We start from the raw sequence: 72,089 nt of genomic DNA on the forward strand, positions 1-72,089 counted from the left end.
CAGAGCACTAGCCATGAGCAAAAATGTTCAGGAACAGTTCCCAGATCCTGAGGTCAAGCCTCAAATTTGACACACACACACACACACTCACACACACACACACACACACACGTAAAAAAATGGGATTGTCTCTCTTCCACTTCATTCATTCCATCAGTTGCTTCTCCTTTGAGAAGCCACCTTTAATAATAAGACACTCATATTAAGAACCAAGTGAGATAAAGCACGTTTATCTAATTGTAGCTACATGGGATGTGTAGATCAGAACAATAAAGGTTCAAAATCAGCCTGGGCAGAAAAGCCTTGGAGACGCCTACATCCAAGCAACAACAACAACAAGCAGGACTGGGGCTGTGGCCCATCTGCTTGATCACTAGGTGAACAAGCAAGCCCAACAAGTGACACAGCAAATTCAAACCCTACTACCAGAATACAAGAAAATGTAACATATATATATATATATATATGTAATACATATATTACATTATATATGTGTGTATGTATTCTTAATTCATTTAAAGTGTAGAAGCTTGTTAAATTATAATATACCATATGTAATATAGATATCAACTATAAGAGTGGATGGAGAATGGCATACTGGATCTGTATAACTATAGGTTTTTTGTGAAGTGGTACCATATGCATTGCAAAGAGGCTTTCCTAAGTTGTATATCTTGATAAAACATGAGTGTGGTTTGTGTAAGTACAGTGTATGCATTTATGAAAGCTCATTTATAACACATAACATCTTTGTGTTTCTTTGAATTTATACTTTGCCACCAAAAATGACATGTATTGACTTTGAAATTTACTTTGGGGGAATGGATAAAATGAACATAGCAAATTTTTAATTATAGAATCTAGCTGGTATGTCTATGGGCATTCAGTGTAAAATATTGCACTGTAAAAAAGGATAGTACAATCCACTTTTATGAGGTCAGAGCGTAAAAATAAAGTGCAAGTAAGGTAAAGAAATTAGGAAATAAGGCTAAATCAAAGATAGTCAAATGTGTGTGTATATGTGTGTGTGAGAGAGAGAAAGAGAGAGAGAGAGAGTGTCATCCATCCAGATGGTAAAAGAAAAAAATATAAAGAAATAGAAAATATAAAAATATAATAGAAAAAATATAAAGCAAAAAATGAAGATGAAAAGGAAGCTAGAGAGGGAGAGGCAATGTAATACTAGAAAACAGGAATAATAAAAAAATGTACTATCATTATTCTTTGTCTTTAAAACTTAATAATTTAGAAGTCTGAAAATAAGGAAAATTGCTCGGGGTTTGATTGAAGGAGCAAAGCACCTTCCTAGAAAGTGTGAAGCCAGAATTTTAACCCATGTTCACCCAACAACAACAACAAAATAAAGAATTATTTTGTCATGTAGTTAAAAAATAGGTTCCTCTGCTATTACGATTTATTTATTTATTTATCTTTAAAAAATATGTTGTATGCCACGAATGTCATAATATTTGTAACTTCTATTGACTTAAAGCCAGGACAGCAAACATTTTCTCTTTTCTTGCTGGGGCTTGAATTCAGGGTCGGAGTACCCTTGAGCTTCTTTTGTTCTAGGCTAGCACTCTACCTTTGAGCCACAGTGCCACTTCCAGCCTTTTCTGAGAAGTTTATTAGAGATAAGAGTTTGATGGACTTTCCTGCCTGGGTTGGGTTCGAACAGCACTCCTCAGTCTCCTGAGTAGCTAAGATTACAGGTGTGAACCACCATGGCTAGGACTTCAAACTTTTAAGGACTTTCTGTTCCAACTCCCTTCCCCTAAGGGAGAAGTAGCCATCACATACTGTATCAGTCCAGAGCTTTTTACTTTTTTACTCAGAGGGAATTTTGACATTTTCTCTATCAATCCATTGCTATGTAGTTGAGTTCTTTTGATTGTTTATGAAAACATAGTGAATACATTAGCTCTTTATTAAGTGGTAATTTCTCTTATATTACTCAATTATCTAATGCCTGTGAAGGCAGAAATCATGTCTAAGTATCACTAGTACCCAGTACAGAGCTTAGCACACGGGCAACTTTCGATAAATATGAATGAATAATGAGTGCTTACCATCATTCACAACAGCCCTTTCTTTATGGATTCTGAACAGAGATAATCAAGATTAGGAAAATAGTTTGACTAAGTCAAACATAAACAAGCAAAAATGATGAGACTTCTATAACTTCTAAATTCTGCTTAAAGGACTTATTACAGTTTGAAAAGAATCAAATGATAAGTTTATATTATACAAGAAGGTATCAGTTTGCATAGTAATATAATAACAAAGAAACACACTGTTCAAAGTCCAAAGAAAGAAAGAACTACTATTGATTTTTGAATGAAATCAGACCCAACATTTACAAAGCCAACAATAGCCTTAAATCAGAATAAAAAAAAATCAGAACTCAGTTTGAGAGAAAAGGAAAACTTTTAGTTAAAATCTTTACAATAAAATAATTATGATTATAAATCTCTTTAGTTAAATATGTATACATTACATGGTATTTAAAAAAGAATGAAAATGAATAAAGTTTTTCAGGCAAATCTAATGCACAAATATACCATCTCATGTAGTATAATGTCAGTTTAACATTCTTTAACAGCTGTATCCAATAATGGCTCTACTTTGTGCAAAACGTGATAAGCAAAATTAAGAGAAATTCTGCAAAATTATTTAGTTCCCCCAAGGAAAATCATTAGAAAAGGAAACAGTGAAACAAGAAGAGGCTATACACTCTAGCTTGATTGTATACAGAGGCTAGAATGACCAGCACTGATGTAATCACCATATTTGCTAACTAAGTCCTTGGGTAGCTTTAGTCTGAAGTAAAAACTTGAAGTCCTAGCAATTGTGCTTTTATGCAGCCACATGGCCAATAAGGTAGATGTTGTCATAAAGATGCCCTACAAAATCTTCACTAATGTTTTGAGCAGCACGACGAGTATTTCGAATAAATTCTCTTTTTGACATTTTATTCTTCACATGAGGGCTAGTGAGGTCAATGGAAAGTAGAATCAAAGAGTAGCACAGTACATAGACAGCATCTAGAAGGAAAAGAAACATTTCAAATTATTAGCTTGAAACAGTCAAAGGTATTATACTAGGCAAAAAATGTGCATGATTTAAAGAGGTCTAGATTAACTCATAAGTAAACATAGGGAGATCAGCCCATCCTAGATTGCCTAGAAACTTCCCAGTGTAGCAATGAAAATTCTGTATCCTGGGAAACTTCTCAGCACTGGGCAAAATGGGGCGGTCACCATCCAGTCTACATGCCAGGTCAGCGAGCATTTGCTTGATGCCTAATGTGACAACAGTAACAAACGTCATGACACTTGCTATCACCATCATATTTATATTTCAGAATCTTGCAGACGTAAGAAAGCTGAGCAAAATATTACGTCATGTGAAAATTTTTAATGGGTAATGTTTTCTCATCTCTAATAAATAAGGCCAGGATACATGAAGAGATTATTGAAAAGAAATTTTAGTGGAAAGTGTTCCTTAAGTGTGGACTGTTAAAAAGCTTTAAAAATCCTCAAACTTTTAATTAACTAGTAAAAGTACATAATACTGAAACAATTTTAAAGAACTTAAGAAGCTGAGTTAACTTTGTTTTCCATATTAAGTAGTATATTTGTATGTTATAAACAATAGCTATGACTAAAGATCCCTTTAAGTTCACATAAATGATATTTTCCACTGATGTGATTGCTGTTACAAGCAAATATTTTGCAATTTCATGTCTCATATAAGACTGTGTTTTACCTAGATGTCATAGGAGAGGGGCAGGAAATAATATAAGAAATATACATATACAGGCATATTCTTACCAGGACTAAGGCCAAGTTCTCGCATTAAATCAGGATTACAAGCGCAGAACCTGTGTGAGAACTTCGTTATAAGAGTTTCAAGATACTCCCCACGCTCTTCAGGAGCATGGATATGACGAAAAAATTCTCTCAGTGCATTTGGCAAGAACTGATTTCTAAAATTATGCAATGTGACAAGGTCATCCAAGACATCTCTCCTATAGAAAAAAAGACGGTGCAGCTTTAGTTGACTTTTCCCCATTAAAACATTTCTCAGTGTCTGTCACTCACATTTGCAATCCTAGCTACTTAGGAACTTGAGACTCAAAAGATCAGTTTGATGCCAGCCTAGGAAGAAAAGTTCATGAAACCCCCTTCTCTAGAAATTGCTGTGCCTTTATTTTAGCTACAGGGAAAACTGAACATAGAGCCTAAGTCTTTGTCAGAGCAGGAAGTGAGACTCTATCTCAAAAATAACCACCATAAATTAGGTCCGTAGGCACAGCTCAGTGATAAGAGCATTTGAGTAAGAAGTGTAGGGACATGAATTCAAACATCAATTTTAGAATAAAAATACACAATTATTGATGACCAGATCAGCTAATTCCATTTAAGTATTTCTTATTTATAAAATTTAAGAAGTTAAATAGGATTATTTATGCTGTTCAACTATTTTGAATGATTCTATAAATAGTTTACAACAACAAAAAAGTACAGTGAGGAGCTCTACCCATGTTTATTTGTGGGGGGGTTGTACTGGGGTTAGAATTTAGTGCCTCATGGTGGCTAGGCAGGTGCTTTGTTGCTAATCCATGCCCCTAGCTGGACTTCATTTATTTTATTTTTTATTTTTTGTTGGTCATGGGGCTTGAACTTGGGGCCTGGGTGCTGTCCCTGAGCAATGTGGTGTTTTTCTTTTGGGGCGGGGGTGCAAGGCTAGTGCTCTACCACTTTGAGCTACAGCATTGTCTGTTGGTTAATGGGAGATAAGGGTATCACAGACTTTCCTGCCTGGGCTGGCTTTGAACTGACATTCTCAGATGTCAGCCTTCTGAGTAGCTAAGATTACAGATGTGAGCCACTGGCACCCAGCTGACTTCACTGTTTTAATGTCTTTACAGTACTCTATCTTATAGATGTAATCACCTAGGTGGTATATTTTTAGGTTACTTGCAAGTATGCAAGTATTTGCATGTGTGTGTAGGTTACACATATTTAATCAATAACTTTCTAATATATAGATATATTTCATAATATCCTTCAATTCTTACTGAACTCACACATAAATGTATGATCATGATCTTCATTGCTTATGGCAGTGAGCCAAACTACAGTTACTAGGCAAAATTTTCTCACTGTATTTATAAATAGCTTTCTTAGAATCCAGCTACATTCATCTATGTATACACTTTTTCTGCTTTCAAGCATAATGCAGAGTTATAAACAGTGGTAACAGATCAGAAGGTCAGTAATGCCTAAATATATTTACAGAAAGTTGTACTTCTTTACAGAAAATATTCCAATTCCCCACTACCTAACGTTTAAAGACTAAAAGAGTTAAGGACAACACCTTTACAAATGAGATTTCTCAAGGACTAGAATACTGGAATATAATGTCATTGACAAAAAGACCATATGTCATCTGTACTCATATATTTTTATTATTTTAAAATTTTTATTGCTTACAGTTACATAACTCAGGTAATGAGTACATTTCTTTTTGAACAGTGTCACCTCCTGTCTCATTTTCTCCAAGTTTCCCACCCCCCAGTTGTAAAGTTCATTTCCAACAGTGTCTAGTATCACTGCTGAATTTGTTCACCATTTTTCCCACCATTTCTGTGCCTAACCTTCCCCTCTCCAAATCAGAAAAATTTATGCACAAGACAAAGGGTGTAAAAAAAAATCAAAAACAGTGACAAAAGGGAATACGCCAAAGAAAAAAGAAAACCACTAAAGCAGGGATAATAAATGAATGTATGTAGATGGGTGTTGAAAAATACAGTGAAATAAAGGTTGAGATTATAATGAAAGATAACCACATTTTCAACCATAATTTAGCAAAGTGTTAGATCAATTGGTTTAAAAATGGTTGCTTATTTGTGCCACTTCAAAATGTTGTGCCAGTAAATTAATATGTCTGTTAATAACCAAAATAAAAGAGTACAAGTGAATGACTATCAAACCACAACTGCATACTAGCTCTATCTCTGGGTAAAGCACATTACTAAATATCACATTTTCAAACATGTCATGAAACTTCACTAAGCTATTAGATACATATCCTTACACCCTTACAATGGATTTTATATGGACAATTTCAGAATTTAGAACTATCACCTATCAATACTTTGACTATGACCAATTATTTTTTTTTAAGTCAGGGTTATAATTTTCACAAAAATATTTGATCTGGGGTACTATTGCAAAGATATTGGACTATTATGTTTTGTGAGCACACAGGCATTTTTCGGGAGACAGTGTCTCCTGATTTACCTGGTTGACTTCTACTGGACTCCTGCTGCCTTCAGCCTCTTCAGTCCTGGGATTATAGGTACATCCTAATACACTTTGGGCTTTCGTTTTATGTTTGTTTATTGCCGGTCCTGAGACTTGAACTCAGGGCTTGAGCACTGTCCCTGAACCTCTTTATCCTCAAGGCTAGAAGTCTACCAATTGAGCCACAGCACCACTTCTTGCCTTTTCCAAGTAGTTTATTGGAGATAAGAGTCTCACAGACTTTTCTGCCCACTTTTCTGCTTAAGCTGGCTCCAAATGTTGACCCTCGGCTTTCAGCCTCCTAAGAAGCTAGGATTACAGATGTGAGCCATGGATGCCTGTCTATTTCTATGTTTATAAGGGCAACTTCTTGATCAGTAATATAAAGATCACACAACAAATTATAAGATAAGGCAACATTTTTTCTGTCTTCCCTTCCTTTTTCCAACTAGAAGCCTTATAGGTACTATAGGTTTTGAAGTAAAATTTAACCAATCAAAGGCATTAGGTAACACATTTCTGATGAAAACTTTAAAACTACTTTTACCTTTCATCAAGATAGATTCTCAATTTTTTCCAATTTAGTGTTCTTGTACAAAAGATAAACTTCGCTATTTCCTTTGGTGAATCATCAAGGATACCCTTGGACATAAAGTAGTTCACTCCCTAAGGCAAAAAGACAAGTAACATACAGAAAGTCAGCCTTTATTTATAAATGTTAACAAATAGGCAACATCTAAACCATAGCTATAAATTCTTCCCAGCATCACTAGACTATAGCTTTATCATGCAAAGTAGAAGCTAGAACCTGAATTGAAACTACCATTTGTGGTTGAATTTACATGCAATGAAAAGTAGGAAATTCAAAGCTAATATTTCTAAAGAAATCTTAGTTTTCTGGATAAATAGTCAGGTAAAAACTGACTACACAGAAATATGGCTTAAGTTTGGAGAGAATGTGAAAGAAAACACAATATGTACTATAAAATAAGCTTGTAACACTCCAAAATACTCATCCCGCCCCATAGAAAACATGATTTCTTTAAGTTCATGTACAAATTGTTATATGCTTTTCAAGGAAATAAATTCTCGAGAAAACAAATTCTCCAAATGAAAAACAAACAACTTTACCCAGGAAATAAAAAATTAAAAATTGTAATTTAAAGTAAACTAGGCCAAACTCCAGGATGGTTCATATGTTTTACTACTTTGTCTTTAAGCAACACTACATTTTGCAAGAATCCAGCTAAAGTTCACAATGAGGCAAAGCATAGCAAGGCACAATGTTTCAATGCTTTTCATATGTTTTATCTTTGAATTTCCTTTTCTCTGCATGCAAAGTTTTCTGTAGAAGCATTACCGATAAGTTTGCATCTAATTTAGATGTAAATCAGTAATCACAAAACAATAATAAATAAAATGCTGAAGCCAGTAATTTCTCACATATATGGAGGTCACATTCAAATAAATGTCTTAGATGGATAGAATGTGTAGATTTTAATTGAAATAAAAGGCAGGTGTGTTTATTTCAACTTGGAACTACCCAGATACATGCATTTTTACAAATGCTTATTTCTGGATACTAGCACAATGTGTGCAGTTAATTGGTAGAGAAAATAACGTCTTAAATACATGCAACATACTGCTTTCACACATAACTTCCTTCAGCATTTCTTTACAAACACACAGTACCCAGAAATACTGCACACATTAGAATTGAAAGTTGGAAGAATTTGTATGAGTCTTAAATGAAATCATTCTTATAAAAATTTTATATTAAAAAGTTTAAAAAACAATTTGGTTCTATGAAGTAATGGTTTTAAAAGGCTATAGTTATCTGTATTTGTAATTCAAAGATAGGACATTTTATATAAAACTAATTTTATCAATAATAAGGATAATATCTTAGTAGCAATGTTAATTTTTTCATGTGAATTTTAATAGTGATAAGTCACAGACTTTAAGAATGTACATAAAAATACAAGGTGATAATGTAAAAATTTCCTATGAATTCAGTCATAAGCTTTACTTCATGGAATCCTGGAGAAACGGATGTAATGTGATCAAGATAGAAGACCAAAAAATTGTTTGGCTTTCACCAGTTATAGGGACTATATTTTTTAAATTGCTTTCAGCAGTTGTAGGGACTAAATATTATTTAATTCACATATATTAGCTATACAAGGAGAGTTTTGTTGTGATACTTCCACACAAGTATACAATGTATTCTCATCAATGGCCCTCCACAGCACGCTTGCTTGTTCTCCTCCCACTTTCTAATACAATTTCAACAGGCTTCATTATTCTAGTCATACATGCTGACAAGCTATTTCCATCATATTCATTCTCATTCTCCTTCCTTAACTCAACCCTCTCTAGCTAGTATTTACCCCACAAAAAGAGCCTCAGAGCCTGTTTTCCCCCTCTCCCTCCTAATGTCCTTTGACCTTCCTTCCTTCCTTCCTTCCTTCCTTCCTTCCTTCCTTCCTTCCTTCCTTCCTTCCTTCCTTCCTTCCTTCCTTCCTTCCTTCGTCCCTGCCTCCCTCCCTCCTCTCTCCCTTCCTTCCTGCCTCTGAGGTTCTTCATGTTGTTTTCATATATAGTTCTACTACATCTCAGAATTATTTATCTTCTATCTTTTCTTTGGGGGAAACAGAATTTATAACACTTGTTCCATCCTTTCCACCATTACTTTGAATAATTGGGAGTTGACTGTATGTTTAGAGGATCGCTTAGTAAAAGTTGTATCAGGCTTGTTTCCAAAATTTCTCAGTGTAAAAGTGTAACAATATTTTAGAATTATTTTCAGTGTTTAGTTTTGATTGAAGTTATTTAACGACAAATCAGTATCAATTATTACTAAATAATTTATTCACACTCACATCATAATTTAAGAGTTGTAAAATTAATTCTAACCTAATTTAAAAAGATACAAAATTAGCCCAATAATATAGTACAATAAGTGAGATATAATTCTCTACCTACATGCCACATGTCATTTTAAATTGCTGTTGCAACTTAGAAAGTAACTTTGTTATTTGCCTCATTAAGCATCATAAAATATGAAACATTAAATATACTATTGGCTTTTTCCTTTTATCATGAACTCTACATTTTGAGAATTTAATGCTAATCTAAAGTGACTTCTTCAAAGTCAATCAAATACACAGAAATAAGCACATGAGTTTTAAACTCAGTCCTCAAAATGGAGCAAGTAGCCTGAAACAAGCCAATTTTGTTGTTTTTGTGAGAAAAGGAGCATTGATTTCAAGTTTGAAATTTCTCTGGAAAAGAAAATTACTTTAGAAGGACAATTGAAACTGAAAAAGGAATAGGACTAGATTGTAATTGTTTCTAATAAGCAAGTTGACAATCATCTGAAGGCCTGAAGTTTCAGGTAACAATGAAATACAAAAGCATACAAAATCATATCTGGTGAGAGGCAATACTTTTTGTTAATAATTGGTTATGTATATCTAGTTTTTGGTAAAGTTTTAGAAAAAAATAGTAGTGAGATCTCCAGACCTCACCACATTAGTGATTAGTCAGGATTAGAACTCTCAGTAGTATGTGTGTGTGCATGCACAAATCTATGTGGTCTCTTACAAGCAAAGGACACAGTGAGCATTAACACTAGTCTCTCTATCAATATGTAATTTCCAATACAAGGCTAAAGCTTAGTATAACATGCATGATTTCACTGTTTCCTATAAAAGCATACTCTTGAAATAAACATTTTATAAAGTATGTTGATAAATAAGCATTTATCTGGATACAGGACATTAAGACCTAGAGTTCGAAAGATATAAAACTCATGTTATATAAGGAAGACTTGAAGATGTTGAAATAATAAACCAAAGAAGAAAATATTTAGAGAAGAAAAGAATAAGACTTTAAGACATCTGAAAGCCTGTGGAGAAGGAAAAAAAGGAGTTGACATTGTGATGATTTAGTGAAGATTTTATGTTCTTTTTTGAGTCATGGGCTATGAAAACATTGTGGAACTTCTTTCCAGAAAACTGTAGCATCATGTAAAAGATTTTTATTTTAGATTTTGTATGGATTTAGAAAATATAATTAAATGCATGAAATCTCCCTAAAGACTGCAGGTTAGAAGTGATCTGAGCATAAGCAATTTTACTCAACCTTTCTGAGCCATAGTATTCTGATCAGTGAGAGAACATTATCCTTCACAGACATATTAAAGCATTTATCAAAATAAATACGGTGCTTTCCTTTTTCTTTTAGATAGCTCAAAGAGACAAAAATAAAAAAAGAAGGGCACTTGCTTTGGTGAGTGATAAAAAAAGAAATGATTTTCAGGAAGTTCCCCAAAGAGAGGAGGCTCCAGTCTAAGTAGAAAGCTAAGGAATGAGTGTAAAGTCAAAAACTAAATTGTAGGTTATTCACTTGGAAAATTTATTAGTACCAAGAAAAAAGATTGGTAGCAAAATTAAATTTTCTTCTTAGCAAGGTCATCTAGGGAGAACTGAAAAAGAGAGGGATGATTTAATTTTTTACACAAAGTTACTAAGATTTCTGTTAGTAACAGAAATGTCTGTTCAGGACATACTGGAATACACTAGGAATAAACTAAGGTAAATCAGGCAGCAATAAGAATCCAGGGAAGGTGAAGTTAATGTGAGTCCCATCTCATGTCAAGATTCAGCCAAACCTTATATGCATATGTGTACGTGTGTGTGCATATGTGTATGTGCATGTGTGTATTCATAGTCCATATATATATATTAAGGATTAGGTATGCAAAGCCAAGTGCCTTTTCTACTGGTAATGAGCATATCAGCTGTTGAGCACTTGGTACAAACATTGTGGAAGAATTGAAATCAATAAAAGAAATAAAAAAACTCACATACCAGGGAATTATTTTCCTACAGAACACCTTAGTAAAGAAATTAGGAAGCAAATTGATTTAGCTACTTTTGTTTAATGCGACTGTCCTTTTAAAGTCCAGTACATACCATATAAAGAAAAATATTCTGAAAGCATTACAAAGTAAAAAACAAACTGGACTTTCAAGCTTTAAGAAAATTGGACTTATTTTTTAAAAGTCACTGGAAACACTTTAGTAAATAATCATTAAATTTTTTAAACACATGTCTGAAAACAAAATAATTCCATCGTTCAATATGAGAACTGTTATTATATTGCTCATATATACATATTACCACAATAAAACAAATGACAATTTAATCAAAATGGTAACAATTTTCACTGTAAAAGTAAGACATAATGAAGGGGTACAATATATTAAACAAATTTTACTTTCTGGCTACTAACAATGGACAAGTGCATCAGAGGAGAGACCTCTGCAGGTCAAGTGGGAGAATTCCCACTGTCCTGGTTGACAGTAAGTGGCAATGATTAAGATGACTATTTTGACATGGTTTCTTCTTTTCTACAGCAATAGAGAATGGCTGAGGTAAATGTAAATCAGTTAAGCACTGTTGAGTCCAGTAGTTTTCAATCATTTAGTCAGAGAACATGTGTTCTAGAGTTTAAGTACAAATATCATCACCTTGTTTTACCTGCAGTGTAAGAAATGCAAAAGACTTACTATTCAGAAAATGTAAGACTAGATAACTGCAATTTTGTTTTTCATTTCATGGTCTTATGCACAACTAAGTTTTGCAATGTTTTCTTCTTCCTACTGTAAGTGTGTTAACTTTTAGCAAGTCAGAAATTGTTCTTGAGGATAATAAAAACTGGCCACTAAACTTACGGATACTTCTTTAGCACAGATGGCTCTTCGGGGTGGGGGGGGGCACACAACTACGAATGGCTCTGAGAAGCAATCCTTTTTGTAAAAGCAGACTCACACTTGTCAGTATATTAGTAGAGAGTGGATGCAGGACTAGGCTTTTCTACAGCATGTCTTCATCTTGCCGAGGAAAAATCTTCCCCTGGGAAGAGGACATCTGAGAGTCTGAAGCCTGTCCCAGACAGATATGACTATAGGTGGTGCTGAGAACTACTACCTGGGAGACTTCACCCTACAACCAGACAACCTCGTTGAGGGTACTTTTTTCTCTCCATACCCTCCTATACCAAGTGTCACCACCTCAGTCTTGAATCTCTTTTTGTACCTTAAAGTGACATTTCAGGTGGCCACTGGTGGCTCACCCTTGGGAGTCTCAGATATTCAGGAAGCTGAGATTAAAGGATCACGATTGGAGGCTAATGTGAGCAGAAACATCTAAGAGACACCATTTCCAAAATAACCAAGAAGAAGCCAGGCTGCAAGTGTGGCTCAAGGAGCAGATAATCAGATGAGAAAGTTGAGCAAGAACAGGGTCCCGAGTTCAAAACCCAGTACTAGCAAAAACAAAAATCCAGGAAAACCCCAATAAATTCTAGAGACAATGAAGGGGAGGCATAGGATTTTTTGTGCTTGTTCTTTTGTTTTATTTTTGAGAGACAGCAATGTCAAACAAATATGAACCCTGTTATCTATAATTTCAGGTGAATAATAGAAGTCGCTATTATAGTTCTAATAGCCTCAAAGAGAAAATAAACCACATCTTTAGGTACTAATATCCTCTAAAAAGAGCCATACCTGTGACTAGAATATATCAAATTATAATGACCACAAATTATGACTGACAAATATAACTACCACATGGCTCTGAGTTGAAGCAAGATTCTTAGAAAAAAAAAATCCTTCTATCTGTAATTTGTCTCTATCAAGGAAAAAAAGCATCTTAAGTCAAACTATGGGCATAGGATTCCCTATTAGGATAAGACTCTATTATTTGTTATTAATAATAACTTAAGATGCTGTCACCCGTGGCTTATGTCTCTAATCCTAGCTACTCAAGAGGCTGAGATCTGAGGATCCTGGTTCAAAGCCAGCCAGGGCAGGAAAGTCTGTGAGAGACTTTTATCTGCAATAAATTACTCAGAAAAAGCAAGAAGTAGCACTGTTGCTTATTGTAGAGCATTAGCATTGAGCACAGAGAGACTTGTGGATAGCACCCAGGACCAGAGTTGAAGACCCAGGACTGGCAAAAAAAATAATAATTTAAGCTAATGAAGAAAGAAGAACTTAATGGTAGCGAAGTTAGAATTCTTACTTAATAGAAGTCACATACGAATATTACACATAATATACACACAATGTGCACATATACAACTAATTGATTAGTTTTGAATTACCTAGAACTTAGTATTTACACTTCTAAGTACATCTTAACAGCTCAAATCTATTTTAAAATAAAAACTTTTTATGAACTGGAATAGTGGCTCAAATCTGCAATTCCAAACTAGAGAGGTGAAGATCAGGGAACAGAGGTTTAAGGCCAGCTTGGGTATTAAGAGGAAAGTTCATGAAACTCTATCTCAACCAATGATAGTGGAAAAATAGTGTTCCCCACTTATGCTAGTTGCCAGCAAAGCAAAATGGATGGGTGCAGGGGCCATCCACAGAACACAGGGAGGTAGAAGTAGGAGGATTACAGTCCAGCATTAAAAAAATAATCAAGATAAAAAATGTTGGTACAGTGCCTATCTTATAGGCACAAGGCCCTGGGTTCATTTCCCAATACTGGTAAAAACAGAAACAACAACAAAACCTGCCTTAATAGTAGGCAAGTAAATTAGAAATATAGTTTGGATTTCAATGGAGAAAATATTTGTTCATGTAATCACCAGTTGAGCCAAAATATACTTTCATTTTCATAACATTGGACTCAATTATAAATGACTTCTGAAAAGATAAATGAGGCATAATCATGAAAATAAATTGTTATATTTGCAACAGATATTTCATTATATTTCAGGAAATACAATTAAAAGCAAGGGATGTTACCACAGCTTGGACATGTTGAAGTTGCCAATACATACTTACTAAAAGATCTTTACACAGGTTGCAACTAGTTATCTGCCAGAATCTAAAAGTTCCAAAGCCAGAGCAGCACCTGTTCTCAAAGCTAGTACATCCAGTATAAATATCTAGAATCATGTATATGAGCAGTTAAAAACACTAGTCAACACAAGATGACATTATAGACAACAGGACTGCCTCTACTTCACAGAACAGCAAATTTGAACCCTACAGTGATGCAATAACTTGTCCCAAAGTAAAGCTGCATAACAAGTATAAAGCACAGATACTTAGTAAATATTTGTTGAATGAATATTCAAATCTATGTGTATAAATCTTCAGCTGACTTTTAGGAAAAATCATAAACTTAAGGATTTCCTATCCAACTAGGATAAAATAATAATAAAGTAATACCAGAAAAAAAAAACACCCCCACACAAACAGAACCAAATATGAAGAGCAGAGAAAACTGTAGTATACCTTGAAATGCCTCAAATTATACTTTTAAGCTTGAGCGCCAGTCCAAGTAATCAAAGGTCAAAATCCCTGTCTAAATAATTAAACATCAATTTGAAGACGCATTTTAACTGAGTAGCCAAAAGTGATTCAGAATCTTAAGACTGATTATGAGAATAAGTTTCCAAAAATTTTATGATATGAAAGAAAATTAATTAGTTAAAATATACTTGCTTTAGAGCATGGGTAGGCCAAGGGATTAAATAAAGTTTACTTAATAAAAGCATAAGATTGGCCTCTTAATCACAAAATCAACTAATGAATCAGATTTTCAAGAGACAGATGATACGTAGGATATACATATACCACATTACCCTCAACACAGCACAAATGGCCTCCAGATTAGCACACTTGACTAGTTAGTTGTAAGTAGCTAATAGATTAACTTGTCTAGATAGAAGATAGCATTTTACAAATCCAAAGGGCATATTTTTGTACGTTAACTGATATTTTTGAAAGATGAAGGGGCTTTGTGGACTGTTAGATAAGAGGAGAAACTATGTAAGCTTTTATTTGGTGAGGGACCCTTTCCATTTCTCTGACTATATTCTTGTCAGCTTTGGAAACAAATTCATTTGCTAATTAGCAATGTTTAGAATATACATTCAGGATTACATATCAAACTCCTATTACTTTGGGTAATAATGGCATAATAATTACATGAGGATGGTTTAGGCTGCCCATATAGGAAGCCCCTAATTAAAAAATCAAGTAAAGGGATAAATTTACTTTAAAAGAAAAATATCTTATATAACAAGCAATTCCAAATGATTCTGGGTCCAGGGCTAATGAGCTCATGGAAGGCACTTTCCAGTCTGATGTTTTCTAACCTGTCACGGTTGCATGTAGATAGTCATTGTAGGTAGTTCTCTCAGTGCATGTTCGTCAATGCACCAAAGGCTAGGGTTATTCAAGACACATGTGCATGTGCTGGAGTCAGAACTTTACTACACAGATGCCACAGAAGGCAAGGGGAACAGACCCAACACGTTTATCTTGGAATGACCTAAACTGAACTCTTATAGACAGCCACTCAGCTGGGTCTAGGTGCTTCCCTCAGTGAAGACTCAATTGATGGATGATATAGGCCTACTGCAAAGTTCTTAAATTACTTCTACCACAGAATATAGTTCTATGAGAAAGAATACTTAAGATATCTGACTTCTACTCTGGTCATTTTTTTCCTCACTTTGCAGTAGTATCTATATCCTGTAGTGATGAGTTTAACCACACCATAGTATAACCACCTCTTTTCTTTCCTCTTTTTCCTTCTGTCTGTATACTCAGTGGTAAGAGGATCTGAAATGTCAAGAAGATGGTGTTAGCTATCAAATCAGATTGTATGCAGCTGCTATTAATAGTGTTCATCTGGGCATTAAAATCTCAGACCCTAAAGAGACCAGAAGTAAAAAAGAATTATAAACTTTATAATTATAAACTTTGGTTAAAAGACATTACAGATGCTTGGCCAAGACATGTCTCTCTTTTCACTATTTCTAGCATCTTAGAACCAATCATGCCAATCATGCAATATATTCTAGTCTTTACCCTAATAGTCCAGGAGTTCATGTGACTCAGATCTGTTCACTAGAAAAGGAGAAGCCAGGTGCTGGTGTCTCACATTAATAATCCTACTCAGGAGGCTAAGATTTGAGAACTGAGGTTTAGAGTTACGTAGACAACAAACTGAGGGGTAAGGTCCTGAGTTCAAATTCCAGTATCAGAACAAAACAAAACAAAATGAAAAGAAGGCTTCTGAAAAAGCTGTTTTCCCCCCTCACCTAAAAAGTCTAAGGACTATAAAGAAGAACCTTCTTTCTGCCCTCTTTTTATTTGGGAACATAGTCACTTAAGCATGTGACAATATGAGATGTAGTGACCATCTTGCTATTAAGAGCGGGCTCTAGTGAACAGAGGAAGGATAAATGACATTATCACTGTATCACTGTGAGACATCCTTCTGGTGACTTTTATGAAGTAAAAAAAAATTTATATAATTCAATTCACTATTAGCTGAAGTTCTCTTTTCTGTAAAGTTGTTATACAGGCAAAGTAATTAACAAATGAACAACAAGCACAATTCAGAACATGAAAAAGTACCTCAGTCAAGACTCAAATTTAACTTTCAGGTTTTTCCTTTTCTCTTTCTTAAACTAAATACTATCAGATTATGGAGAAGATTACAAGTCAGTAGGTCCATACACATTAACAATCGAGAAGATTATAGGAAAACAAAGCAATTATAGATCATCATACTCATTAGAGAGATCATATTACATAGCTATAAACAGCCTATTTAGCTATTTTAATATATTTATTTACACAACATAAGATTAAAGATAATCTATGCTACTCAAAAGTGTATTCCCTGGAATGTTCCTTTACCAATAACAACAAGTGAAACTATTAAAGCAAACACCCTAGGAACACACTACTTATTCACATGTGTATCAATGTATTAGAAATAAATGTTTTAAAAAGAAATGCTGTGAACAGCCAACAAATAAACCTATTTTGTTCAAATTTATTAGACTTGAGAAATTGTTTCTCACTATGTATTCCCAAAGAATACATTTGAAAAAGTTTATCCATATGTTTTGATAAGTCAGTACTTTACTGAGTTATGAAGTAATAGGAAGGAACACTTTGTTGCTGTATAGGAGAGCGAAAAGTCAGTAAAATTCAGTATCAGTAAAACTTGTATACAAACTCCTGAGATCTTTTCCATAATAAAGAATTCTTATAAATTTCCTGTTTGTACTTTAGCTGGTCCAACTACAAAAATAATATGCATGTTGTCTTTAAGATAAATTACATATTCATTTCCATTGACAACTTATAGATAGGTTAGAATTAGAATATTTTTCATAATAAGTTCTATCTATGGTCAGTCCACATGTAATTGTATACATGTCAGTCTTTGTGTATGAATATAGGAAAAATGTGCTTGCATCAAAAAATTTAAAAACCTTTTTTAATGACCTCAGTGAGGATATTTTCAAAAGCTGCTTATAATGCACAAATGAAGAAGAGCCTAACATGTATTAAGGTTAAACCATGTTTACCTCAAGTTTTTAGATGCTACCAAAAAATGTTCCAGAAAATGGAGCAAAAGTAACATAGTTCACTGGTTGCAAGTACAATTAACGTTTGTTATAATGCTGCCAGGGGAGTCAACTTGATACACACGACTGATACATGCAGGGGAAATACAACTTCATGTAAACAGACAGGTCTCAGCACATTCCTTTGCTAGAATGTGGCCATCTGCCACAGAGTACACAAGCTCATGCACAAGGTCAAGACGTTACAAACAGCGGAGATCACAACGTCATGCAGATAACAACAGCGTGCTAGAGAATCCTACCACAGATTGTGCAGATGCTCTCCCCCACCCCATGAGCCACTGCCAGCAGTTGCTGTGGAGTTTGGTTACCCATATCGGTGACACGAACGGTGTCCTTTGCAGAATCTTGTTCCCTGTGGCTGTAAGTATTCTTATTTTTATAATATTCTAATGATGCTTGCTATGAGATTGTTATGTATAAACTAGCAATTACAGAAAAGTAGACTTTATATATTACTGAACAATTACACACATCTTATCTCAGGCACCTCTAGTAAATAAATAGCACTTGCATTTGAACATAATATCTGTTTACTTAAATGAATTGTCAGATGACAATGCTCCGGTGAGTGGGCAATAAGTAAATAAATAAATAATCAAACTTCAAATAGTATGTGATTTCTAGCATTCAGAACGGTGACAAATCATTCTAAGGACCTGGCTAACATTCAGCTCACAAGTTCCACTTAAGAAAATATTTTTGGATAATTCATGGATATGATTTCAGTTTTGAAGACCTGATTGGTAAACAATCAACCAAGTTGATATTATTTGTCTTAGCAGTGAAAGTACAAAATATAGTCATTAAAATACCCTCCTCTCACTTTCTGAAGATATTAAATGTATTTCAATGTCCTTTTTGCCTATTTATATCCTAAATGTTTTCTGGCAAAGATAGAATTCTTCTTTCTTAGCCAATACCTGCTAAATTGCTGGTAGAATAATAGAATTAGAATTCTGGAACCACAAACACTTTGAGTGATTTGGTTTTGTGGTTCCTGGCAGAACTATTTGGCCCTATCAGAAAGGTAAATTCAGTATCTTGGGAATGCTCCAGTATATTTATGTTCAAGCCAGGCAGGGAAGAAAAAGAAACTACAGTCAACTCTCAATAACAATGGAAGATAGGATGGAGAATTAAGATCTGATGATCATAAAAGTGATATAACAATCTTATTTTAAATTATATTCATAATAATTTCAATTCCCTCTCTTATCAAATGTTTGAATTAAATTTAAAAAAATTCTTGACAGATTAATAAACGAACTAGAATTATAGCTCTTTTTCCTGCCTCCCCTTAAAAGTTCTAGAGAAGATGCTAACAAGAATTTTATAATTTGATATATGTACCTGTAAAGACAGAAATATATTTTTGCATCTAGTTTTTCTAATTTAGATTTTAAAACTATCCATATTCTACTAGTTTAAGCCTACTTTTAATCTTTGCACAAAAGGATGGCTTTATATGCTTTAAAATTGCAACTTTTATCAAGAAATAATTACTTATAATCCATATCTGCAATTATATTCACTTTCTCTGACTTTGCAATACAGCCTACAGCTTGGTATTTATCAAGTTACATTTTCTTAACAATGTAACATTTGCAAGTGATGCAAATTAAAGATATTAGTATTATCCAATAGCAACAAAATTTATGATAGAAGTGAGTTTCGGACTTTGGATAGCGGCCTCTCCTGATTCTTATCTATTGTAGAGTAAAACATTACACTATTCTTAGATTTTCTCCATTAGCCATTGTTCAACTCTTAGAACAGTTGGAAGTAAAATGTTTATCTTATTATAAAGTTTACCATAGGAACAAGGAATGTCTAATTCTAATAAAGAAATAAAAACTATGCTATTCTCTAAATATTTAATTATAGCAGAATCTCAGGAGGTAACTATAGCAGGAATACCACAGCACAAGATCATAAAGGTGATGTGCTTATACTGTATATGTTTACAAGGAAGATAACAAATATTATATATATATATATATATGTGTGCATGTTATATCTAATTTTCTGTATCTATCTTTCTTTACCTTTGTAAAGGTAAGAGTCAAATGATAAGATGTGTGTATAGCAGTAAAACTTTGCAATGGTATTTTATTTGGTTTTTACATGTGCTCAAGGAAAAATACATGTACTTAATGAATATCAATTTATTTAAAAGTTAACATCATTGCTGGTATTCAGTACATTTATAAAATCAGTATTTCCATTTAAGATTGTAATAGTTTACATTGGAGAAATATTTGCCTAGTTATAAAAAAGTTAAGGTAAGTTTAGGAAAATCTGGTGTTTGATTTAATTAAATAGTCCTAATACTTTCACAACAAGTGACAAAGTTGGTTTTTGAAAATTAAGTAAACTAATTCTTTCAGTTAAGTTCTTTCAGAAATAATGTACCCAGAAGTAATAGCCCTGAGTGCTATATAACTTCCACTTTGGTTTCAAGGATTAAGTGTAGAAGATACTTAAACATTTAAAGCATAACCTTTTCAAAAATAATTTAAAATAATAAGACCAAGGAAAATTTTCTTTACATTTGATCATTTCTCTATGTTAAGAATTAAATAGTTAACACAAAATTAGTTAATTTTATGGAAGTAGTTTCTGTCTATATGGAAATTTATAAAACTATTTTAAAGGGGGGACTGGGAATATGGCCTAGTGGCAAGAGTGCTTGCCTCCTACACATGAAGCTCTGGGTTCGATTTCCCAGCACCACATATATGGAAAACGGCCAGAAGGGGCGCTGTGGCTCAGGTGGCAGAGTGCTAGCCTTGAGCAGGAAGAAGACAGGGACGGTGATCAGGCCCTGAGTCCAAGGCCCAGGACTGGCCAAAAAAAACCCCAAAAAACAAAAAACTATTTTAAAGGTATCATTTAACAATTAAAATTCAGATGTTAGACGTTAGAATGGTGTTCTGTATGTTTACCTGATAAAACTAGTAAATGGAAAAAATAAACAGGAAAAACATGCTGTAGATAATGTTCTATAGGAGTATCAAAATTTTATGCTAACTGCTAATTTGTATTTCAGTAAGACCAGTATAAGACAGTCATATGTAAGTGAGCAGGTAGAAGGATAAGCAAGTAACATGGAAATGCAAAAAAAAAAAAAAAAAAAAAGACTATATTCTAGCACAACCACACGATACTGACTGGGATTCTCAGTGACTTAAAAGGTATGCTCAATGACTTGGTATTTTACCTGCCAGTTTATTGTGTTACAAAGTTGCAGCAAGCTTATAATAAAGTTCATTTGATACAAATGATATAAATCCTTCACTTACTTCATCTGGGTTGGCATTAAAGGTAAGGCTGCCTTCATCCAGCTGCATATACAGTTTTCTAAAAGAAAATCCTAAAGGTGGGTTCTTATTGTATATGGAACAGTGACCCCACGTGGACTTGCACAATCTGTACAAATTAAGAAAAAATGAGACAAAAAGTTATTGTATTTAATTTTCAAAGAGATTACTAGATGTCAGGTACTAGTTTAAATATTTTAATTGTATTAATCTGCTCAATTCTGTCAACAGTTCTTTAATGCAGACATCACATATAAGAAGCAGAGACAAAAAAGTTGTTCAAAGTTACACAGCTTCATATGAGCATCATGATTTGAATCCAATACGTCTTAAATCTATCTAGAGCATCAAAAGCTGTGATGTTAAGCATGTTTAGATACTGCTTTAAAAACACTGGTTCCTAGGCTGGAGATGTAGCTCAGAGACAGAGTGCTTGTTTAGCATGTCCAAAGTGCTGGGTTCCATTTCCAGAACAACAAAAACAAAACAAAACAAAAAACATTTGTTCTTTACTATCACAATGATTCATGACTGTATAACAATTCTGTAAAACCTGCAAATTACTAACTATTCTTATGTGAAAATATACTATTTCCTTCAGTTTAGGATAGTGATTTCTAACTCAGTTTATAGGGAAGGGCCACTAGTTATTACTTGAAGGTAAAGTTTTATTTGATAATTTCTAGAAATTTTGGATATGCACCATATAAAGTCTTAAATATAAGTTCATTAGAGACCAGACTAAAACTATATTTTAATATGCTTTTGGTTCTTTGCTCCAAGATTATGTAAAGTGTTGTGTGTATGTTTAAAATACCTGCTTCTGGCTGAGAAAACTATAGTTTCATCTCTAATAATCATTATTGATTTTTGTTTTAAACATCCTCACATATACATATACTCATACATACCCAAATATGAACAATTTATTGCTTAGGTCTGTAGTATCAAAAGTTGTGAGGATAAATGGATATCAGAGTTGACTTAAAAACTTGCATTGTTTTTTTTTTAACCAACAGAATGAAATTATTGAGTTTGAAACTATAAATATAATAACTAGTCTTTATCAACATAGCTTGTAAGTTTTATTATTAAACTATGTATAAGCAACAGAATTGCCTAACATTTTCCACTGTTCAACACAGTTGAAGTTAATATAAAAACTCAGCCAGCCTTTACTTACAAACAGAAACAACTTATCACAAAGTAAAAGAAAACCCAGCCCAGGTATGGTACTACACACTTATAAAGCCTAGCATTTGGAAGGCAGGAGGATTGAGAGTTTGTGCAAGCCTGGAAAAAGAATAAAAAGAAGACCCACAGTTATAGGCATACTTGTATGGCAAACAATAAAGGAAACATTTCTTAGATATCACAGAAGTTACCAAAATGGGTTCACTATGGAGTCCAGGCTGGTTTGGAACTCACGTTTCTTCTCCAGAGGTTTTCCCTGGGTTTACAAGTATGGGTTGCCATGCTCAGAAATGTTCTGAAAACATTTCTTTCAGAGATGAACAATGTTGATTTAAACCCCAAATGAAAAATTCATTCTGACTGAGCACATAAGCTTAAAAATAAACGTTTTAAACTTCAAACATAGGAATATAAGTGAAGTTTTAGAGGTATAAAATGTAGAAAAGAAAATCAAGAATTGGTCACTTTTGGGCTGGGAATATGGCCTAGTGGCAAGAGTGTTTGCCTCGTATACATGAAGCCCTGGGTTCGATTCTCCATCACCATATATATAGAAAATGGCCAGAAGTGGCACTGTGGCTCAAGTGGCAGAGTGCTAGCTAGCCTTGAGCAAAAAGAATCCAGGGACAGTGCTCAGGCCCTGAGTCCAAGGCACAGGACTGGCAAAAAAAAAAAAAAATTGGTCACTTTTAAACTACTTAATTTCCTCTTATGTTCATATAACGCATTAATAACATTAATTTGAAACATGACTAATAGACTTTTCTCTTACACAGTGCCTTTACCAGGTCAAAGCAGTGAGAAAGTTACAAGATGAAACTAGTGGCTTTTGAAGATTTATTGGCTGAGAACTATATAATTTTTATACTATATTGCTGTGATACCAGAAAGCCTAAGTTAGAAATGTCAATACTAACAAATATACTTTCATTACAGTTTGGCAATTTAGGTTAACTTCTTAATTCTCTCAATTAGATTTATAGTTAGAAATGAATTAAAGTCTGAGGGTTTGAATTATGGTTTAGCAATAACGAGCCTGCCTAGCAAACACTCTAAGTTTTATACCCAAGTTCTGCTAAAAAAACCCTCCAACCTTAAAAAAGACTTGTTGCTATGCTATTTATCATTATGAAATTCAATTTTAAAATAAATGAAATATTTAAACAAACTTCAATAAAGAATGCCAGAAAATCTGAGATTCAAATTCTTCTATGTTTGGTGATGATCTTAAGACTTAAAAGAAAAAATGTACATATAATATTTTTGTGTGATGCTATTTCAGGAGTATCTAAGATTAAGGAAGTAGATTATATGATACCAGCACTCTTAGATAGCCACTGCTAAAATTTCTGTAATCTGTTTTAAGTTCAGCTAGTGATTTGATCCATCTACTTACTAATATTTGCTTACTTCACAAAATAGTGTTTAGAAAAACACATAAGTGAAGGTTTTACCAGTTAAAATTTATGCCAACAAGCAATTTTGTCCAAAAAATATGTAGGTAAACATACATATACTCCTGTTTGAAAACAATAAAAGCAATAGCATTTGAGAGTTAGTTATTGATTACTTTGACAGAACTCTATGAAAAGCACAATCTACTACAGAGATGTGAGACTCCTCATTTCTAACTATACATTTTAACTTTAGAATCTTGTACAGTTTTGGAATGTACTGGCAATTTCTTAGAATAACTGACACAAGTACATTACTACACAGTGATCCTCCTCTTCTTACCATAAAGCCATTATTGTCTTCCTCTTCCTAATATCAAAACTGGCTGTGATGACAAAAATGTTTTTATTTTCCCAGGATTTAATAGCACAAAGTCCAAGTCTAAGTTAAAAGAAGTTATCTCATAATATATGCAGGAGGTTCTGAAAAAGCATTAAGCATGACTGTGTTCAGAGCTCTGCATCAAATATTGGTGGGTTTAACTTACCCTTGCCAGAGAAGTTCATCATTAGCAAGGTCCTGCCAAACACAGGATGCCAAGCAAAGGTCAGTTGCATTCAGGTAGGACAGGATGGTGAAGCTTAGCTCTGGAGGCAGCATTTCCAAATTAATGAATCCTTCCTGTTCTTTAGATTTCCTTGCTTTCAAAAGATGATATATATCAATGCCTCCTTGGACTTGTTTCCGGTGATTGGTACCAGCGATGCTGCTTGCCGCCATTCTCCGGCTCTGCTCTCTGGTGAGGTAGCCTTGCTCACTATAGCCTTCCTGCTGGAGCTGCTGGTTTCTGGCCACTCTCCACAGCCCTTGACCCATCTGCAAGCCTGCCAGAGTGTAATAAGGGTGACGTTAAAAAAGTAATCCATTCTTCCCAATGGTATAACAAACCTGACATGAAGCATTCATTTATCAGTATTAAAATTCCTAATTAAAGCCTAAGAAAAGCAGTGGTATATTATGAAGAATAGGTGGAACATTTTAAGTGACAAGTTTGGATAGAGAAAGTTTCAGGAATGTTTGGTCTGATCATCACCTTCATTCTAGCTTGCTAACTACTTTTAAAGTCCACAGGTGACAAAATCATTTTTCATGTGGTAAGGTTTAGAAGTTACTGATGTCCTAAAGACTCTTACAAACTCTAATTATGTGGACGTATGGGCCAGTATTAAATAAAGCTCTGATCACAGCATAGGACTTTAGTTAAAAGTCCTCCAGACACTGCTTTTTATCACAATTCAGGCTAAGCTAAGCTGGCCCCTTTTAACCAAACTCCCAGATGCATAACAGCTGTGAAACAGACTTGTAGTTTATGCTTGCCAGTCTACACTTACGTTGTAGACTGTAATAAAATGTAACATAGGCCCTGAAGTCTAATTCTAAAACCTTATAAATTAGACACCTAGAACACCAGGATAAATAGCTCAGCAATAACTAACAACTTATTTGGTTCTGTGGTTGCTTTAAATGAAGAATCATAATAATTTAGACTAATTTTCTTGTTCTTCTCTTTATAGCCCAGTGGATTCCTGAAGTACCTGGAAGGCACAAGGTATGCTTCTCCATCTGTCTGAAATCAGAGCAGTACTGGTTCTGTTACATGTATTACATGTACATACAGATATTTACATACATACCGATATTTAGAAAACATCTAGCTTGGACTTCAAAACAAGAAAGAAAAGAAAAAAAAATTAAAAGCACCCACAAAGACAAAACAGAAATACAAAACAAAAATCAAAATGCAAGAGATCAGAGACTGTATATTCCTAGGAATAATTTAGAAATTGAGTAGAAGTTCAGAGAATTTCAAAGATATTTTCAGTACTTAAAAAGAAGTAGCCCGGGGCTGGGGATATAGCCTAGTGGCAAGAGTGCTTGCCTCGTATACATGAGGCCCTGGGTTCAATTCCCCAGCACCACATATACAGAAAATGGCCAGAAGTGGCGCTGTGGCTCAAGTGGCAGAGTGCTAGCCTTGAGCAAAAAGAAGCCAGGGACAGTGCTCAGGCCCTGAGTCCAAGCCCCAGGACTGGCCAAAAAAAACAAAAGAAGTAGCCCACATGATGCAAACAAGGTAAGTATTTGCCTGCTGTCTGGACAATGTCTAGCCTATTCGATTCCTTATTGATGAAAGCAGAAAAAAATAATGCAGGATAATTTTTAACTTCAGCTCCTCACACTAAACTGTTTGGCATTCCACCAGCTTAAACTATTAAGTAAGGTTATATGTATATGTGTTAGGGGTAGAGTTTATATATGACATGGTTTTTAAAGTGTGGTAAAATTTGTTTTTGCACACACACACAAAACCCCTTTCTTCTCTAGCATAATGCAACAAAAATAGTATCAGTTCTTAAATTAATAGTTGAGCTTAAAATTTTTATTTTAAAAGGGTAAGCAAATGAAGCAGTGGTAACTCACTGGATTCTATGTTGAAAATGAACCATACAACTTGTGGGTGGAGATGGTAGGGAAAAACTGGGAGTTAGGGGAGGGTTGACATTGTCCAAAATGAAATGTACTCTTTACTTTGTGTAAAGGTAACACCTCTGTACATTACTTTTATAATAACAATTAAAAAACCTTCAACCCCCCCCCCCCAAAGAAAACTAGAAATTTAGAAATAAAAAGACAAACTGAAAACTGGGAGGAAAAAAAACAAAAACGTATATAAAAGTACTAGTATACAAAGTATACAAAGAAGTCTTAAAACCCAACAAGAAGAAAATGAACAACCCACTTAAAAGTGTATAAAAAAAAGCTCAGTGGATAATCTAATATTCTTATACTTTAAGCATTTAGTAAATTTTCTGTGTTCCTTTTCCTGTTAGAAAAAAAATCTCAATAAATAATCTTACTGAAGAAGATTTATAAATAGCAAAGAAGCACCCAAAAAGATGCTCAACCTCATATTTTAAGGAATTGAAAATTGAAACAGCGAGATACAACAGAAACAGCCAGATTCATCAAGGACAAAAATCTTATTCCTGGGAGTCATTAAGCCTCCATGAGGCTCTCAATATAGCATAGCTGTTAATGACCACTGCCATCTAAAACAGACATCAGTTGTTATCATCACAGTAACTATGAATCGAATACACTGTGAGTGGGAGGTATATTCTCTATGCTAAATCTATAGATTTTCCATTTCTCTATGACTCCTTTAAAAATACTATTAATTATTCATACAGCAAACAGTGTGTGTGTGTGTGTGTGTGTGTGTGTGTGTGTGTGTGTGTGTGTGTGTGTGTACTGCTCCTGGGGCTTGAACTCAGGGCCTGGGAGCTGTTCCTGAGCTTTTTTGCTCAAGGCTAGCTATCACTTGAGCCACAATTGTACTTCTGACTTTTTGGTGGTTAATTGTAGATAAAAGTCTCATGCTGCCCAGGCTGGCTTTTAATCATGATCCTCAGACCTTAGCCTCCAGAGTAGTTAGAATTATACCTGTGAGCTATGGGTGCCTGGCAAATACTTCACCTTTAAAAGATGGATTTTCGTTAATGTCTTTTTTATTTCTCTTTCACTTAAAAGAATAACCTTAAATGACTTTCATCAGTATATTCTGATCCTTGTCATCTTCTGTTCCTGATAATGGAAGCCTGTCAACTGAATTTCCTGTCAAATTAATTTCCCAAGTTATCATTTAAATGAGATAGAATGACTTTTTGGTTTTCTTTTTCCAGTCTGGTCTAACAGTCCACTTTCAACACAAGCAGCTATGCAACATGGACCATCACCCCTCTGTACACCTTTAAAGGTTAAAAGGGACCAAACTTGTGTAAAGGGTAAACAAGACCGGATTGAGAAATAGGTAAGGAGACAGGGAAATATTATTTTTTAAATAACTATACAAAGGGACAGACTTAAAAGTTAAAACCAGGAAATAAATTAAAAAAGCAGATCGGCGCTCCTCCTACTGTATCTCCTTTTGAATGTCAGGTTACACGATTAGGAGAAACAGTGGGAACTTTCTCAATTTTCTGTCATTGAAAATATTATAAAATTCTGGAAACTTCCTGAACCCTTCCAAGATAGAAAGAGGGAAAGGGCGTATGTAGCAAAAGGAAGTCCTAAAAGTCATTTGGGTTTGGGTGGCCTCACTCACCTGTCTAAGGGTTAGGAGTTGTTAGACTGATATGACCACCTGTATTTGTCTAGCTCAAGAAGTACAAAAGTTACAAAGAGGAGCCATTTTGAGTCTTTAATTCCCATTTCAGCCATGGAGAGCAGGGAATGTTTCTGTTTTTCTATTTTTCCTCAGTTTTTAACCATGTAAATCCTTGCTAAAACTAAACAAATCAATTAGATACAACTGCCTACCTATTATATATTAAAAACTGTAACTGAACCAAATCATTGCAAAGACAGAGGAATATAAAATGATATAGCCACTTAAGAAGAACTATTGAGCAGCTTCATACAAAATTAATTATATTTTTACCATATTATAAAGCATTCTCAATTCTTGGGGGGTGTGTGTGTGTGTGTGTGTGTGTGTGTGTGTGTGTGTGTGTGTGTAACTTGTATATACACAGAAGCTCATATATGAAACCTTATAGCAGTTTTATTAGTAATTGCCACAGCTTAAAAGCAAGTAAGATATACTTAGTAGGTGAATGTTTAGACCACATGACATCTATGCAATGGAATAATATTTAGCACTAAAAAATGAGCTAACAAATTACAAAATATCATGAAAGAAACTTACATGCATAATACTAAGTGAAAGAAGTCAATCTGAAAATATGATTCCAATTATGACATTCTGGAAAAGGCAATATGATAGAGATAGTAAAAAATTATTAACAGAAAAAATTATATCATGGTTTTCCTCATTTGTAATAACTAGAATATGTCTAGGATATTTTTAGGTGAGGACCACAACAGCTACATGCATATGACCATATAAAATGATTCTTTTTGAAATGAAGTCCAAGAAATGGAAGCAAGAAATGATTATTATTGTACTGTTTTCAGTTATTTCTACTTTCTTTTTTTCCTTGGGTTTATTCCCTGATGTCATTATTTATTTCTATACCCTTTGTCTTGTATATAAGTTTATCTGATTTGGGGAAGGGAAGGGAAATCGTAGAAGAAGTGGGACAAATGATGAACCAATTCAAAAGTGATTCTCAGTAGACACTATGTTGAAAATGAATATTACAACTTGGGAGGGGGGTCTAGAGGGGAAAAACTGGGAGAACATGAGGGAGGGGGTGAAATTGTTCATAAAGACATGCACTCATTATGTACCTTTCTGTACGTCACCTTTACAATAAAATTTAAATTAAATATATAGTATCAGAGTTCTACATTTGGTTAATGTTTAAATATTCCATATTACTTTATAAAATAAGTACCTAGTTTTGACAGAAATGCCACATTTCATGAGATTCTAAATCACATGGAAATGCATATTTATTTTAATCAAGATATTTCTTTAACTTCACAAGAAAATATATAAATCACATTATTTGCTAATCTTATCTAGCATGCTTTTTAAAAAATAATGAAATTTTATTGTTTTATTCATACTTATTATTTTATACTACTACTGAAGGTAAGCAACCAAATATGGTCACCGTGGTGTCAGACACGCCAAGATGTAAGGCATTTAAGAACAATTTTTGTGCATTTCCTCTACAACATCTTCTAGGGGCATATGGCTAAGCAGCTGTTGTTACACTTAGATCTGTTGCTAGGGAACAAAAAAAAATCAGGGTTATTTCCCTAGGCTCTGGACTTTAATGAGCATCATTTAAATTGAGTACTGGATAACATGATTCAGAAAGTATTCAGAAGGTAGAAAGAAGCAAAGCTAGCAGCTGGCTCTTAAAAAAAACAACAAAACACCACAGAGTGATGTGGATAGGGAAGGAATGGAGCTCGTGTAGACATAGTTAGGACAAAGAAAATGTTCATTTTTCGTTTTTAAATGTCACACAGTCCTTCAAATCCTTTAGCACTATTTTTTTCTTTTAAGTAATTCTTGATATTAAGTAGGAATACAGTATAATAAACCAATCTGAATAAATACGTTTATCCTCTATAGAAAGTAAAAAATACAGTGCTCCATCCCTTCCCCCATTCTGCTTAGGGTAAGAAGGACATGGAATACAGTTAGTCAGAAAATTGATAAAAATTTCAAAAGGATATGAAAATCATTCTGTAATGTATTAAGTAAATCATACAGGAAGCATGGTTTGTGGAGCTGTGAAATCAGATTGATTTTAGTTTGAATATTGATTACTTTCAGATCTTGGGGAAATTTTAACTACTTACTCTAAACATCAGCTTTATTTGTTCATATGAAATGTGAAAAAATAATGATCATAACAATATCTTAACAGTGCAAAAGGCTGCTGTATTAAACAATAATATGCATAAAGTTCACTATAGGACTAATAATCGATTCATGTTAGATATTACTTTTATTTTGGAAAAATCATTTTCATCAAGTAAAAATGATGAACACTCTATTTCCATGAGATATGCTTCAATTCTTTGATGTCCTATTGTTCATGCTGATACAAGTATAGCTCCACCAATAACAGCGCTGTAAAACAGATCCTGGATGTAAAAGAGATGTGACACATGATACAGTTGCTTGCTGGCATTCTGTATTTTTGTAATATGCAGTATTTTTTAGATTTGTATTAAAGTAGTACCTAGAAATACAATGTTAGTATTTAGTTAATATTGTTATTTCCTTGACTTTTCAGTGACCACAGTAAAAATTATTCATATTAGCATACTATTACAAACTCTTATACCCCTACATATTACATATTTTGGGGGTGTTGTCAACAGTAGGTGCCCAAAGAAACTCTTTTGACAGGAATATGGGGAAAAAGTGCATCTTTTCCCCAAATTCCTCCTTTCCAGTCAACGTGGATTAACTTAATGGGGCTAGCAAAAGGCACTGCTTCTAACATGTGAGCTATGAATAGCCAGTGAGATAAAGACAAAACAAAAGCAATGAGATAATATCAACAGAGAAATTTGTAGTGAATTTGATGAAGATCCTATTGGCCAAATCTAGGGTAATTTGGTAATCAAAATAAAACTGAGTTATAATCTATTTCATGACAAACAATCCTTAGGTCTCCATAAAATCTCAATAAATATGTAAAGAAGCAGGCAAAGTTCTTTCTTAACAAGACAATACCAACTAATAATAACAGAATAATGAAGTTATAAAAATCCCTGCTTGGGGCTGGGGATATGGCATAGTGGCAAGAACGCTTGCCTCGTATACTTGAAGCCCTGGGTTCGATTCCCCAGCACCACATATACAGAAAATGGCCGGAAGTGGTGCTGTGGCTCAAGTGGCAGAGTGATAGCCTTGAGCAAAAAGAAGCCAGGGACAGTGCTCAGGCCCTGAGTCCAAGCCCAGGACTGGCAAAAAAAAAAAAAAAAAAAAAAAATCCCTGCTTTATAACCTCCAAAAGGAAACAAAACAAGCAAAAATTATCAATAGATGCTGAATGGAGTTTGATAAAGAATGGAATGTTTATAGACTCTCAAAATATATCCTCACATATTACTCACATACGTGTGTGTGTGTGAGAGAGATTCATACCTCCAGTTTTTCAAATACTAATTTTATTAATTGCAAAATATGAAATACTATAACTTAAAGGGGGTATTTTTTTCAATAAAGGGCAAAAAGAATTCATGTGTCTTTGGATGTATTACAGACAAAGTCTGTAATGTGAATCTAATCATGATGAATTTCAAAAAATGTTAAATGAAATTTTATTTATTTTTTTTTTGAAAATCAACAAACCAGAGTTTAATTTGCATCCTAGAATAAACGGATCATCTCAATCCATCCAACAAATGCTGAAAACATATTTTTACCACAAGTACACGGAATATTCATCAGGATCGATCATATGAGATGCTACAAAAGAAATTCTAACCATTTTTAAACAGTAGTGGGGTTTGAACAAAGGGCCTTGAGTTTCCTAGGTTAAGAGACTATTACTCTAGCCATGTTGTTAGCCATTTTTTCTTTTCTTCAAATTTTTATTATCAAACTGATGTACAGAGAGGTTACAGTTTCATACGTTAGGCATTGGATACATTTCTTGTACTCTTTGTTACCTCGTCCCTCATGCCCCCTCCCTCCCCCCTTTCCCTCCCCCCCCCAGGTGTTCAGTTCACTTACACCAAACTGTTGTGCAAGTATTGCTTTTGTAGTTGTTTCTCTTTTTTTACCCTGTGTCTCTCAAATTTGGTATTCCCTTTGAATTTCCTACTTCCAATACCAGTAAACACGGTTTCCAATATACTCAGATAAGATTACAGAGATAGTGTAGGTACAACCACAGGAAGGTGATACAAGAACATCATCAATAATAGAAACTACACATACACATTGGACGTTGAAAGTAGTTACAACTGTGATATAACAATTGTTTCCATAACATGGAGTTCATTTAAAAAATGTTAAATGAAATTTTAAAAAGAATCGAATAGTCCCTTCCCCTCAATCACCAAGTCCATGAAAGTCAATGAAAGATGAGCAAACAGTTTCAGGTTAAGACATTTACCCTAAAATGACTCAATAACATGGAGGAGTGTGATTATGTAGAAGAAATAATAAAGTGAGGTGGCAGAATGTGAAAAATTAGTGAATTTGGTCAAAGAGCATGCAAAAGTTATTGTGATTAATATTATAATATGCCTGTAGCCAGAAATCCAATAGTTATAGAATCCAGACATGAAAATTTGAAAAACCTTGTGTTTGAGTTCAAGAATAATTGTTATCCCTGTAATACACTGAGAAGAATTACTTAAAGAAATAGCATAATAATGTAAGTGTAGGAGACCCTGATTAAAAAAAAATCAATGTATTAAATAAGGGATTTTTTCCCACATTTAGCAAGGAAATTTTATTTTTAAGATCAGATAGGGCTGGGAATATGGCCTAGTGGTAGAGTGCTTGCCTCGCATACATGAAGCCCTGGGTTTGATTTCTCAGTGTCATATAAACAGAAAAAGCTGGAAATGGTGCTGTGGCACAAGAGGTAGCAAAAAGAAGCCAGGGACAGTGTTCAGGCCCTGAGTCTAAGCCCTAGGACTGGCAAAAAAAAAGAAAAGAAAGTAGAAAAAATTAATTTCTATGACACATTTAGAATCAGATTTGTAGCCTATCCTTTTATTTATTTCTTCATATCCAAAAGAAGAGACCACCAAAGTTGTTTGGGTAAACAAATCTTAAAAAGAAAAAAAATACCCTGATAACAAATCAGACTGCCAAAATTTAAAGGCAACAACTACAGAGAAATGAAAGAAGGTCAAAGCCATGAGGAGGTCTTTCTAAGAAGAAAAGGGAAATAGCTAAGTATCACAAGGTCACAAGGTACATTCAACACATAAAAAAGCCTTCACTCATTAAATTTAAAGATCTGGTTCTGCAATAGTAGTTTTTCTTACTAAAAGGTATACGATTTGTAGGTGTTTCTTTAAATTCACATAGGCTTACAATATTACTTGGTTTTATGAAGAGTTGGTCCCTATGCTGTAATTTGGTACTGTGAATAAACAATGGAAAAATGTGATACACACACAATGGAATTCTACTTATCAATCAGAAAGACTGACACTGTACCATTTGTAAGGATATGGAAAGACTTGGAAAAAATTATGTAAAGTGAAGAAAGCCAGGCCCAAAGAAAGGTAAGTTGTATGGTTTCCCTCATTTGTGGTAACTAGAATGTGCCTATAAATGTACCAGTAAACACACTGGATGGTAAAAATATATATATATACTGGGACATGATAAATTATACAGGTCTCTAGACATTCACACACAATGAGACCAAAGGAGGACATTCTTAGGGGAGCAACACAAAGGTGCAATGCCTGTGTGCACTGATCACATAAAATAATAGCTATCGAAATAAACTCCAGAAAATGAGAGCAAGAGGTCTCCTCCTCCTCCTCCTCCTCCTTCCTCCTTCCTCCTTCCTCCTTCTTCCTTCTTCCATCTTCCATCTTTCTTGTTTTTTCCAGTCCTAGGGCTTGAACTCAGGACCTGGGCACTGTTCCTGGCTTCTTTTTGCTCAAGGCTAGCACTCTACCACTTGAGCCACAGTGCCACTTCTGGCTTTCTCTATATATGTGGCATGGTAGGATAATGGGTGAACAAATGCAGCAGTGGTACTCAGTAGACTCTATGTTGAAAATGAAGTATACAACTTGTGGGTGGCAACAGGAGGGAAAAACTGGGAGATGATGAGGGAAGGAGTAACATTGTTCAAAAAGAAATGTACTCTTTATCCGACTTATGGAACTGTATATCACCTTTATAATAACAATGAAAATTAAATTAAAAGATAATAAAAAGAAGAAAAAAGCCAGGCTAGAAACACAGTTCAAGTGGTCAGAGTACCAGCCAAACAAGCCAAGCAAGCTCAAGGTCCTGAATTCAAAACTTCCTCCCTGATCCCACCCTTTGCTTGTTCATGAAATACTCCTACGTAAGCTTCTGAAGTGCTAAGATTACAGGCACAAACCACCAATCCCTGGCTTAACCAATATCAAAGATATAAAAGGGCAGTGGATAAAATATATTAAATTGTGATACACTGTACTCATGCAGACCATAAAGCATGAGCAGTCTTTACATACATAAAGCTTTTCAAGAAAAATATGAAACATAAATAAAAAGAAAAAATTCTCCTCTTCAGATAGTTAGAAGAAGAAAAACAAATCTTTCTCAGAGACAAAGCTAGTACACATTTGCTTATTCTTTTACAATTTAGCATTTTTTCTTGTCTGAATGCATTTCTGTTGGACATAATTTTTCTCAGCTTTTCTTACCCAAGTGATTAGCCAGGAAATTTGTAGCAGGTGGCTTCAAAATGTCATGCAAAGATCTTTGTCTCCTGGGATTCTCACTCTATGTAATCCTCTCCCTGTCTATTTTGAGTTGAGCTTAAAAAGTAGTTACAGGGCTGGGGATATAGCCTAGTGGCAAGAGTGCCTGCCTCGGATACATGAGGCCCTAGGTTCGATTCCCCAGCACCACATATACAGAAAACGGCCAGAAGCGGCGCTGTGGCTCAAGTGGCAGAGTGCTAGCCTTGAGCGGGAAGAAGCCAGGGACAGTGCTCAGGCCCTGAGTCCAAGGCCCAGGACTGGCCAAAAAAAAAAAAAAAGTAGTTACAAATACATCAAGGGCAGCAGTAAAGGGATATTATTTCTGAGATTAGGTTGTAAAATCTTCAGGTCTAGGATGTTCTCTTGTATTGCACGTGTTTGGGGAAGGTGGCTGCCTCATACCAAGAAGGGACCCATGTGGTGGAGAAGTTATCCTATCCCACCTCAGTAACCTTAAGGTCAGATCACAACCCCTACCTACAGCCTGGCTGCAATCTCCTGAAAGGACCCAGAACCCAGCCTACTAAAACTGTGCCCCAACCACTGGCCCACAGAAACAAGAGATGTTTTTTGTTGTAAATTGGTTTGTGGCTGACTTGTTAATCAGCAATAGAACACTAATGAATTATCTTAGACAAGTTGTCATAGTAATTGCTTTAAAATGGAAGTTTCTGAATCAATCAGAAAAAAACATAATAAAACAGAGAGAGAGAGAGAGAGAGAAAGGATTGAGTGTGGTGACTTCAATTCTAACATTCCTAACTGCATGGGAAGATCTAGAGTTTGAGGAAAGCTTGAGCTAAATATTGTTCCAGGTCAATATGGGCTATCAGCAAGACATTATCTTAGGCAAAGCAAAACAAAAGCCTACTCAGTAAGTCAATAAATAAACAGGAGAAGGAAAGCTGAAGCAACAAATTGGCTACGTTTTTCCAATAAAGCTTATGATGTATTGAATTGGAGAGAAAGAGCATCCTTGAGAAAAACCTCATAGGTCCGATTGTTAAATTGCCAAATACATATAGAATCAAACACTAAACTATACACCAAAGCAAATGAGTGAGAACTGAGATTTATGTAGTTTCACGCAACAAATAATACAAGCTTCCATCACATTGAGAGACTGGAGCCAAGACAAAGAAACAAGGCAAATTAAGAATTTAGCGAACTTCCCAACAGATATTTAACTACTGCAGCCAGTAACAATCAGGACCCTCTTTGTATGTGTTTGAATTCCTATTACTTGAGAATAGTAAAAACAAAAACAAAACACCCCCAAACTTCTGTTTTGGCGACCCAATTTTAACTACCTGAGAGCAACACGTGGACCCGATGAAAGTAACCCTTGTGGGTCGATTCACTTTCGGAACGACACCAGGTCACTACCTAGACACCCAAGTTGACCTATTCCTCAATGGCCTAGAAACTCATCTACTCCCGCCTGGTGATACCGATTCTTCCTTTTAATAAGTCACCACGGCTGTCCATCAACATGCTTCGCGCTGCCATTGGTCGTGAATTCCTTCAGGTCGGTCACTTTCTGCCAAGAGCCAGACTGTCTTTATTTCCGAGAAGAAAAAAAAATGAGAATGTGCAGGCAAAAACAAACAACCCAAAAGGAGGTTAGACATGGCCCAAGCCGACACCTGTACCTGAGCGACCTGAGATCTCCACCGCCGCCGCGACGAATCGGCCTCAGCACCGGAGCTGTCCACCAAACCGAAAACTGTTCAGCCGGGAACGGGTGCCCAGGCCATGGAGAAGTCTGTGTAAAGTTGACTCGTTCAGGTCGGTGAAGATGACGGTGGCCCAAGCACCCGAGGGAGCACCGGGGCCCCCGCGAACTCGGAGCACCCACAAGTCAGAGATGCCCACCGCCGGAGTTTTGACGTTTCCTATTGTTGCCGGAAGTGACGTGAGGAGCCGACCCTAAAGAAGAAACATTTCCGTTCTCGCTTCCGGAGATTCGCCACGGATCCTTGGTCATGTTTACTGTGTATTCACTGCGAGGTTGATGATTAAAATGATAAAAGCTTCACGTCTGAAGGGACGCAGGACATGCACTCTAGAAGTCGCTCAGAAGGATTGATTTCTCTCCACGTGCGGGAAGAACGGTGCGTGGAATCTGCAGCGTGGAAACCCGCGGCCCTGAGCGCCCGCTGCTTGGGAGGGCTGCCCGCCGTGCGTGGCGCGCTGGCGCCCGCCGTTCCCAGTACAAACCGTCGGCGCGAGAGCAGCGCTGCTGGCGCCGACGCCCGGCGTCAAGGGAACAGGTGCCGGAGGCTCAGCTGTGGCCTCCGGTAACTTATGCTTCCCTCGGCGGTGGCGGTCCTGGTGGTGCCGTGCTGGAAGCCTGAGCGTCTTTCTTCTGTTGGCCGGCAGCTTCTGGGTGAGCCGGGCCGCGGCCGCCCCTCCGCGGTCCTTCCCGCGGCGCCAGGTAGGGGCGAGCGGCGGCCTCCCGTGCCTTTTAATCCGTTTGATTCTAGCGACGGGATGGGAGTCCTGCCTTGTCCATAGACCCGACTGGCTGGTGTTGTTGCTGATTAGCTAAGTCCTTTTGCTGTTTAAATTGTTTCTGAACTTCCAGAAGTTGTGCAGTGGCATATGATTCAACGTGTTCATTTAACCCGTTCAGTTCACGTCTAGTGCTGCTTTGATCAGTCACTTCTTCCTCTTTCCCTCCCCATCTTTGATCAGTCACTTCTTCCTCTTTCCCTCCCCATCCCTTTTCTCTTTCTTCTCTCATTCTCTTTTCTTTCTTTCTTTCTTTCCCTCCTTCCCGCCCCTTCCCTCCCCATCCCCTTCCGTTTTCTTTCTTTTCTCTCATTTTCTTTCTTTCTCTCTTTCCCTCTTTCCCTCCCTCCCTTCCTTTGTTTTTCTTTCTCTCCCTCCCTCCATTCTTCCTTTGCCTTTTCTTTTTCTTTCTCCCCTGCCTCCCTCCCCCTCTCTTCTTAATTTTTGTTTTTTGGGTGTTTTTGTGCCGCACCTAGGACTTGAACTCAGGGCCTGGGTTCAATCTCTTCACTTGATCCACAGCTCCACTTCTGTGGCTTTTGCGTGTGTGTGTGTGTGTGTGTGTGTGTGTGTGGAGAGAGAGGGAGGGGGGAGGGAGAGGGAGAGGGCTCTGTGTGTGCGCGCACATGCGTGCACTTGATTACAGGTAAGTCTCCAAGTGACTGATTGACTTTCCTGCTAATAAAAAGCATCTAATTGACAATTACATGAGGTCAGAGCTCTGTGAATAATGACTAAGTCTGCACTAAAATTCCTTATCTCTATTATTTTGCGAATTGTATTACATACGTTCTAAAAGCGTAAAAATAGCCATTGATGGAAGTAATGTGATGTGATGTGAGTGTCCTATGAAGTACATTGTAAAGAAACATGAAAATAGGAAAACGTATTTTTTTGTTCAGGAATTTATAATAGACACAAGGCAGAATGTACTTGATCAGTATAAAGATAATAAGTTCAGAGATAGAGCTAGAATAAAATAAATATGCAAGTACTTTTCTACATATTAGAGTATCTGCAAAATAAGATTGAGAAACTTGAAAACATACTTAGGCAATGTTTAATGAATTTTTTTTCTAGGTGGAAGATCAGAAAATTTCAAGAGTTAGAGGTGAATGTAATGTTACATCATGGCAACAGGTGACTTAAAGAGAAGCTTACGGAACCTTGAACAAGTGCTTCGTGCACTAAATTATCCTAAAGAGGTGGATTTTGTAGGGTAAGCTGTAATATAAAATTTATTTATCTTTTTGCAAATAATTTGAAATAGTATGTAATATGATAGAAATATCTTACGATAAAAAAAGATTTTTTGTCTGAGTACTAGTTAAATTTACTAAATGCAAAATATATTTGAGAAAGCTAAGCTGGGCATGGGTAGCTCACATTTGTAATCAAAGCTACTCAGAAGGCTGAGATCAGTACCATCATTCGAACTCAGCCCAGGCAAAAAGATCATGAGACTTATCTCTAACCAATAAAAATCCAGAAGTAGAGCTCTGGCTCAAGTGATTGAGTGCCAGCCTTGAGCAAAAGAAGCTAAGGGGTAGCTCCTGGTCCCTAAGTTCTGTCATGTCACGTTGAGAAAACTAGTAGCTAACTAGAAAACAGAGCACCTGCTCTGTCTTGGATAGATACTGACTACAGTGTGAGTCATTCTGACTGCCATCACTGTGGATCAGACAGTTGAAGATAACTTTATGGAAGTCAAAAATAGGCAAATGATTCATAAAGAGTGACAGACAGCCATAGAAATGTAAGTAGGGTACTCTTCTAAGCTTGAAAAATTGGCAAAAGTTAATAAGTTATGAAGTCCAGTAAAACTACCTAACCAATCACAATATAAGCTTTTCCAACTCTGTTTTCCTGGTTTCAAACATATTTCATATGAATTTCCCTTTACAAGTTTGTTTAGAGACCAAATAAGGTTAGCTAGTCTTTGAGACCTATCCAGTCTCATCTGTGAGAAAATGAAGTAGATCAAGTAACGTTGAGCTTTAGAAAATCTGTAGTTAAGTACACTACTGGCACTAAGGAGCTGTTATGTTCTGAGCACACAAGCAGAAAAGCAACAGTATTTCACAGTTGTCTGCTTCTAGTGTTTTAGATCAGGAGACAGGACCTGGAGCATCGTGAATTATCTAATTACTATGCTTGTAATGTTAAGTTTGCATTTCTCACACTTCATACTTCCTTGACTATCCAGCTTTTGGAATTACGCTCATTAAAATTGTTTTTTTTTTTTCTTTTTCCCTTTTAGTTTGATCAAAGGAGACCCAGTAGCATCTTTGCCCATCATCAGCTATTCTCTTACCTCATACTCACCTTACGTAACAGAACTTTTGGTGGAATCCAATGTGGATCTTATAGGAAAGAATGACATTTGCTTTGTCGACACAGTGTATAAGGTATTTTGAGTATATGAGTTTTAAAGGTTACTGAATGATTTTTTATTTTTTTTCTGCCAGTCTTTGGGCTTGAACTCAGGGAGGGCCTGAACTTTGTCCCTGAGTTTCCTTTTTTGATACCAGTTGAGCCACACTGCCACTTCTGGCTTTTTTTGAGTAGTTTATTGGAGAAAAGAGTCTCACAAGGAGGGAGGTGGGGGAAAAATGCAGGAGGAGGTAACAAGTTGGACAAGAAATGTACTCACTGCCTTACATATGAATCTGTAGCCCCTCTGTACTTCACTTTGAAAATAAAGAAAAAAAAAAAAGAGCCTCCCAGATTTTCCTACCCCAGCTGGCTTCAAACCATGATCCTCGGATCTCAGCCTTCTGAGTAGGTAGGATCAAGCATGAGCCACTGGTACCCAGTTTGAATGAGTTTTTAAATTCAGGTTTTGGCAATAACTCCTGAAATATACAATCACTGTCATTTTAACAGTGGAGGTACATTCTGACAAGTGTGTTAGTGATTTCATCATTGTGCTCACATAAATTTGGATGATATAGCCTACTGCATACCGGGCACCTGATTAACGTACTGTTTTAGGCTACAAACAGCAACATATTTCTGTGCTGAATACTATAGGCAGTGTTTTAACAGTGCATAACTGTGTGGATAGTAAAAATGCTAAGCAATAGGACTTTTTCACCTTCATTGTAACTTGTGGGATAACTTTTGTATATGTGTCCTTTCATTGACCAAAATGTCATGTGGTATGTGACTGTGTATGTAGCATGAACAGCATGAACAGTTTCATGTGCATTCATCTCATTAAACTATAGAGTATGAAAGTTAAGATGCAGTTTAAGTTTACATTATGAAGTTTGTTACCTTAACAATTACAATATGCCACTGACTATCATTTACCTGCTTTCTATCAAATTCAGTAAAATTTTGTAATTGGTAGAAGTTAGAAATATAATCATTCAGTAAAAATTGTAATTCATAGAACTATGAATTAATTTGTTCTTTGAGGTATGAGGTCAGGTTTTATATTACATTGACACTGGCATCTATACTTCCATTGAGTCTAATTTTGTATTTTTAATATGTAGTATCTGTGATATTTCTGGTTTTTTTTGTTTTTTTTACCTGAGATCCAGAAAGCTTGTATAAAAGGCTAAGTGACATTTCTAAGACATTTTGGAGTTCTACTGTGTACCATTCTAATCCACTTAGAAATGAGAAATTGAAATCATAAGGCCTTCTGACTTGTCTAAAAGTTATGTAGTGGTAGAATTATAAACAAATAGAACTATGACTGTTTTGTATCTGGTGTGGTATTCTAATGAGTTAAAGAGTTTTTCTAGTACCTCTGAGACTAATTATATCTTTTGATGATATTTTATACTTTTTCGTCTCTCTGTCACATCTCTACCTGTTTTCTATCTGCATACCTTTTCTACTGGTCACTACTCACACCAGCTGTATACATCTCTTTAGACCTTTTAGTTACTGGCTTGACCATCCTTGTCCTCTCAGAGCTAGTAGCTATTACTGACCAGGTGGCAGTTTATCATTTTGAATGAAAGAAATGCTCCTAATTATACATTTTTTTGTTTTTCTCTTTACAGCTTCTTCGTGATCAATTTGATTATAGACCAATTCTGACAAAAAAGCAATTCATACAATGTGGATTTGCAGAATGGAAAATTCAAATTACTTGTGATATTTTGAATTGTGTGATGAAAAAACACAAGGAATTATCTGGTCTTGATAAGGTGATTTTATGAATAGGTTTTAGTGCAAACTAATGCTAAGTGGTCCAGTATTTCAGTGTATAAAATCAACTCTTAGCTCACAAATTATTACTTAGTATAATGTGTTATTCACAAATTTGAATAACCTTACAAAGTCTCACGTTGGTTCTCAAAATTGATTTCTTTTACACATCTATGACTTAGTATTGTTAGTCCTAAATTAACAATTCAAAGATGAATTTTTATTACTTCTTAGATGTTTTGGTTTTGGTATTGGTTTTGGTTTTTGTGCCAATCTGGGTGCTTGAACTCAGGGCCTGGGCACTGCCCCTAAGCTCTTTAGCTCAAGACTAGTGATCTACCACTTGAGCCATAGTGCCACTTCTGGCCTTTTCTGAATATTTTATTGGAGATAAAAGTCTCATGGACTTTTCTACACGGGCTGGCTTCAAACTGTGATTCTCAGCTTCCTACCTCCTAAGTAGCTAGAAATGTAGATGTGAGCCACCAATGCATTGCTTTTTGTATTTTTTTTTTTTTTTGAGACAGAGTCTCAATAGATAACCTAGGATGACCCTGAACTTACTGTGTAGCCCTGTCTGGCTTCAAATTCATGGTCCTTTTACCTCAACTTTCCAAGGGCTACGGCCAGGGTATATGCTACCATGCCTAGCTGACATCTTTAAATGACATGTAGTTTCATTAGAGTTGCATTATTTTTCAGTTCTATTTTGGGAATGAGTGATTGGTAGTGGAATTTAAATTTACATTAGGCTTTTCACAAAATTTATTATATCTAATGCTAATCTAATACTAAATCAAATACTAATCTAAATATAATTTTTTTAAGAATCCATCATGCCAGAGAAAGAAAATGGTTTGTGATAAGGCAGAACCTTCTTCAAGCAATGAGAAAGCTGCAGAAACCGTTGGAATTGTTGATATCACTGGCAGGTTTATGACTTCAGGAAAGGTATGAAAGAAGGAAAACTATTCAGTGCATAATGAATCCAATAGACAAGATTCACCTCTCTGAGTGCATTTTATAAAACATTCTAGCAGGGGCTGGGGATATAGCCTAGTGGCAAGAGTGCCTGCCTCAGATACACGAGGCCCTAGGTTTGATTCCCCAGCACCACATATACAGAAAACGGCCAGAAGTGGCGCTGTGGCTCAAGAGGCAGAGTGCTAGCCTTGAGTGGGAAGAAGCCAGGGACAGTGCTCAGGCCCTGAGTCCAAGGCCCAGGACTGGCCAAAAAAAAACAAAAAAAACATTCTTGCAAAAATACTGCATGTTGAAAATTTTTAATAGCATATTCTGTATACTGTTTGAGGATCGTTCCTAAAGATAAAATAAGGAGAAGATAAAGATAAAGAGAATAGAAATATAAGATTGAATAAGATTATATTTCTAGTTTTGAATTCTCTCACATTTCCTAAATAAAGTAATGATGACTTAGGTAGTTACATTATGTAATCAGGTATCTTTACTCTTATTTATATATGTTAGGCAAGTACTATTTCCACTAGGCCATATCCCCAGCCCCTTATTTATATATGTGACCTTCCTAAAACATGGGAATATAAATATAAATATAAATATAAAGAGCCTTTTATTTGTAGTAGGGAAGTTTATGGTGATTCATTTACATGCATTGATAATTCTATAACAAAGAGGAAGAATTATCACTGATGTCCATGGTTCTTGCCTGTATTCCTAGTTACTCCAGAGGCTTAGATCTCCATTCAGTCACCCCAATGCAGGAAGTGGAGTTGTCAGTCAGATAATAGAGTTACTGCCTTGAGTGAAAAGTTAAGGCCCTGAATTCAAGCCATAGAATGGATACCAAAGGGAGGAAAATAGAGTGGGAATTATCTAATAGTTAATAATCATCAAACATGGAATCTCACTTTGGGTTAGTGTTTTGATTATTTTCCTGATATTGAAAGATATACTTTCTCTATCTACTTTGAGTATCTGTAGCTAAAGAACATGTTTACATCTCTTAACTGAGATGTAAATGATGTATAATCATCAGTATGCTTTCCGCTGCCTTCTACCTGAAGAAACCCTTTCTGAGATTGAAGGATAGAATACAGATGAATCATCAGTATTTTAATAGGTAAAGGAAACAGTTTCATTGAGGAAGTAAATGTAGAGGAATTTTCTGCCCTATTCCAAATATAAGTATCAATTATGTTCAGAAATTCGAATAAACATTAAAGGATCATAAAATTAGAAAACTTAAAATCTGTAAGTTACTTAAGTTGAGTCAGTAGTGAAGCAAACTGTCCCAGTGTCTTATATAGATTCTGTGTATCATTTTTTAAGACATAGTATTAAGTTTTTATAGTGTAAATGCAGGCTGTTAGAGAGGAAATAGGGCAGAAGGGCCTTGTGGTTTCCCTTATCATTATTGAATTGGAATTATTAGCCGAAAGTCTAATATATTGTGATTTAAAAAGTTGTAATGCATCGCATGTGATTACTTGTAAATTATATGATGATATTTTATTTTATTTGTTTGTATATTTAGAAAGAGGGTTTGTTTAGCTGGGCTTAGCCTAGGCTTGTAATCCTTCTGCCTCAGCCTTTGGAGTGCTGGGGGTATGCCTGTACTCTACCATGACTAGCACCTTTTGTTTTGTTTTTGAAATAACTTTTTTCATGGAACATTTCAATTATTTACAAATGTGCTCACCATCTACTTTAAACAGTTTATCAACCAATTTTGGTTTCATCTTTTTTTCTTTTGGTGAGGGTCCTAGGGTTTGAATTCACTTGGAGCTACAATTCCATTTCCGGCTCTTTGATGGTTACTTGGACTTTTCTGTTCAGGCTGGCTTTAAACTGTAATCCTCAAATGGCAGCCTCCTGAGTAGTTGGGATTATAGGGATAAGCCACCAGTATTTGGCTTAGTTTTATCATTATGATAACCACTTTAACATTTTGAAACAAGTGCAGACATCATTAAGCAAATATTAAGTAAAAAAAAGTAATTTTCTTTGTAAAATAAAGGCTTTTAAAATCTGAAGCCAAGTATCATTCTACATAAACCATTGTAATAAATATGCAGTGTATGGATTGATTATGTAGTACCTTGAACTTTTATAAATGTTTGAAGAGGAATGGATGTGTTTTTTGCAGAATTACTATATGTTTAAAATAATTGTGAGTAAAAATATATTGTCTCTATACAGAAGAAAGCTCTGGTGATCCGCCACCTGTACAATGAAGATAATGTTGACCTCCCTGATGATACAGGAAGTACAGTAACAGATGTTAGTGAAGAATTTGATTCAGATGACATAAAGACTACTGAAATAGTAATTCCTGAAATAAAAGTTTGTGAAATCAAGACCCAGCAACAGGTAAAAATTTAGAACTTTTTTTCTTTCAACATATCTCTAATTTTCATATTTATGAATATTTCAGCCTTTATTTATGAATACTTCTAGCCTTTATCATTACTTAAGAATCAATTAGTTGTACTGAGTATAGATGGCTCACATCTATAATCCTAGCTACTCAGGAGCCTGATATCTCAGAATTGCAGTTCAAAACCAGCCTGGGCAGAAAAGTCCCTATGTGACACTTGTCTTCAGTTAGCTACTCTGAAATCGGACGTGTTGCTGTGGCTCAGAGTGATAGAGCACTAGCCTTGAGCAAAGGAGCTCAGGGACAGCACCTAGGTCCTGAGTTCAAGCCCAACTGACAGAAAAATAAAAAGAAGGTTTTCCAGGTATAGATAGCATATATCTACTTAAGAGGCTGAGATCTGAGAATCAGAGTTCAAAGCCAGATGGGCAGACAAATCCACTAGATTCTTACTTCCAGTTCACCAACAAAAAGATAGCTGAAGGATGGGTTAAGTAGTAGAGCACCAGCTGTGGGTGAAAAGTTCAAGCAAGATCTTAAGGCTCTGACCTCAAGGCCAGGTAGCTGCACAAAAATAAAACCAAAAAAAACTACCAGGTGGTCCTTGTGTGTAGTTCCTATTATGGAGAGTACTGAATAATCTCAAAACTGTCCTCTTCGTCATTTTCTCTTAGCTTTATGTTGGGTGTTGTTTCAAGAAACTCCCTTGTTACAGTTTTTGTGTATTCACAAGAATCATTGAGTAGAAACTGCAGGTATTTTTGTAATTCTTTTTAGCCAATGAAATGGAGGCACCAAGCATGACAAACTGATTTCAGTATTCAAGCAGGCTGCCTCCAGGCAGCTCTATGAACACTCATACTCCTAACTGTGGAAAACAGCACAGTGCTATGGGGATTTGCCCTGGTTTTAAGGGACTTGCAGCTCAGATTATGGTCTTTAATTATGATCTTTAATTATTTTAGGATGTAAAATCTATTCCTGAGATTGCTGCACTTCAGACGATGCTTACTGAGTGCCACGAGAAGCTTAAGAAGTTGCCTTGCATAGAACAAAGATTGGACATGTTGGAAAGTGCGATTAAAGGAAAAGTGATGGTAGATGAGAAGAGTTGGACTAATCTTCTTAGTCGTGTTACTCTTCTGGAAACAGAAATACTGTTAGCTAAGAAGGTATATTCTTCCCCTAATGTGTTCATTGCTGCATTATTTACAGTGTGCAAGTTACGTAAACAGCTTAGATGCCCTACGGTGGATGAGTGCATCAAAAAAAGTGGTACCTGTACACAGGTACCTATCTATGTATCTATTAGAAAGAATGATATTATGTCATTTGCAAGGATAATGGATGGACCTAGAATAAATCTTGTTTAGTGAGATAAGCCAAGCTCAGAGAGATAAATAGCACGTTTCCTGCCATATGTGAAAGCTCCATCAAAAATAAAACTGGACATGCTAACTTATACAGGACTCTAGGCATTCATATACAGTCAGACTGAAGGAGAATATTTTGGGGGGAGGAACCCGAAGGCATAGCTTCTCTCATCATTTTAAATACTGTTTATCTAAATGTGTTCCAAGAAATGGAAACATGGGATTTTGTAGTGGTATGGTTTTTGCTTTTTTTTTTTTTTTTTTAAGAGGGGGAAAGGAGGGATGCAGAAATGGAGGGAGGAAAAGTCCCTAAATGCAGTCATGGGATTCAGTATACACTATGTGGAAAATAAACTATACAACTTGTGGGCAGGAATGGGAGAGGGAAATTGGGGAAAGTGAAAACTGAAAGGAAAATTATCCCAGAAAACCACAGACCATAGACAAAGTCACGTAGAACAAAAGAGTTTATTGCCAGCAGGGCTGGCAAGGCCAAGTTCCCACATAGGAGTAAAGGAAAAATAGCGCCGGAGCTCTCTCTCATGGGGTCTTTATACTTTCTTGCAACTAAGGTGGGAGGTGCTCCACCTGCCCCTCAGGTAGCATCAGCCAAGGGCGGAGTCACATTGCCAAAGGGCAGACCTTATGTCTGGGCTGGGGGCATTCTATAAGCTTACATTCCAGCCAAGGGCGGAGTCACATTGCCAATGGGCAGATCTTATGTCTGGGCCGGGGCATTCTATAAGCTTACAAAAATGAAGGTAACAGTGTCCAAAAGAAATATAGTCATTACCTGACTTATGAAATAGTAACTCCTCTGTGCTATTATAAGAATAGTTCAGAATAACAATAAAATTATTATATTTGAAAAATCTAAAGCAAATTTGTGAAAAGTGCATATTAATATAATATTAACATTCATATATAACATACTAAAGTAACAACATATATTTGGATATATTATGTATAGTTATATTTATATGTGTATAAACTGTAATGTAATACATTATATTGTATGTGTTAATTTTATTGTTATTAAGATATTGGGCAGAAGAGTTACTATTTCACAAATTGGATAATGAGTATAAATCTTTTTGGACTGTGTCATCCCTTCCTTCTCTTTCCACCAGTTTCCCCCTCCCATCCCTGTCCACAGTTGCATAGTTTATTTTCCATGTAGCTTATACTGAATATAATATATGTAACAAATAAATAATATGTATTTTTTTCTTCAGATATAATAAAGTATTTTTAAGTTAGCACACATTAGTTGCACAAGCAGAAGTTCACTGTGACATTTACATATAAGTAAACTGTGTCTCCCAATCAGCCTTATCTCCTCCTCTCCCTATCTCATGCTCCACTTTTAAAATAGTTCCAGCAGCTATGGCTCAAAGTGGTAGAGCACTAGCCTTGAGCAGAAAAGCTCAGGGATGGTGCCCAGGCCAGTTCACACCCCATCACCACCAAAAAATAAAAGCATTTTGTTCTCATGACTGTTTTTCTCTTTATCACATAAAATAATGTGAATTTGAGTCCATCCTATTGTGTTTTTATCCTTTAATAGTAAAGTGGCTTCTTCAATTTGTAGGGAAAGTTGTAAAAGAAGTTTGTATTTTACAGTAGTAGGGTTTGAACTCAGAGCCTCATGCTTGCTGGGCAAGCACTTAACAACTTGACCCACACTCCTTGCCCTTCTTGATTTCATTTCCTGTTTTCTTAGCTAGTCTCTCTTTTACCGTGATCCTCTTACTTCCACCTCATTTTGGGGCCATGTTTATAGTTTATACCTAGTTGTACAGAGTGAGACATGTTTTCTTTTCATTGTCTTCTAACTATTTCTCTGTGCTTTCCAGAACGAGTATGTGGAGTCCAATGCTGCGAGTGAAGAATACACTTCTAGTAGCGAGGCGGATGCTCCACCCTTTGGTAAGTTCTTTTTTAAGGACAACAACAGTATTATCTTCAAGTCGTTGTACATAGGAGGTGCCATTTGACAAAGCAGTCTATGAATACAGTGCATGTTGATCACTATCACCCCCTTGTCTCCCACTTCCACTCTTTCACTTTTACTTTTCCTAATTTTGTGGTATATGCAATGAATTCTTGACTGTGTTTCCCGTCCCCATTTCATTCCTCTACCCTCTTGCAACTACCTTTGGTAAGTAGTTAAAGGCATTTTTAAATGCATTTAGCACTGGTGTCAATCACAAAGGTCTTTCAGAAAAATGCTTTTTATGAGTATTGGGTGATTTTAGCGTCTTTGATTCTTATTTTTTAATGAAAATGCCCCTACAACAACCACAAGATAATGAACCTGAAAGCTACTAAAGCCAAGCTTGTGTATCTCAGTACATAGTAGACGGCTAAATTCCCAGTGCACTGAGTTTCAAGTGGTTGGAGATGTATTATTCTTTTAATCCTTGTAGAATAATGCAATGCTGTAGAGTAACAAAAGTTGTCACTTCAAGCTTTTAATCTACATTTAAGTAGTAGTAATCTTGTGTGTGAGTAATATGTATAAAGGGGAAAAGCACGATTGCCAGGAATCTGGGAATTGTTGTAAAGGTCTTGGATTTGAACCCCTTACTGATGCTGACAAAATGAGTGGAAAATAGAGAAATGGCTTTCTGTGTTACTGAATGTCACAGTTTATTTCCACTGTGACTAAGCAGCAAGGATCTGTTTTCCAGTGACTGTTTTGATTCTTTTGATTCTTATATTTTTTTTAATACAAAGGTCTGCATTTTTGCCTTATTCCTTTGATTACTATTTATAGAAGAGATATATAATTGAATTCATTATGAAGTTAATATATGAGTATTTAACAACAACACATTATAGGTGTATGTGCTGGCATTCTTCTAACTATTGCATTAACTCATTTAGTTCTCCAAGCAACCACACAATCTTAGTCTTGTCATTATTCGTATTCTACAGATAAGGAAACTAACATAGAATGAAAATCAGTCACTATGTCAACACTAACATAATTATTAAGTGGTGAAATGGGAGTTACAGACTTAAAATAGTGATTCTAATCTTTAGCTTTTACAAATTGGGAGCTGAGACTTTAGTGTAGTGACTTCTAATCCTTTTTGGATGAGAAAAGTGACACTCACCCAAGTTCACATGACCTTCAGTGCCCCCTTTTGGTAGACTTTTACCTTTTCAAAGAGAAGGCAAATTTAGATAGCAACTTCTAACCTGGTAACTTATCTTTGAAAATGAGGTTGCTGGCTGGGGGAGGGGTGTTATCTGCTTTTGCTGATTACTTCCTGCTTTTAACTTGGGGCTTTGTTTTTGCTGTTTGATACGTGGGATTTTTTTGATGGGAATGTGATCTTTTGTGTGTATATGCTGCTCCTGGGGCTTGAACTTAGGGACCTGGGAGAAATCTTCAGTGCTCTACCACTTGAGCCACAACTCCATTTTTGGCATTTTGATGCTTAATTAGAAATAAGGATTCCTGCTTCTGTAGCTACTCAGCCTCCCGAGTTGCTGTGATTACAAGAGTGAGCCTCTGGCCCCTTGCCAAGAATGTGTTTCATATAGGATAATATTCTATACTTGGAATACTTTACTGTAATATCTGAACATCTGAAATGTTAAGCCTTTTAGTTCTTTAAAGAAAGAAATCTATAGATCTTGATTTTTTTTCATATATCTCAACTCACAATAGGGTATTTCTTGATATCATTTTTTTATTTTTCTCCATTTTGTTTTTTTAAAAATAATTAACTTTGGGGGGCTGGGAATATGGCCTAGTGGCAAGAGTGCTTGACTCGTATACAAGCAGCCCTGGGCTCGATTCCTTAGCACTACATATACAGAAAATGGCCAGAAGTGGCACTGTGGCTCAAGTGGCAGAGTGCTAGCCTTGAGCAAAAAAGAAGCCAGGGACAGTGCTCAGGCCCTGAGTTCAAGGCCCAGGACTGGCCAAAAAAAAAAATTAACTTGGGGTATATTTTATTATCTTTCCACATGTATTTACAGTCCAGTCAGTTTCATCTCCCTTTCTCCCTTCCCAGAACAATTTTCGTAGTTGCAAACTATGAAAACATTTCTTCTGTATTCAGTGTCCTTCTTAGCCTAAGAGGTATGTATTTCCAGCCACAGAACAATAGTGAAAAAAAAGTGAAATGTTAGTAGTTTTGGGTCAAAGAAAATATAACAAATTCATCAATGTTCATTTGTTAATATTAAATAAAGAAGTCTACATGAGTCTACCTGAGTCCACAGGTAAATTAGCATTTTGTTTAAAACTCTTGCTGCAACACTAAAGATCATATTGTCTTTTCCAGTGTTTTTTTGTTGATTTTGTTTTGAGACAGTAATATGGTGCTTAGGCTAGCCACAGATTCACAATCGTCCTGTCTCAGCATTTCAAGTGCTGGGATTACAGGCATAGCTGGGTAGCCCAGGTGTATTTTGCAATTTATATTAGCCAATTTTTAATAGGTGGATCTTTGAAAGTAGGCTGTTTTCCCGAAGAAAAATTAGTAAAGCCATATTTGATCTGTGCTAGTAACCATGTTATATTAAAATAATATTTTGTTCCCTTCCATATAGAAGTACATTTTTAGGTTATTTGACCTAAAAGATATAGGTAACCTAAACTTTAATTTCTTCCCAGATAGGAAAAGCAATGTAGAGGGGACGGCGAGTGCCCCTCCATCCTCCGGTTACAGTACAGTATCATCAGATTCAACTCCTAGAGCCTCTACTATTAATTACTGTGGTTTGAAGGATGTTTCAGAGGTAAGAAAGGCTAACCGTTGCTTAGGTTTTCCTTCTAAGGTCACCAGGAAAAGGAAACATTGGTTTTACTAGTATATACTGTTGGCAAGAAAAATAGCAAAACTGAAGACCTGTTAAGCTCTCAATACTTGTTTGTGTTGAGTAGCCATTAATGCAATGTGTTTTATATGTTCATGGTCCATTGTAGAGGATGGTTCACTTTGAGAAATTGCCTAAATTTGTTGCTTTTTAAATTAAAGGAAACAACAATCCAGAAAATGGAAAGGATGAAAAAAATGTAAGTAACAGAAAGGGGCCACAGAAATTTGTTTCTCTATAGGGAATTGTATTGGGTTGTATATACATAGAATGTGCATATTTCTTGGAAACCTTAAATGTCTGTCATTGGGTACGGAATTTCCTTCACAACTCCTGTGAATAATAAATCAATCCTCAGTTAGGTGTTTGTGAGTTGAGTCACTGTTTTGGTTTCAACAAGCTATGTAAAACATTGTTAATGAAATTAACTGGATTTAGGAGTGCATAGATACTTTTGATTAGCAGCTAATCCAGAGTTATGTTTTTTATAAGTAATATCTTAAAATATTAACTATATATAGATGGATAGTTGGGAGACATTTTCAGTTATTATTAAAATACTACTAGTCCTTTCATTAAGTTATTGATAGAGTTATAATAATGATGAGATGTTTGTATATAGTACAAATGACATCTAATTTACAAAAGAGCAGTTTAAAGAAAATCTAACGTGAAATTAATGAAAAATCTTATACCACCTAGTGCCTTATAAAACTATAATCATCTTTTGAAATTCAAAAATTCCTAAAATAATTTAAGCTCTAAGAATTGGCTTTATTTTTCCTCATACCTGGCCATATATGCTTAAGTTAATTAGTAGTAACTAAATATAAATGTAAGAAAAATATTCGAATTTATTTTATACTCAGAAGCATAGTTTCAATAACATATCTTATTAATCAATAATTATGAATTACTTATTTAGCATATCACTTTTCTATTCTATTTCAGGTTTGAAGAAACTGCAGAGTTACTAAAGTGCTCCCGTCGCTAATTGTAGAACTTCTTTCTGCACAAACTATTTAAAATTTTGGCTACTTACATGTTGTATATTTTTAAGAGTTCTCTATAATTTTAATACACTGCAATATTTATTAAGAATTTGGATTTCATTTGGTATCTTAGTTTTTCATTCTTTCTTGAATAAATACTTTGAATATTTTTAAGCTATGATAATATTGGTACACTCCTTTTCACTTAGGAAAAAGCCTGTGTTCTAGTACTTTGCTTTAACAGAGTGAAGTCATTAGAGCAAGCACTGTTTTTTTCTGTTGACATTTGTTGGCAGTGTGCTGAGTAGTGTGTTTTAAAGTACAGGCTTGAGCACCGTGGTTTACATCCTGTTGGAAGCAGGCCAACTAGGACTTGCATATTGCTCCCTGGAGCCTTCTCCTATGTACAATCTTGCCATCTGTGCTGATGAGTAAGTTGTACTGAGAAGTTTAAAAAGCTCACTGAAAATTAAAGAAAACAACAATATAGCTATTTCACGCTTAGCTGCAAAGCAGCAATACCTTTTCAGTTCATGTTGAGAAAGTGAGGGTATGACTTTCCTTTTGTATTGAAGCAGGTCTAAAAGGTTCACTGTGAGAACGTGCCGAGTGGTTTCCTGCTCTCACCTATAGCACATTTAATACCCATGGCAGCCACACACTGGTGGTGGGTACCCAGTGCAGCAGGTACACAGTGAGGTATTTTGGTTTTTTTTTTTCTAATGATGCATCTGTCTTATGTATACATATATGTGTGTATGTGTGTATAAATATGTGTATATGAGAGGAAAAGCCTTAAATCAAGAGAAAATGAAATTCATTGTAAAAGCTATTATATTTTTCTGACTTATAAATAAAAATATAGTAATAACAATCCTGGTAACACTCTAGTAAATTGACTCCATTATTGGAAATATGGAATATTTTTCTTTTCTTGTATGTGTATCACTTGTTATTTGATGTTTTTCATATTCATCTGACTACATTGTAATGTATGATCTGATATTTGATGGTCAAAATGGAAACCTCAAATTATAATTACAAGTAGAATTTTTAGAAAGTGTTTTTAGCATTCTAATAAATGTTTAGTTGTTACACACTTTAAAACAATATATTAACTTTTATCAAACAAAAACATAGCCCTGCACTTAGTAAATTTGAATGCAGACTATGGTTCGTAAATCCTATTACTTTGGTTTTTCAGTTATAAACAAGATACATTTATAAAAAGTTTTGAAAAACAAGGCTGTTCTTGTAAGTAACTCCTGGATGGTTAGAACCAGCATGGAATTATAGTACCACCTTGTGGCTTGTATGTATTTAACCTTTAAAACTAGCGATTCCCCATAAAAGAGGAAATACCTTGTTTGAAAAAGTTCAGTCCTAATTTTAAGAAGAAACATTTTTAAGGCTTTTGTGGAAGATTGATGAAAGGCGTCCTTCTCTTTGACTCTATCTTCATTATTTCCCTCCTTCCTTTTTGTTTAAATATATACAAAATTAGATAATTTGAAACATTTCTAATCTAATTTACATATAATATGTGAAATACATGTGTCTACTGAAAAAATTTAGTTTATGCTACAAGCATAAATTTGGAATCCAAATTATCCTTTTAACTGAAAATTTAAGCAAAAACTGATAATGGACAAAAGTTATCTATTATTTGACAACATAATCCTAGAATAATAACAAGCACAATTTTTTTAACTTCATCGGAGTAATTAAAAGGATTGCCAAATTATTATTTTCTTTTGAGATAGCAGAAGTTTTTTCTCACAATTACTTTGGCAAGTAGTCTGTAATAAGAAACCAGCCCCATTTGAACGACATGGAGGTCTTGAGAAGTTGTAGCTACACAAGTAACCCTTACTCCACTGGGATTTTCACTAATTCCATCCCAGAATTCTTATTTAAACTAGATTTAAAAAAAAAAATCACCATTCTACCAACAAAGGCATCAGTAACCTGTGCTGCCCTATCTGAACTTAAACTCTTGAATAGTTCTGCAATTGATTAAGAGAAAACAAAGGGCCGAGAAGCGATTTTGAGTAGATGTAGATAATGCTGAGGGATACTGTAAGGAAGTAGAAACTAGGACTTAAAAAAAAAGTCCTATCTACTATTTATGAAAAGTCTAGGCAAAGCCAAGGACAAATACACTGGGAAAAAGAGTTCTGTCATGTTTGTCTTACTCATCATTTTAATGTGATGTTTTAACATGTAATTTAATCCTTACAAAATAAAGCTTTAAAGACTTTGGACCTGTGTTTGATGCTGTTTATTACTCAAATTTTATTTGGGGAGGCATTAAAAAGTAAAAGGACCTTATCAATTTTATAAGCATAGTATTTTTTAAGCTCAAATACCATAGCTTTAATTTTTATATTTTAACAGTTCCCAGGTTTGTCTTTCTTCGATCTTTGAAGCTAAAGAATACAGAGAAGGCAAACTGTAGTATAAAACTTTACAGTTAAACCACAAAATTAAAGTGGGGACTAGTGGCCCATGTGTATAATCCCAGATATTCTGGAGCCTGAGTGAGGTAGGAGGATCATGAGTTTGTGAACTCCCTACCCAGGAAAAGCTAGAGACTCTTATCTCAAAAAAAAAAAAAAAAAAAAAGAAGGGCTGGGGATATAGCCTAGTGGCAAGAGTGCCTGCCTCGGATACATGAGGCCCTAGGTTCGATTCCCCAGCACCACATATACAGAAAACGGCCAGAAGCGGCGCTGTGGCTAAAGTGGCAGAGTGCTAGCCTTGAGCGGGAAGAAGCCAGGGACAGTGCTCAGGCCCTGAGTCCAAGGCCCAGGACTGGCCAAAAAAAAAAAAAGATTACTAGTAGAGTTCAAGTGGTAGAACATTTCCCTGATAAGCATGAAGCTTGTCATGAATGAAAAGGAGTGAAAGAAGGAAACAGAAATGGAAGGGAGGTCAGGGGAGGTCAGGCCTCCCTACAAAATTAAAAGTTAATTGTGACCTTTCCTATTTCTGGTGAAAATGGCAGGTTCTTCTGCTATTCAACAAGAGTAAAAGCTGAGATTTCAGCAATATTGAGAGCGTACAGATTGATTTGTGTGTGTGTGTGTGTGTGTGTGTGTACCAGTACTAAGGTTTAAACTCAGGGTCTCCTGTTTTCACTCACACCTGGCTTTAAGTACCATTTGAGGCGCACACCTTCAGTTCTGGATCTTTTAAATTTATATCTTATCATGATTTAAATACTTGTAGGAATGGAAGGATGTTTTCTCCTCTAAAGTTTACTAAATCCAATTATGTTTGAGATGGAGTCCTAGATGTTGTCCAGGCTGGTCTCAAATTCCTCTGCTCAAGTGATCCTGTTTGTCAGCCCCCTGATTTGCTAGGATTATAAACACAACTCATTAGTAAAATCTTTTGATTGTTTTTCTCTTTATGTAAAACTTAAAATAGAGGTCATATGCAATAACTCAAATCTATTAAGAGGAAAGAAAATAACTTCCAAAAATGAAGCAATTTAGATAGCAAGACAATATTTGGGATAGGTCATAATTTGTAGATTGAATTCTTTGGTTTTTGGTCAGAGTGCATTTCACTTATTAAACCCTTAGTTGTGGTCCCTCAGTTCATTTAGTGTTGGTTCATGAGAGACACTTGCGGGGGAAGAGGAGAATGCATCAGAATCTCACTTATTTCTTAAGTCTTGTTCATCGCTGTGAACTGATAAACAACTGCATCTACACACCTTACCTTGTTACCTTTATAAGTAGATCTTCTTTAAGCTATTCAGGAGGCCAAGTTCTAAGAAATGAACATCCAAGCTAACATGGGCATGCAAATCTTCAAGACTCATATCACCAGTTAACCAGCAAAAAGCCAAAACTGGAGGCAAAGCTCAAGTGGTATAGCACTAACTCTGAGCAAGACTGTGTGTTGAATTCACACCCTAATATTGGCACCAAAAACAAACAACAAAAAACAAATAATTACCTGTAAATACATTATATTTAATTACAGAAGAGTTGGAATTCCTTGCTAATTTAGACCCACTACTGGTCCAATGTTCCATTTAATTTTTTATCCTCTACTTTGATAAGGAAGCATTACCTTCCGTTAGTCCTAATTCAGGTAGTTTGGGTTTTGTTTTAGTGACCTTTGCTGATGTACTAGAAGTAAAACTTATTCTCCTAGAGTCTCTGACTGAGTCTGGGAGGGCCAAGGGGGAAAATGATTCAAAGATTGCTCACACCGGGCTGGGGATATGGCCTAGTGGCAAGGGTGTTTGCCTCGTATACATGAAGCCCTGAGTTCAATTCCCCAGCACCACATATATGGAAAATGGCCAGAAGTGGCGCTGTGGCTCAAGTGGCATAGTGCTAGCCTTGAGCAAAAAGAAGCCAGGGACAGTGCTCAGGCCCTGAGTCCAAGGCCCACGACTGGCCAAAAAAAAAAAAAAAAAAAAAAAATGCACACACAGAAATTTGAGCATAAGGGTATATATACAAAAAATTACAAATTTAAGGAAAAAAGTTCTCACTTCTTTGATTCTTTTCTCATGGAAAACTACCTAGTTGTATGACTTTCTAACCATAATACTTTTATACATGTACAACTCAGGCTAATTAACTTCTGCATAGCAAATTATCAATAGGACTAACGTTCCAGGCTCCAAGCCATCATTTAATATAAAACAACTTATTTTCAATTATATAGTATCTGTAAGTAATTGTAAAAAAGTAAAGCAGCTTTTTAATCTGAAGCTATGTAGACAACACTGATAAATCATCATTAGAATTTTTATTTAGGAGATAGAATAATGAAAATTATACTTACCCATTATATTTGAAAGGAAAATTAAAATGAGTGGAGAAATAACACAAGAAAGCACTGTTGTCAAAACACAAGAAAACTGCATATTTTAACAATAGTCAAGAATTTTCAGAAAATTTGTTAGTATTTTTGCTCTTACTATAGTTTTCATTAATTTTAAGTTGTGAAAGTGGAGATAGATGCTTTTAACTTGTTTTGATATGTATTCAAAGTAATTACAGTTATTGCCAGTTCATTTCAAAATAAATCTGGCTTTAGCAATGACATTTTGCTTCCAGGATAGTGTTGTCACACTTTATAATATTAAGAATGTATTTTTCTCATGGGAACTAAAACTTATACTTGGACAAACCAAAGGAAGAAGGTAAATCATGGCTATTTCCTTCATATTTTTAATTTATAGCTTTAGATAAAGATAAAAACTATTTGGAGTATGTTGTTCTTTGATTTAGGAAAAAAACACTAATGAATGTATGATAACCTTTGGGTTATCATTTTTGCTCAAGATAGATTTATGGTAAAAATAGATGACAGAACTGTCTTCTTAAATTTTCATAGATGAATTTGGATGAATTGAAACTAACATCCTCTACCTTTAGGTCAAAAAGAATATGTAAACCCATTTTTTTTAGATAAGAATACTTATTACAACTTTAAACATCATACTTCCTATTTATATAATCATAGAATTTCATAGTTTAATGTTTACATCACAGATATGTTTAGAATTCATAACACATGACCATTCTAACATGGTCAAAATAATATATGTTCATTTTATATATAATTTTAATTTGTTACTAAAATATTAATTTTTAAAGTAGAGTTTTATATATATGTATGTATGTATGTATATATCTATTTTTTAATCAATTTTTCTTTATTTCCTTTTGTTTATTTTTTTTTTTTCTCAAGTCCTGGAGCTTGAACTCAAGGCCTGGGTTCTGCCCCTGAGCTCTTTTGCTCAAAGCACTCTACTACATGGAGCCTCAGCTCCACTTCAACTTTTCTGATGGTTAACTGGAGGTAAGAGTCTCAGTGAGACTTTCTGCCCAGCTGTTTTTTTGTTGTTTTGTTTTTTGCTTGGTTTGGCCAGTCCTGGAACTCAGGGCCTGAGCACTGTCCCTGGCTTCTTTTTGCTCAAGGATAGCACTCTACCACTTGAGCCACAGTGCCACTTCTGGCTTTTTCTATATGTGTGGTGCTGAGGAATCGAACCCAGGGCTTCATGTATATGAGGCAAACACTTTACCACTAGGCCATATTCCCAGCCCATATTTTTTTTTTTTTCCAGTCATGGGGCTTGGGCTCAGGGCCTCGGCACTGTAACCTGAGCTCCTTCTGCCCAAGTCTAGTGCTCTACCACTTTGAGTCACAGTCCTACTTCTGTTTTTTGGGTGCTTAATTAGACATTAGTCTCATGGACTTTCCTGCCTGTGCTGGCTTTGAAGTATGCTCCTCAGATCTCAGCCTCCTGAGTAGCTAGGATTATAGGCATGAACCACCAGTGCCCAGTTAAATATTTTTGTTTTTAAAATGTAAAAGTAGGGGGCTGAGAATATGGCCTAGTGGTAGAGTGCTTGCCTTTCATACATGAAGCCCTGGGTTTGATTCCCTCAGCACCACATATGTGGAAAAAGCCAGAAGTGGCACTGCGGCTCAAATAGCAAGAAGCCAGGGACAGTGCTCAGGCCCTGAGGCCAAGCCCCAGGACTGGCCAAAAAAAAAAAAAATCTGTAATATTCTGCAAATTAAATCATATAATTTTTAAAAAAAATGTAAAAGTACACAAAGCACGTTTTACACAGAAATAAACTTTCTAAATACTTGGTGTACCTTATTTCTCAAATTTCTCTGTCTATATTGTGTATTTCTGTGAATTCTGTGGTTAATAAAAATGGAGATTATGCTTAGTGCTTCTGGCTTAGCCAACCCAGGTAGGCAAGACTCTTACCTCCAATTATACCAAAAAAGTTGACAGTCGAGCTGTGTCTTAAGTGGTAGAGTGCTAGCACCTTGAGCAAAAAAAGCTAAGGGACTGCACTGAGAGCCCAAGTTCAAGCCCTAGCACAGGCACCAAAAAAAGAGAAGATATTGGCGAAGTAATTGTGGAAATTGTTTGTGGAAATAATGGAGTATTCGTCACACTGTTAAAATGTTTCTCAAATGCAAGATCTGGATTTTCATAGCAACAAAATATTCTGCTCTAATTGAACTCACTTATTCTTCAGTTTACTTCACATCATCATACTTTTTTCCCCCCATTATTGTTAAAGTGTGGTACAGAGGGGTTACAGATTCATATGAAAGGCAGTGAGTACATTTCTTGTTGTACTTGTTACCTCCTCCCTCATTTCCACCCTCCCCCTCCCCCTTTCTCTCTCCCCCCAAGAGTTGTGCAGTTGATTTATACCAAATGGTTTTGTAAGTGTTGCTTTTTGAATGGTTTGTCTTTTTGTTCTTTTTCTCTCGATTTTGGTATTCCCTCTCCCTTCCCCAGTTCTAATACCTGTCCGTATAAACAGTATCCAGGGTACCCAGATGAGATACACAGGGAGCAGGGGTACAACCACAGGAAGGGAGCACAAAATAAACAAAACTACTTTTTTTTTTTTTTTTTGGCCAGTCCTGGGCCTTGGACTCAGGGCCTGAGCACTGTCCCTGGCTTCTTCCCGCTCAAGGCTAGCACTCTGCCACTTGAGCCACAGCGCCGTTTCTGGCCGTTTTCTGCATATGTGGTGCTGGGGAATCGAACCTAGGGCCTCGTGTATCCGAGGCAGGCACTCTTGCCACTAGGCTATATCCCCAGCCCCAAAACTACTTTTTATATTATTCATTTTTATTAGTTATACAGTGGAGAAGAGTTCTCATGTGCATTTATATACATCATTTATTCCCATCAATCTCTCCACCTTTTTCTCTCTCCCTCGTCCCCTTTTCCCGTTTGTTGAAACAATTTCAACAGGATTCACTGTTCTATTTTTATGTATGCAAACCACTGACACTGAGCATATTCATAAGCATTCACTTTCCTTGTTAGCCCAGCAGTACCATAATTTCTTGTGTGTATGAGCCAGTCCTGGGGCTTGGGCACTGTCCCTGAACTTTCTTTTGCTAAAGGCTAACACTCTAACCCTTGAGCCACAACTCCTCTTCCAATGTTTGGATGGTTACAAGGAGGAGGTAAGAGTCTTACAGTCTTATGTTGCCCAGACTGGCTTTGTACTATAAACATTGCCAGGTAAATATTTATGCATATAAGTGTTTAGTGAAATATCATATTGCATGTAAAGGATATACTTTCAGGCAGTGTTTAAGGTAATACCTATTACTGGCTGTATGTCTATAAGAGTTCTTGTTTAAAGCTTAAGCTTTTCACAGTATTTTTTAGTTTTTCATTTGTTAAATCTAATGCTGAGGTAGGAGGATTATGAATTCCAGGATGGCAGGGGCTACATAGTGAGAATTTGTCTCAACCAAAACAAAAACACGAAACACCAAAAAATAAAATATTAAGTTTCTACTAATTGCCATATAAATTGTTGTTTTGTCAGTCTATTTGTTTTATATATTTATTTTTTATTTCAGTATGAGGCCTTGAATTCAAGGCAGGGTAACTCTCCCTTAGCTGTTTTGCTCAAAGCTGATGCTCTACCCCTTGAGCCACTTCTGGCCTCTACTGGCTTTTTGTTGACTAATTGGAGGTAAGAGTCTTACAGACTTCTACTCGGGCTGGCTTGAAACCACAGTCTTCAGATCCTAGCCTCCGAAGTAGTTACTACAGATGTGAGCCACAAGTTAACATTGTTTTCGTCATTTTCACCAAACAAGATTCATTTTATGTACTTATTTTTAGGAACATATTTAAAATGGAAAATATCTTCCCAGTTATTTCTGTATCTCCAAGTGGCAGATACTTCATGTGCTTCCCATTCAAACTGCCAAAATTCTCTGGCCAATTAGGCATTAATCATGATCCATTGCTGTTCTGGCTCAGATGTTTGCTCAATACCATAAGACTAGAAACAAGAGTGTACATTTGGGTAGAGAGAGAGACAGTCATTTAAGTGGAGTATATCTGTGAAGTCCAGGCAGTGTGTCATAAGTGTTTTTTTTGTTTTTGTTTTTTTTTGCTAAGGCTTGAATGGGTTACCTTCTTGGACTTGAGGCCTAGAACATATAAACATATTCTAAATAATGCATTTGCTAATGGAAGCAGTCCTCCAAGCTGCATGGGGCTTGCATTTGTTGTGGAGAACAAAGTTTTTGGAAATGGACTGAAAATACAAAACCAATTCCCTTGGGCACAAAGGACATTTATATTTATAGAAACACTCCAGATAAGACTTTTAAAAACAAGAAATTGCCTTCAGAAAAAAGGCTACCATCTCTTTTATTTTAATCAGCATACAAAGGATTGTCATATTAATAGTGACAAAATTCCATGTTAATTGGAAATTTTAACCTGTAGGGATAAATTGCTTTAACAGTTATTTAGGTTTCTTTTTACTAGTATATATAGTTTGATTTCTGTGGCTCAGGGAATACCCAGGAGTCATTTATCTAGTATGCATACCTTTCTACAGTTGTATTTTAAATATGATTATAAAGTTCATATTCCAGAACTCTCCTAAAAATAAATATGTCATCAGGCTTTGCTTTATTGTATGCATTTATTCTGGATGTAACCTAAGTTAGTACAAACATAGACTACAGTTTAAGACATTTTGCCAGAGCTACAAGTATAGATACTATTGTTTGAGATTGTGTAAGGTGATTTAGAAACATCTGGGCCGAATATATATATATATATATATATATATATATATATATATATATATATCCAAAGCCTTGTTGTTTTATAGTCCTTTAGGGGCAAGACAGGAACTACTTTAACACTTGTCAGTGTAACAGTTAATGCACCACTGAGACAGACTTGTAAAAGGTTTGAAAATTATACAAGAAATGAAGGGGACACTAAAAGGGTTAGTGTTTCATCAACATTTATAGGTTTAGAAATAACCTTTTTAGAATTTTTTTTCAGGAATGTATCTTTCATATTTTGTGGTTAGGGAACAGAGCAAAAACTCATTCAAGCGGACTTTTAAATATTGCATCACGAATAAGCATCACAGTCAAAAGAACTAGATTATGTTATAATGTTGTAATGTGATAGATAAACAAAGCAGTCTTTTTAAGCTTGTTTTGTGTGATCCTCTTGTTGCTCTTAATGATTTTATTAGCTCTCTTTTAGTGATTTTTATTTCTCCTCTTCTTCCTCCTTCTCTTTATCTGTTTGATATAAATTGTATCAAAAACTTTAACTTGATCGAACAAGGCAAATAGAGAAGAGGACCATGAAGCCACATATTCACGTCTGACAGCATCCACCTAGAAGGACACTTGTAGCTAGCCCTATAGGCTGGAAGACCAGTTCCCACACATTGTAAGGAGTGCACTGTAGCTCAGGATGCAGCATTTTCCCCCTCAGAGAAGGAATGTTACAGACTATCACATAACAAATTACCCACAGGACATAAAACACTTTCATTAAAGCCTTAACAAGGATTTATTTGAGCATAATACTGCTTCTTCCTCTATAGATTTCCCAGATTTTTACTATTTAAAGGAGAATGCCATCTTAGATAACCCCTCTTCATTCTACTAACCTTGTCACTTAACATTAAAAAGGAGGTAAGATTCTGGAGCTTCTCTGTGTTTTTAGATTGTTTCCTGGTTTTACCTTCTGAGTTCTGCTCTTTTGATAGAATTCCTCTGTCTCTTGACCATCCTTCATATTTCCCCTAAACAACTTTTGTCCATTTTAATCTTAAAAGGAATGTGGACGGTTGATTGTCCTCATGCTGTAGTGGAATGTTGGCTCTATCTGGAAAAAGGAAACCTAAAAATCACTTCCTTATGCAACTTAGAGGTATAGAATTTTATGCATTTGTATTTTTATTAAAGTTTTTTGTTATTTCTAATTAGTGGTACAAAGAGTTCCAATTCAGCATATCAGTTTGAGTCCAATCGTGAGTAACATTTGAAATGGCAGGAAATGTGATTATAGATGCCAGAAATTTTGGTTGATGGTTAATCAGGACTAGAAAATATCTAGAAATTATTTTTAACTACAATAGAAGTTCAAGAGACATTAATAAAACATTTCTCTTTACCCTGGGTATTGTATACACATTTATCGGAACTAGGGAAGGGGAGAACCAAAATGGAGAGACAAAGGGCAAAAAGTGAACCAATGCAACAGCAATACTTACAAGGCAATATGCTGTAAACCAACTGTACAACTCAAGGGAGGGTGGGAAGGGAATGGGGGAGGGGGAAGGTGAGAGAAAAATGAAGGAGGTGGTAACAAGATAAGAAATGTACTCACTGACTTACCTATGTAACTGTAACCCCTCTGTACGTTACTTTGACAATAAGTAAATAAAGAACAATTTTTTAAATTACAAAGTGTTACTGATAAATAGAGTTAATAGAATTTTTTGGAATTATGAAAACAGTAAGGAAATACTTCCCTAAAATGTGAACTTCCTAGGGCTAGAGTAGATACCAGGAAACCTTTGCGCTAAGAGGCTTGTTGTTTACCAGACTATTCCTTGTGTTTATAGTTGGGGCCTAGGTTGCCTCTCAGAGGGCTTTGTTCTTATTACCCCAATGGCAGGGATGTAAATCTCATAGAACCTTAACAATTGCCAGTTTCCAGCTGTTTGAGATGGCTCTAATTTTAAGGCTTTTTCTTTCTTGGGGCAAAAGTTAGATCCCTTTGAATTACAATGTAGCCTACATGTTTTACCTTTTATTTTTTTCTTCTTTACTTTAGATCTATGCCTTCTGGCAATACATTCTTTTATTAACACATGTTAATTGTACAATGTGGGGTTTCATTTTGACATTTCTACACATGTGTGTAATAGACTTTGATAACGCTCACACTCTGTTACTCTTTCTTCCCTTCTGCAATCCCCTTTGTAATTTTTTGTTGCAAACCTTTAAATGGGTTTCATTGTGTCTTTGGATATAGGCACATGGGAGCACTTCCATGATATTCTTTCTCCCTTCCCCTCTCTTTTCCTCCTTTCCACCTCCAGCTGGCTCACTATAGTCTCCAAGTTATGTTCTTGAGTATTTCTTTTTAGATGTAGCTTCTACATGTGAGAGTAGATATGTAGCATTTCTCTTTTTGTATCTATCTTACTTTGCTTGACATAATGATTTTCAGTTTTATCTCTTTGCCCTCCAATCACATAATTTCATTCCTCTTTGTGGGTGAATAATACTTTATTTTTAATTTTATTTTTTGCCAGTCCTGGGACTTGGACTTAGGGCCCGAGCCAGTCCCTGGCTTCTTTTTGCTCAAGGCTAGCACTCTACTACTTGAGCCACAGCACGACTTCCGGCTTTTTCTGTTTATGTGGCACTGAGGAATTGAACCCAGGGCTTCATGCATGCTAGGCAAGCACTCTATCAGTAAACCACATTCCCAGCCCCTCTCAGTGTATTTTTGATTTTCATTTTATTTATGGCTAGAGGTCTTGAGCTGTTTTCATGTATTTTTTTTTATCTTTAGTACTTCATCTAAGAACTGTCTATTCATTTGCCCATTTGCTGAATGAATTACTTGTTATTTCTGTGTGTAATTTTTGTTTCTGTGTGTAATTTTTTGAGCTTGTTATATATTCTGGATATTAAATCCTTATCCAATGAATAGCTGGCAAAGTTTTCCCCTCATTCTGTAGCCTGTGGCTTCATTTAGCAAAAACAAGAATTGCTTGTAGATGAAATATTTTTTTTTATTAATTGAACATAAATTTTTTTACAAGGTGTTGTTCAAAAAGGGTGCAGTTACATAGTAGGGCAGTGTGTACATTTCTTGTGATATCTTATGTCCTGTTTTTCTATCCCTTGTCTAGGTCAGGTAGACATATATGCAATATACAATGTATCAAGAACATATACAGTATTCACAGACTTGGTCTCTACTGTCTCTCCATCTCTCTTTGTTAACAGTCATGTATCAGGGAGATCATGCCCCTTTGTTTTCTGTGTTCTAGGCTTGTCTCACTCAACATTATTTGTTCGAGTTCTGACCATTTCCCTGCGAATAACAATATTTCACCATTCCTAATCGCTATGTAGTATTCCATTGTGTATAAGTACCATATTTTTTGGATCCATTCGTCTGTGGAGGGGCATCTGGGTTGTTTCCATATTTTGGCTATTGTGAATTGTGCCGCGATAATCATGGAAGTACAAATGTCTTTTTGATATCTTGGGTTTTGCTGTTTAGGATAGATGCCTAGGAGTGGTATGGCTGGGTCATAGGGTAGGTCTATATTGAGCTTTTTGAGAAACCTCCATAATGTTCTCCAAAGTGGATATACTAATTTGCACTCCCACCAACATTGGAGAAGGGTTCCTCTTTCCCCACAGCCCCTCCAGCATTTATTGTTTCCTGAGTTCAGAGTATAGGCCATTCTAACTGGGGTGAGGTGGTATCTCAGGGTTGTTTTTATTTGCATTTCCTTTACTAGCAGGGATGTTGAGCATTTCCTCATGTGTTTCTTTGCCATTTTTATATCTTCTCTTGTGAAGTCTCTCTTTAGCTCTTTTGCCCATTTCCTAATAGGTTTATTGGGCTTGGAGGGGCTTAGTTTTTTGAGTTCTCTGTAGATGACCTATATCAGGCCTTTGTATGTTGCTGTGCTGGTAAATATCCTTTCCCATATCGTTGGCTGTCTTTCTATTTTGGTGGCTATGACCTTAGCTGTGCAGAAACTTTTTAATTTGTAGTAGTCCCGTTTGTCAAGTCTTTCCCCTATTTGTTGTGCCCCTGGGACTCTATTCAGGAAGTTCCTTCCTGTGCCTATAAGTTCTAGCGTCTTTCCTATTCTGTCTTTTAGTAGTTTCAAGGATTCAGGTCTGATATTGAGGTCCTTGATCCATTTTGAGTTGATCTTGGTGCATGGTGATAGGCTTGGGTCTACTTTGAGTTTTCTGCATATGGCTGCCCAGTTCTCCCAGCACCAGTAGTTGAAGAGGCTATGTTTATTCCATTGTATGTCTTTAGCTCTTTTGTCGAATATCAGTTCGCTGTAAGAGTGCGGTTTTATTTCTGGGTCTTCAATTCTAATCCATTGGTCTTCCAATCTGTTTTTATACCAATACCATGCTGTTTTTGTTATGATGGCCTTGTAGTAGAGCTTGAAGTCTGGTATTGTGATACCTCCTGCACTATTTTTTTTGCCTAGAATTGCTTTGGCTATTCTAGGTTTTTTGCTGTTCCATATGAATTTATGGATTGGTTTCTCTATTTCAGTGAAGAATGTGGCGGGGATTTTGGTAGGTATTGCATTGAATTTGTATAACAATTTGGGCAATATAGCCATTTTCACTATATTGATTCTGCCTACCCATGGGCATGGGAGGTCTTTCCAGCAGATGAAATATTTTAATCCACTCTTTTTTTTTTAGTAATCTGATGTCTGTTGTATTTGTTCCTGGAAATGACCACCTTATCTCTATATTTTCATATACATACACAGTTAAATATTTTATTTTGCTATATATTTTTATCATTACATATTTAAAAGTGCTTATATGCTATTTACTTAGTTTCAAACATCATTCTAAGTGTGTTTTACTAATATGAATTCTTGTAATCTTTAGAATAATATATTGGTGGTGCTATAATTATATCATTCCAAATGCTACAAGTGCTCTGAAGAAAAGTAATGGTGTAATGTGATAGGGGATTTGTTAGGCATAGGCATCCATTCTGTCACTGCCAGCACACCCACATGCTACATTTTATGGTTTTTTTTTTGTTTTTTTTTTTTTTTTTTTGGCCAATCCTGGGGCATGGACTCAGGGCCTGAGCACTGTCCCTGGCTTCTTTTTGCTCAAGGCTAGCACTCTGCCACTTGAGCCACAGCGCCACTTCTGGCCATTTTCTGTATATGTGGTGCTGGGGAATTGAACCCAGGGCCTCATGTATACGAGGCAAGCACTCTTGCCACTAGGCCATATCCCCAGCCCCCACATGCTACATTTTAATTCTATTTTCACCTCATTCCTTCTGCAAGCACTTCCTGCTTTCTGTCATACAGATTACCTCTCATTTTCTATGAATAATATGAAGTAGCATATACTCAATTCATTGATGTTGAGGCTTATGTATTTCTCTGATGACTAATGATATTGAACATATTTTCATCCATGACACCGTGTTAAACTATTATCAAAATATCATTTTGTGACATATGTTTCAAGTATTTTGCTATTTTTTATTTTTTGTCAGAGACTGGACTTGAATTCAGTAGCTGATGCTTTCACTCATTGCTAGCACTCTACCAACTGAGACATGCCTCCAAGCCCCAATTTTTATTTTGTTTGTTTTCCTATTTTTTTTTCTGTGGTTTGAATTTAGGGGCTCATGTTTCTTAGGCAGACAGTCTACCACTTGAACCATGCCACTGTCCATCTTTTGTCAATTCTAAATCAATTTATCGTATTTAATTATAAGTCATATGTATATTCTTGATAGAAATCCATTGTCTAATTTGTGTATCTTCATTTTCCTTTTTTCTTTCTTCTTCTCTTCCTCCTTTCCTTTCTTTTTCTCTCCCTTCATTCCTTTCCCCTTCTCTGTTTCTTTGTTTGCTCCTTCCTTCCTTCCTTCCTTCCTTCCTTCCTTCCTTCCTTCCTTCCTTCCTTCCTTCCTTCCTTCCTTCCTTCCTTCCTTCCTTCCTTCCTTTCTTTCTTTCTTTCTTTCTTTCTTTCTTTCTTTCTTTCTTTCTTTCTTTCTTTCTTTCTTTCTTTCTTTCTTTCTTTCTCACAGTCTTTTAGAGCTCAGATTGCCATCAATTCTTATACCTTTGCCTCCAAAATGCTAAGTTTGCCAGTATACCACCATGCCTAGCTAACTTTTAATTTTCTTATTGGAATTTTTTTTAAGGATCAAAGACTTTTCGTTTTAATAAAATCTAGTGCAACAGTTCTTATTTTGTGCCTCTGTTGAACTTCTTTAGCAGGAATGAGTGAGTGAAATGTTTGAGAAAATTTGTGACTTTCAAAGTCTAAGGATAGAGCCTGAAGTAGTGAAAGTGTTGTTCTAGAATCATGTGTGAATTCTACAACCTATTAACTCCAATAGCCTTAAGGTTTTCATATAAAAATAATGCTTTACACCTGAGTAAGTTTAAATGATACTCCAAGGTAAATGTCCATGTATACATTTTCAGGACATAAGTACTCGAGAATTATGGAATTGAATGGACACTTGCCCCAGAAATTATAGCATTAAAATAACAGCAGTATAGGTAAATCATAGTATTATAATCACAGCATTATAAATAAATCATAGCCTTATAATTATAGCATTATAAATTAAGCATGTAAATCACAGCATTATATATAAGCCATACAAGTCATAGCATTAAATTCGGCTGTAGTTCAAACAAAAGGGAAAAACCACAATTAAAAGGGAGAATTGCTATTGTAGTTACATGTAAAGGCAGAACCAATGCAACAGTGATACTCACAAGACACTGTCTTGGAAATGAACTTTACAACTTGGGGAGCAGGAAGGAAGGTGGTGGGGAGGGAAAGCAGGAGAAAAAGAGAGAGGGTAACAATGTACAACACACATTATACTTATTTCCTCACTTATATAACTGTAACTGCTTCGTACATAACCTTTACAATTAAAAAAGAAAAATGAATTCTGCCTTAATCTTGTTTTACCACTGAGTATCCCATTTGTTTTCTGTGAAGATTCAAAATTTAACTTCTTGAATATATCTAGGCTACCAGTAAACCTTCCTGAACCAATAACAGATGAATAACTGATTATAAATGAAAGCAGATGGCCTGAATGAAGAGAATCTAGGGTTGTCATCAGCCCTTCAGCAACACTACATGCTTTCTCTAAGAAGCTCGCACATTGCCAAAGGGTTTTGACTTCTTCCTAATTTTCTGCATAAAGTTATGATTATGATCTCACAGAGGCCAGGATATTGCAGACTATACCATGCCTCCCTTAGCATGTTGTTACTAAGAAGTTGGCGTCATAGGAGCCCCAGGGGAGGGAGGCTCACAGATGCTTTCTTGCACAATAGTGGCCTAAAACCTGATGGATGATCTCATTTCCAGTTAATTTTTGTGAAAGGTGTAAAATTGGTGTCTAGGTTTATTTTTTTCCATCATAATAGTTTCACAGTTTTTTCTTAAATATTAATGTTTTAAGACAAACTTGTTTTTCTCTCCCAGGACAGCTTGTCAGTATTTAGAGTCCTGAGCCCTGTATTATCTTGCCAAGGTGTAAATATTAATGGCCACTTATGATTTGTAGCAATGGATAAATAATCTTAGTGGAGCTGTAAACATCAACTTTATCATTTAAAAAAGCTACAGTTTAGCTGGGTGCTGGTAGCTCATTCCTGTAACTGTAGTTACTAAAGAGTGGGAGTCTGAGGATCTGAGTCCAAGATATCTCAAGTAGAAAAGTCAGTGAGACTCTTATCTCCAATAAACCACCCAAAAGCCACTGTTGTGGAGCTGTGGATCAAGTGGTAGAGCATAAGCCTTGAGCAGAGGAAGTTAAGAGAGAGCACTCAACCCTATGTTCAAGCCTCAATACTGGCACCTTCCATCCCTCTCTTACACACACACACACACACACACACACACACACACACACCTACAGTTATATTTAAAAAATTCAATCATTAAGGCAACAATTTCATAAATTATGTTCATATGAAAGTTCATTTTTATACATTTATACAGCGGTGCTATTCTTTATTCTTGAAATATTCATTAATATACATAAAAGTTAGAAGGGAGCTTTATTAAGTTTCTTGGCCTTTCCTTTTCTTCTTTTTTCCTGTTTTTGTTGTTTGAGACAGAATCTTGTTATAGAGTGTAGTTGGCCTCAGTCTCTCAAGTATACCACTGTGCTTGGCTGCTTGTGTCAGTAAATATATGCGGGCTTCTATATGATCAGATGTTTGGAAAGTCAATGAGAAGCCAGTGAAGGGGTTAATTGCGTAGATTTGGAGATGATATTTTTTAAGGTGGATTCTCAGTTCCACTATGTACTATTTAGTCAAACTTTTCCCTCATGCATCAATTTTTCTCATTTGTGAAATGGAGGTATGTTTGTGTGAGTATTACGCTTGTAACATATATAATGCACACATGGGCACATGAGGGTATGTTATGCATTGTGTGTGTGAACGATTCCTCCTCTTTATTTTCTGCCTTTTGTCTACCCTCACTCTCATCGTACCCTACACTGACCATTCAAGCAATTTTGGGATAGGGCAGAAAGTGCAACTGGCTTGCAAATCATTCTGACTTTTTATTTTTCCAAAGCCAGAAACCTTCAGAGAATTTTGAGGGTTTGAAGGAAATGGGAAAATAATGGAGTGTAATCTGAAGACAGAGATAGAGTGCTCTGAAATAACACAAGGAAGCACATGTTTCTTCTAGCCTACAGAGCAGGAAGAAGAGGAGACACAGCCTTAAGCATCCTGAAAGCAGAGGTGACCTGCCTGTGTCCTGCCCTTGTGTTTGTACTTAGGAAGCTGGTAAGACTCCAAGAGGAGTACTGGCTAATCTGGCAGGGGGAGTCTTGGGCAGTTTCCTAGTAGATTCCTTGGTTCATAGGTGATGTAAGCTCAGCAAAGTTTAGCACAGCTGCAGGAGTTTTAGTGCGAAGGTGAAGATTTTGGGTTATTGTAAGAATGATGGAGGGTGGACAGTCCTGATGTCATTTCCCTGTGATCTCAGAATAAATGTATAATTCTGAGGTGGACAGGACAAGACTCTAGGAAGGACTGAGATTCATTTCTTCTTTGACCAGGATTTGATGCCTTGGTGCAATGGCTGGAGTTCATGCTTCCAGCTCTAGGATTAAGTTTAATAGTAGCATAGTGGGATAGAGGCTGGAGATTGATAAGATTTCACTTCATTAAAAATTTTTTAACTGGGCATTAGTGGCTGATGCCTGCAATCCTTGCTACTCAGGAGACTGAGATTTGAGGATTGTAGTTTGAAGCCAGCTGAGGCAGAAAAGTCCCTATGAGACTCTTATCTACAATTAACAGCTCAAAAACTGAAAGTGGAATTGGCTCAAAGTGGTAGAGGACTAGCCTTGAGCAAAAGAGCTCAGGAACAGTTCCCAGGCCCTGAGTTCAAGCCCCACAACTAATAAATACATAAATAAATAAACAATTAAGAATTTGATGCAACTGACATTGAGTCACGTACAACAGCTACTCAAAAAACTGACATTAATATCTACTACCCATATAGGAAGAAATAGAAAAAGAACATTGACTAGTTAACATCTTTTAAACACTTCTACCTAATTAATGGTCTAGCTTCATTATATATGTGTGTATATATATATATATATATATATATATATATATATATATATAAAGATCTTCAAATCTCTCAATTTCCCTGGCATTTGTTTCCAAACACTGTCCATTTCTATTTTTTTTTGTGAGTATGTCGTCAAGAAAAAATCACTTTACTACAGTCAAAATATGTCAAGGACCTGCCAAGCATTTTTGTATATGTGTTTCAATCCTTTCTTTTTTTTTTTTTATCAAACTGAATTACAGAGAGGTTACAGTCCATTTCTATTGATTCAATCAACCCATTGGTTTCCTTTGTCCTTTTCTGTAGGCCATTTCTTAAGAGTTGTCTTTTTTTTTTTTTTTTTGCCAGTCTTGGGCCTTGGATTCAGGGCCTGAGTACTGTCCTTGGCTTCTTTTTGCTCAAGGCTAGTCCTCTACCACTTTAAGCCACTTCCACTTCCACTCTGCCACTTGAGCCACAGCACCACTTCTGGCTATTTTCTATATATGTCGTGGTGGGGAATTGAACCCAGGGCTTCATGAATCCCAGGCAAGCACTCTTGACACTAGTCCATACTCCCAGCCCAAGAATTGTCATTCTTGATATGTCTATTTCCTTGACTTTCTACACTGTCCAACTGTTATAGTTTTGTTTGTTTGCCTTTGAGGGAAACTATTTTTTTTAAACTGGGAAAACATGGCTTATTTCAGGCCAAATTACATTTATTTATTTGAAATTTTATCCTATTTAACCACTGTAAGTATTTGACACTAAGAGCCTCTCCTGTGTGTCTAAAAGTTAAAAAAATCAGCACTGACAACAAAATTAAAAAAAAATTCTTTTGAGTAGTTCTACAAAGGGGTTTTAATTCTAGAAATCAGGTTATGAGTACAATGCATCTTGGTCATTTTTAAACCATGCCTTTCTTCCTACTCTGCCGTCATTCCCATCCTATCCCTACTCTTAAATTATGTAGATAAATTTCT

At 35.7% G+C, this 72,089-nt stretch overlaps 2 protein-coding genes across 12 annotated transcripts; one reads left to right on the forward strand and one right to left on the reverse strand.

Annotated features, from left to right (window-relative positions):
- Positions 1-1,911: 1,911 nt before the first annotated feature.
- On the reverse strand, positions 1,912-36,533 carry Fbxo8 (F-box protein 8). 9 transcript variants are annotated; one of them, XM_048330302.1, is made up of 9 exons: positions 36,310-36,533; positions 35,968-36,216; positions 34,598-34,711; positions 28,473-28,529; positions 24,252-24,588; positions 21,098-21,224; positions 6,859-6,977; positions 3,834-4,030; positions 1,912-3,044 (listed from the first exon to the last, which is right to left on the reverse strand). In XM_048330302.1, exons 5-9 carry the CDS (start codon positions 24,578-24,580, stop codon positions 2,857-2,859), a joined length of 960 nt encoding a protein of 319 aa, XP_048186259.1. In that variant the 5' UTR covers positions 24,581-24,588; positions 28,473-28,529; positions 34,598-34,711; positions 35,968-36,216; positions 36,310-36,533; the 3' UTR covers positions 1,912-2,856. The 9 variants fall into 9 exon arrangements, with proteins under 9 accessions (XP_048186259.1, XP_048186261.1, XP_048186264.1 ...); XM_048330304.1 differs by lacking the exon at positions 34,598-34,711; XM_048330307.1 differs by lacking the exon at positions 28,473-28,529.
- Positions 36,534-36,857: 324 nt separating this feature from the next.
- Cep44 (centrosomal protein 44) lies at positions 36,858-54,165 on the forward strand. 3 transcript variants are annotated; one of them, XM_048330298.1, is made up of 11 exons: positions 36,858-37,094; positions 38,252-38,390; positions 39,432-39,579; positions 41,194-41,340; positions 42,170-42,292; positions 44,525-44,692; positions 45,665-45,871; positions 47,929-48,001; positions 50,709-50,833; positions 51,073-51,110; positions 51,863-54,165. In XM_048330298.1, exons 2-11 carry the CDS (start codon positions 38,302-38,304, stop codon positions 51,903-51,905), a joined length of 1,161 nt encoding a protein of 386 aa, XP_048186255.1. In that variant the 5' UTR covers positions 36,858-37,094; positions 38,252-38,301; the 3' UTR covers positions 51,906-54,165. The 3 variants fall into 3 exon arrangements, with proteins under 3 accessions (XP_048186255.1, XP_048186256.1, XP_048186254.1); XM_048330299.1 differs by having other exon boundaries at positions 36,859-37,094; positions 38,252-38,311; positions 44,522-44,692; XM_048330297.1 differs by having other exon boundaries at positions 36,862-37,094; positions 44,522-44,692.
- The last annotated feature ends 17,924 nt before the right edge of the window (positions 54,166-72,089 follow it).

This window comes from Perognathus longimembris, chromosome 21, assembly GCF_023159225.1.
Source record: "Perognathus longimembris pacificus isolate PPM17 chromosome 21, ASM2315922v1, whole genome shotgun sequence".
Lineage (NCBI taxonomy): Eukaryota > Metazoa > Chordata > Mammalia > Rodentia > Heteromyidae > Perognathus > Perognathus longimembris.

Excerpts from the sequence above, each read along its gene's own strand:
- Fbxo8 (XM_048330300.1), bottom strand. The coding sequence starts at position 36,166 with ATGGCAGCGCGAAGCATGTTGATGGACAGCCGTGGTGACTTATTAAAA. Across the intron at positions 6,978-21,097 it reads TTAATGCCAACCCAGATGAA|GGAGTGAACTACTTTATGTC; the intron begins GTAAGTGAAGGA and ends TTTTTGCCTTAG. Across the intron at positions 3,045-3,833 it reads AGAACTTGGCCTTAGTCCTG|ATGCTGTCTATGTACTGTGC; the intron begins GTAAGAATATGC and ends TTTTCCTTCTAG.
- Cep44 (XM_048330297.1), top strand. The coding sequence starts at position 38,302 with ATGGCAACAGGTGACTTAAAGAGAAGCTTACGGAACCTTGAACAAGTG. Across the intron at positions 39,580-41,193 it reads TTGTCGACACAGTGTATAAG|CTTCTTCGTGATCAATTTGA; the intron begins GTATTTTGAGTA and ends TTCTCTTTACAG. Across the intron at positions 48,002-50,708 it reads GGCGGATGCTCCACCCTTTG|ATAGGAAAAGCAATGTAGAG; the intron begins GTAAGTTCTTTT and ends ATTTCTTCCCAG.